Genomic DNA, 67,109 nt, shown 5'->3' with positions numbered 1-67,109 from the left:
GCGCACCACCGCTACCCTCACACTTTTTCATATAACCTTTTTTCAGCACTAGGTCATATGAGCATTAAATAAATGCTGCGTCTCAAATTGCCTTGGACAGCAGCGAGGATGACTCGCTTTGCCACGGGCCGAAACAGTTCGGAGCGACCACAGCCAGAGAGAACACAGCGGGGCAGAGGAGTGTCAGGAATAGTCTTTGGTGTACACATCAGTACGGCCTATTTGCACTACTGTTTAGTGGCAATGCAGTGTTTTATTCGATGCCTTTTTATTGGTGTGAATGCTGCTAGCATTCACAGCTTTGAAATCCTACGTATTTGGTGTGAATGCTGCTAGCATTCACAGCTTTGAAATCCTACGTATTTATTTTTATTATTCCGCCACTTTTTTGTCGTGCAACTCCTTCGCCATACTTCAACGTAGAAACTTAATTCAAACATTAAAACGTTCAGCTCCATTAGGAATCGCGTGCTATTATTTTTCTTATTGATATTCTTCATAATTCCCGAGATATTCAACTTTATTCACCGAAAATTGCCCCATTCACTCCCATTCAAAATTCAAAAAACGCTGATTCACCCTTCATCCGATTCAACGCTTCCAACATTCAAACGTTCATAACTTGGTCAAATTTAAACCGTTTACCATCATTCAAAGAATTAAACAGATCTACACATTTGTATCTTCAATAATCTTCAAACAGAATTTCGATATCATTTATAGTTTTTTCAGATTCACAGTTTTAGTTTTATTCCGGATTCGTTTTCAGTTGCTCTCACTCTAACCGTTTGCCATGGCAACAGCTCGTTGACCAATCAGTGGTCTCCAACAGTCGATATTCAAATGAGGCTGATTCATCCTTGACTCGATTCAACCCTTCCAACATTCAAACCTTCATAACTTGGTCAAATTTCAACCGTTTACCATCATTCAAAGAATTAAACAGATTTACACATTTGTCTCTTCAATAATATTCAAACATAATTTCGATATCATTTATAGTTTTTTGAAATTCACAGTTTTAGTTTTATTCCGGATTCGTTAACCGTTTTCCACAGCTGTTGCTCGTTGACTATCAGTGGCGAGCGCACCACTCTGGAATCTGGTTAAAGCCAGTGTGGTGGAGGGTATTGTAGTCTTTGTCATGGACTACAACAATGGACGTTAGCAGTGACGTTAGAGTTGACGTTAGCGCGGACGTTAGCGCTGACGTTAGCTCCGACGTAGGTGTTGACGTTAGCGTTGACGTTAGCGCAGACGTTAGCATTAGCGCTAAAGTTAGCATTGACGGTACCATTAGCGCTGACGTTAGCGTTGACGTTAGCATTAGCACTGAAGTTAGCATTAGCGCTGAAGTTAGCATTAGCGCTGAAGTTAGCATTAGCGCTGAGTTAGCATTGACGTTACCGTTAGAGCTGACGTTACCGTTATCCCTGACGTTAGCATTAGCGCTGAATTAGCATTGCCGTTATTATTAGCGCTAATGTTGGAGTTGACGTTATCCCTGACGGTAGCATTAGCACTGAAGTTAGCGTTGACGTTAGCGTTAGCATTAGCGCTGAATTAGCATTGACGTTAGCGTTAGCGCTAAAGTTAGGATTGACGTCACCATAAGCGCTGACGTTAGCGTTGACGTTAGCGTTAGCGCTGACATTTGAGTTGACCTTAGCGTTAGCGCTGATGTTAGCATTCAAACATTAAAAAGTTCAGCTGCATTAGTTCCATCTTGCTATTATATTTCCTAGATTCAGCGTCTTCATTCTACAGGCTTCATTCTACCTTCAAAATGTTCAGCAGATTTCCTAGATTCAGCATCTTCATTCTACAGGCTTCATTCTACCTTCAAAATGTTCAGCAGATTTCCTAGATTCAGCGTCTTCATTCTACAGGCTTCATTCTACCTTCAAAATGTTCAGCAGATTTCCTAGATTCAGGGTATTGATTCAACATTCAGCTTCAGCAGTAGAGCGGAGCATTTCCGCGTCAGCAGACTTTAGCAGTATGACTTCAAAACCATTCAACTCATTCATAGTTCATTCTACAGACTTCATTCTACCTTCAAAATGTTCAGCAGATTTCCTAGATTCAGGGTATTGATTCAACATTCAGCTTCAGCAGTAGAGCGGAGCATTTCAGCGTCAGCAGACTTTAGCAGTATGACTTCAAAACCATTCAACTCATTCATAGTTCATTCTACAGACTTCATTCTACCTTCAAAATGTTCAGCAGATTTCCTGGATTCAGCGTCTTCATTCTACAGGCTTCATTCTACCTTCAAAATGTTCAGCAGATTTCCTAGATTCAGGGTATTGATTCAACATGCAGCTTCAGCAGTAGAGCGGAGCATTTCAGCGTCAGCAGACTTTAGCAGTATGACTTCAAAACCATTCAACTCATTCATAGTTCATTCTACAGACTTCATTCTACCTTCAAAATGTTCATCAGATTTCCTAGATTCAGCGTCTTCATACTACAGGCTTCATTCTACCTTCAAAATGTTCAGCAGATTTCCTAGATTCAGCATCTTCATTCTACAGGCTTCATTCTACCTTCAAAATGTTCAGCAGATTTCCTGGATTCAGCGTCTTCATTCTACAGGCTTCATTCTACCTTCAAAATGTTCAGCAGATTTCCTAGATTCAGGGTATTGATTCAACATGCAGCTTCAGCAGTAGAGCGGAGCATTTCAGCGTCAGCAGACTTTAGCAGTATGACTTCAAAACCATTCAACTCATTCATAGTTCATTCTACAGACTTCATTCTACCTTCAAAATGTTCATCAGATTTCCTAGATTCAGCGTCTTCATACTACAGGCTTCATTCTACCTTCAAAATGTTCAGCAGATTTCCTAGATTCAGGGTATTGATTCAACATGCAGCTTCAGCAGTAGAGCGGAGCATTTCAGCGTCAGCAGACTTTAGCATTCAACTCATTCATAGTTCATTATACAGACTTCATTCTACCTTCAAAATGTTCCTCAGACTTCCTAGATTCAGCGTCTTCATTCTACAGGCTTCATCCTACCTTCAAAATGTTCAGCAGATTTCATAGATTCAGGGTATTGATTCAACATGCAGCTTCAGCAGTAGAGCGGAGCATTTCAGCGTCAGCAGACTTTAGCAGTATGACTTCAAAACCATTCAACTCATTCATAGTTCATTCTACAGACTTCATTCTACATTCAAAATGTTCAGCAGATGTCCTAGATTCAGGCTATTTATTTTTCAACGTGCAGCTTCAGCAGTAGAGCGGAGCATTTCAGCGTTAGCATTCACACCGCAATACCTTCAGGGATTGCAATTCTAGTTATTTTTATTATTCCGCCACTTTTTTGTCGTGCAACTCCTTCGCCATACTTCAACGTAGAAACTTAATTCAAACATTAAAACGTTCAGCTCCATTAGGAATCGCGTGCTATTATTTTTCTTATTGATATTCTTCATAATTCCCGAGATATTCAACTTTATTCACCGAAAATTGCCCCATTCACTCCCATTCAAAATTCAAAAAACGCTGATTCACCCTTCATCCGATTCAACACTTCCAACATTCAAACGTTCATAACTTGGTCAAATTTAAACCGTTTACCATCATTCAAAAGATTAAACAGATCTACACATTTGTATCTTCAATAATCTTCAAACAGAATTTCGATATCATTTATAGTTTTTTCAGATTCACAGTTTTAGTTTTATTCCGGATTCGTTTTCAGTTGCTCTCACTCTAACCGTTTGCCATGGCAACAGCTCGTTGACCAATCAGTGGTCTCCAACAGTCGATATTCAAATGAGGCTGATTCATCCTTGACTCGATTCAACCCTTCCAACATTCAAACCTTCATAACTTGGTCAAATTTCAACCGTTTACCATCATTCAAAGAATTAAACAGATTTACACATTTGTCTCTTCAATAATATTCAAACATAATTTCGATATCATTTATAGTTTTTTGAAATTCACAGTTTTAGTTTTATTCCGGATTCGTTAACCGTTTTCCACAGCTGTTGCTCGTTGACTATCAGTGGCGAGCGCACCACTCTGGAATCTGGTTAAAGCCAGTGTGGTGGAGGGTATTGTAGTCTTTGTCATGGACTACAACAATGGACGTTAGCAGTGACGTTAGAGTTGACGTTAGCGCGGACGTTAGCGCTGACGTTAGCTCCGACGTAGGTGTTGACGTTAGCGTTGACGTTAGCGTTAGCGCAGACGTTAGCATTAGCGCTAAAGTTAGCATTGACGGTACCATTAGCGCTGACGTTAGCATTAGCACTGAAGTTAGCATTAGCGCTGAAGTTAGCATTAGCGCTGAAGTTAGCATTAGCGCTGAAGTTAGCATTAGCGCTAAGTTAGCATTGACGTTACCGTTAGAGTTGACGTTACCGTTAGCCCTGACGTTAGCATTAGCGCTGAATTAGCATTGACGTTAGCATTAGCGCTAACGTTGGAGTTGACGTTATCCCTGACGGTAGCATTAGCACTGAAGTTAGCGTTAGCATTAGCGCTGAATTAGCATTGACGTTAGCGTTAGCGCTAAAGTTAGGATTGACGTCACCATAAGCGCTGACGTTAGCGTTGACGTTAGCGTTAGCGCTGACATTTGAGTTGACCTTAGCGTTAGCGCTGATGTTAGCATTCAAACATTAAAACGTTCAGCTGCATTAGTACCATCTTGCTATTATATTTCCTAGATTCAGCGTCTTCATTCTACAGGCTTCATTCTACCTTCAAAATGTTCAGCAGATTTCCTAGATTCAGCATCTTCATTCTACAGGCTTCATTCTACCTTCAAAATGTTCAGCAGATTTCCTAGATTCAGCGTCTTCATTCTACAGGCTTCATTCTACCTTCAAAATGTTCAGCAGATTTCCAAGATTCAGCGTCTTCATTCTACAGGCTTCATTCTACCTTCAAAATGTTCAGAAGATTTCCTAGATTCAGGGTATTGATTCAACATTCAGCTTCAGCAGTAGAGCGGAGCATTTCAGCGTCAGCAGACTTTAGCAGTATGACTTCAAAACCATTCAACTCATTCATAGTTCATTCTACAGACTTCATTCTACCTTCAAAATGTTCATCAGATTTCCTAGATTCAGGGTATTGATTCTACAGGCTTCATTCTACCTTCAAAATGTTCTGCAGATTTCCTAGATTCAGGGTATTGATTCAACATGCAGCTTCAGCAGTAGAGCGGAGCATTTCAGCATCAGCAGACTTTAGCAGTATAACTTCAAAACCACAACTCATTCATAGTTTATTCTACAGACTTCATTCTACCTTCAAAATGTTCATCAGATTTCCTAGATTCAGCGTCTTCATTCTACAGGCTTCATTCTACCTTCAAAATGTTCAGCAGATGTCCTAGATTCATTGCAACGATTCTTCAACGTGCAGCTTCAGCAGTAGAGCGGAGCATTTCAGCGTCAGCAGACTTTAGCAGGATGACTTCAAAACCATTCAGCTGATTCATAGTTCATTCTACAGACTTCATTCTACATTCAAAATGTTCAGCAGATGTCCTAGATTCAGGGTATTTATTTTTCAACGTGCAGCTTCAGCAGTAGAGCGGAGCATTTCAGCGTTAGCATTCACACCGCAATACCTTCAGGGATTGCAATTCTAGTTTTCGTATATTATTTCAATGAATACAATTTATTTATTCATAAAAAAACGGATCTGGTCTTCAAATCTTTTTTCCAAATATAGGTCGTCTTACAATGGGGTTTGTGTTCATATTCGGACCAATACGGTACAGCGGGCGCTTACATGACGTTAAGCATTTCCTGGTGCATAATGTGACGCTTCAGAACCTAAAATCCCGTTTCTCCCCGTTGACACGACAACACATAACCGGCGTTTTCAGAAATCTCCACTTTGGCCGGAGTTTTTAGAAATGATCGTTTTCTGTGATAAGACAGGGCCCCGGACAGGGGGTGTTGCAGCACCCCCAGCACTCCTACTTCCCGCGGTACTGGGTGCAACTTACAGCTGAATGTAGTGCCATGTTGTTAAACGAAAACCTACGCTAGCCTGGCTCGCTCTCGCGCATCTCTGTTCGCGCTCGTGCATGATTGCGCGTCCAGGTACTTGGAATGGGTGGAGTCAGAGTCAAGCGTTGAAGGAGAGGGGGTAGGACCATTTGAGTTGTGTATTTTCAAAATCTGCTGGCGTTTCGCAAATCACCTACCCAACCTTTAAGAGATTCAACCCAATGGATGACATGCAGTACATCGTTCAGAGGGAACTCACGCCGCTGTCAGTAAGGATCTCTAGCCCCAGGGGCCTCAACTACAGATCGTAGAGGGGGCCCCACCTAGTGTTAGGGGCCTCAACTACATCCCCAAATGGGTGGGTTAGACTTTAGAAAGCAACCCTAAAATATATTTCACATAAAACATATAGCAGTTCATGTTTGATTTATTTTGTAATGGATTCATTGATCTTATACATTATTTTCTCTCTCGGTGTACGTGTCTGCTGGCCATCTTCGAGCTGCTGGAACGCAGCATCATGGATGAGCTGGACCAGGAGGGCCATGCCTTAGAAGGCTTGGTTAGACAGGAAGTATACTTTCCAGATGCTGAGGGCCCTGGAGTTTTTACAGGTAATCACCAGTACCCATGCATCTACATCCGGCTGGAGTTTGGACGGAGCTGGGAGTCGTCCACGTGCCAGCTCCTCGATATCAATCAAAGGCTCATAATTATCTTTATACCATGTACTAATAAAATGTAAGTTTTGGCTCATTATACTGAATTGTATGATTTGAGTCATAAGAGGTACTCAAACATCCACCACAAGGAGTCAATCTGGGAACAGATCGAAAGGACTTTGGGTTTTTCTGGTAAGTACACGTGAACTCTCATTCAACTGACTCTGATTCAACTGACGTTACTTTGTATTCATCGATATCGTAACCCAACCTATTAATTGATATCGTAATCCGCCCCAGTTATTAAAAGTGACAACCCATTATAAACCTTTATAGATCGAAAAATATTTAATCAATCAATCTTACATATTTTAGTAACGGTGGGTGTCTAGATTACGACTGGTTACGACTGGTAACTTGTTTGGAATTTCAACTGAACTTTTTTGAAAACCGTGTGTTCCGTTATTTCCCGTTGTGTTAGAATAACGATAGATAGCCACAATAGGTATAACGAGTGTAGACTTATGCCAGGTTCATTTTTATCATAGTAAATGCATGCAGCAGAAAGTGGAAATTCTTCAAAGAATTGACCAAACTAAATACACAGAGACACAACATTACCTCCTCAGTCTGGCACCCGCAATTGACCGGTTAGACCCGCGAAAACAAGCCCTGGCAAAGCTTCGGATTCAACAAGCCTTGTATGACATTGAATTTGGAGAATAGTGTATACTATTCTCCAAATTCAATGTCATATAAGGCTTGTATAGTATAAAAATAGTGTTATATAAAATAGTATAAATAAAGTTTATATAGTAGAAGTAGTAGTAGTATATATATATTGTATAGTATACAATAGAGTAATATAAAATAGTATAAATATAGTTTATATAGTAGTAGTAGTAGTATATATATATTGTATAGTATAAAATAGAGTAATATAAAACTAGAGTAATATATGTAGCATATAACGAGTAAAATATTTGTATATATTTACATCATTATTGTATTTGTTATTGTTATGATTATTGATGAAAATAAACCTATAATTATATTTACTTTACCTGCAGTCATTAATCACATTGTTGACATTGCCTTGACACATTGCTTAATTTGTTCTTTAAATGACAACTCACAAGACCACACCTCAACTGATTTAGTTTTTAAAAGTTTACTGAAGGGCATGTGGGATGTGCAGGGGGCGGTTCTGCCAGGGGACTTGACCAGCTTCAGATGAAAAATAAGTTGTGAAGTTGGTCCTCACAGTAATGGCCTCGTTGCTGGCGTTGTTGCTGCCAACCCTGCCAATATACTACACAACTTTCTGCGATGGGGGGGTGCTACAGAGGCACTGACTGGTCCAGCAGAACCATCTGCTGGACCAGTCAGTGCCTCTGTAGCACCCCCCCATCGCAGAAAGTTGTGTAGTATACACGTTGCCTTGACAACTGACTCTGCTACCTGTGGTGACACACCAAGCACCCTCCGGTATATCGTCCATTGGGCCGCAAGGATGCCGAAGGTACACTCCACCATTCTCCTGGCGTGAGAGAGGCGGTAATTAAAAACACGCTTTTCCCCGTGAGTGTGCCCATGGGCGAAGGAGATTTCTCCGCAAGGGGAATGCCTCGTCCGCCAGGAAAACATGAGGAATGGGCCCCAAGTTCTCTGCTCCAGGTAGGGGGGCATCCCCAGGGAGGTTGAGGGTCACCTGCCGCAGGGCAGACCCAAAGGCAGAGGCAGCTAATGTTCCTCCATCACTATTTTTGCCATAGGCTCCAATGTCGACCACCTTAAAACGATAGTGGGCATCGACTACCGCCAACAGTACAATGGAGAATGACTTCTTGTAATTAAAATAAAGGGAGCCGCTTAATGGAGGTGCCTCAATGACAACATGCTTCCCATCCATTACCCCTACGCAATTGGGAAATGCCCACATTCTTGCAAAATCCTCTGCAATCTTCCTCCACTCAGCCTCTGTAGGAAAGGCCAGGAACTCCCCAGACAGGCAGTCCCAAATGGCCTCGCACACACTCCTGACTATTCCAGCCACAGTGCTTATTCCTACCCTAAAGTGGAAAGCAATGGACCAGTAAGAGTTCCCTGTTGCCAAATACCTAGGAAAAAATACACACACAAAAACGATTGTTGTTAAAATGTGTTACAAAACACACTCACTCAGAGCCAATGATGTACTTTACCCCCTCCTTAACCTGGTGTCTCTCTCTCTAACACACAGACACACACACACACACCTACTGTACCCTCTCCTGGTGTCACTATATCTTATTTATTTATGTGTTTATTTGAAAAGGGACAGTGTACATTGATAAACATTTCCAAGAAAATGTAAATGCACGGGAATTAGCTTGGTTAAGGCTAGGTTAAGTTTTCATCCTAACAGACAGCACACACACACTCTCCCTCTCTCTCTCTCTCTCTCTCTCTCTCTCTCTCTCTCACGTTAGTTAATGTTACCCACCTCAAACAAATGCAAAAGCCGCTCGTCTGGGCTGATGGTCTCCCTGAGATGTGTCTGCTTTTTTGAGATCTCTGGTCCAATCCTCCTTAGGAGATCCTCAAATTGGCTCTTGTCCAAGCGAAAAAAATTCTTGAACCTAGCATCGTTTAGGCGGAGCTCCTGAATTAGGTGGCCGAATGCCCCCTGCGACTCCCTATTGCGGAGGATGTCGTGCACCCATAAACGGCGCCTTGGCTGTTCCTCCCCCTCCTCCTCCTCAAACGCCAAAGCTAAAGCAATTAATTGTAACTGATTCGCCATTGTGTCTTTTAGCCTATCTACTTCAAAAAGTAACCGACGGAAAATGATAATAATGGATAATGATGTAACGCTAGAATGTATGATTACCGTTGTTAAGGTTACAGAATGCTCGCACTGAAGCCCTCAAAAGGCGCTCAAAAGGCGCTGAAGGCGGCGCTTTTTTCTTAAAAAAAGAAGTCTAGTGTGAACGCGGCCTTACGCCCTAAAAATGTTAACTTTTCCCACAATTTCAAATTAAAGCCAAACATGATAAAAAACATTCACAGGCCACAAAAATGATAAAGAATTCACCAAAATCAGAAATATTGGCCAATAAAGTTGGAGCAGTTTGCCCATTTTTCTTATGTGACAATTTTGTTATTGTATAAAAATCCTACAAATGTTAAGCTTGCTGGTAGTTCTACCAGGAGGACTCAAAGCACGCGCGGCTGGCCGCCAATCACCTATCACCAACTGCCAATCACCTGCCCGCACCTGCTCTATAAAGAGTAGTCTAACATATTGTAATGTGATTATGTATGGACGTATCAGTATATTACGGAGTGACGTAGTTCCGGTCACTAGTTGATGAGTTGAACCAGTTATGAAGACACGCTCGAATGAGCTCTGTATTAAGATCGGTTAACCTTCTAATAAATACCACGACAAGTGACACAACGTGTGCGTATCGTGACATGGTGTCAGAAGTGACGAACTGAACGCTGAAAGAACGGAGATGGCAAAGTTTGGACCGCCAGAACAGTTTGACTTTACCCGGCCAGGGGAATGGCCGACATGGAGGCGCCGATTCGACAGGTTTCGTGCAGCTTCCAAGCTCAACAAAGAGAGCGGTGAGGTACAAGTCAACTCTCTTCTGTACTCGATGGGGAAAGGAGGACGACAACAATGATAACCCTGAACTTAACTACGAGATAGTTATAGCTAGGTTTGATGATCACTTCGTGCCTAGACGCAACGTGATTCATGACCGAGCATGCTTCCACAAGCGTGTGCAGAAGGAGGGAGAAACTGTAGAATCTTTTGTGAGAAGCCTGTATGAGCTTGCTCAATACTGTGAGTTCGGCATAACAAAGGATGAACAAATTAGGGACCGACTCGTTATTGGCATTCTAGATAGCGAGGTCTCACAAAAGTTGCAACTTGAGGCTGATCTTACGCTAGAGAGGGCTATCCTCCTAGCCCGACAGAGCGAGCAGATCAAGAAGCAGAGCGTGGAGCGGGCAGAGTGCTCAGTGAATGCTGTGGGACAAAGGGGACAGGCATGTTGGAAGCGCGGTAAAGACATGCGGCAGCGATATGGGCGAAACTTTCCGGAACTTGAGGAGTCCAGCAAACAAAATGGATGCCCACGGTGTGGCAGAACACACACACGTGAGGAACGTTGCCCTGCACGCGACAAGAACTGTCGGCGATGCGGTAAGCTGGGACACTTTGAACTGTTGTGCAAAAGCAAAATTATTAAACAATTAATGGCTGTGACACACGAATATGGTGATGATGATGATGATGATGATGATGATGATGATGATCAAGCTTTCTTTATCGGAGCTGTGACAAATCAGGCCCATAGAGTAGTTGAACAGCCAGATTTCAGTGACGATTGGCGTGTCACACTGCCCATCAACAATAGTCTAGTGGACTTTAAAATTGACACGGGGGCAGACATTACTGTAATGACTGAGAAAACATACAGCAAACTGCCAGACAAGCCCCAGTTAGCTAGAACCACAGTCAGTGCCACAAGCCCAGGAGGGGAAGTGGAATGCATAGGCAAATTCCTGGCCACATGCCTGCACAAGGGCCAAAAGTATGCCTTCTGGATTACAGTGATTAAAGGACGATTCGCACAGAATCTACTGGGGGGAGGTGTAGCCAAATCCATGGGCCTCGTGAAACGGCTGAATGCAGTCAGCACAGAGAAGGACGACCTATTCGGGGAAATAGGTCTCCTACAGTGCGACCCTGTCAAAATCGTGCTGAAACCAGGCGCGGAGCCCTATGCTGCCACAACGCCGCGCCGGGTGCCGTTTCTCCTCCTGCCCAAAGTCGAGAAGGAGCTGGGGCGCATGTTAGAGTTGGGCATATTCGAGCATGTCACGGGCCCAACGGACTGGTGCGCGCCCATGGTGCCTGCGGAGAAAAAGAATAAAGACCAGGTCAGAGTGTGTGTGGAACTCAAAAGGCTGAACAAGGCTGTCAAGCGAGAACTGTACGTGTTGCCCACACTGGAGGACATTGCTCCCAAGCTAGCCGGGGCAAAGGTGTTCTCCGCACTAGATGCTTCTAGTGGCTTCTGGCAAATTCCCCTGGACCCGGATAGCCAAAAACTGACCACCTTCATCACACCCATGGGCAGGTTTTGCTTCAGGAGGCTCCCATTCAGGATCTCGTCAGCCCCTGAAATTTTCCAAAGACTCATGACCGAGCTGTTCAGTGGCCACGAGGGAGTCGTGGTCGTGATGGACGACATACTCGTCTACGGTGCGGACGAGGAGGAACACAACAGGCGGCTGAATGCAGTCCTCCAGACCATAAGGCGGTCTGGACTGAAACTGAACAAAGCCAAGTGCCAGTTCAACAAGTCGGAGATCGGCTACTTCGGACACATAATCAGCGCAGAGGGCATGAAACCAGACAAAAGCAAGGTGAGCGCAATCACTGACATGCCCAGCCCAAACAACGTGGGAGAGCTGCGCCGGGTCCTAGGCATGATCAATTACCTGGGGAGGTTCTTGCCAGGCCTCTCAACTGTGCTACACCCAGTCACTGACCTGCTCAAGAAGGACAGTGCTTGGGCATGGGGTGACCTCCAGGAGAGAGCGATGCAGAAACCCAAAGACATGCTCTCATCAGCCCCAACACTGGCCTACTACGACTCCAACCACCGCACCGTCGTCAGCGCTGACGCCAGCAGCTACGGCCTGGGCGCCACACTACTTCAGGAGTACAGCGGTGAGTTGAGACCTGTTGCATTCTGCTCAAGCACACTCACAGAATCAGAGAAACGTTACTCCCAAATAGAAAAGGAGTGCTTGGCAGCGGTGTGGTCGTGTGAACGATTTGTACGCTATGTACAGGGGCTAGACAGTTTTTGCCTCCAGACAGACCACAAGCCGCTTGTCCCATTGATTAATGCATGCGACCTGGACAAAGCGCCGGTGCGGTGCCAGAGACTGTTAATGCGCATGATGCGGTTCAATGTTACAGCTGTGCATGTTCCAGGAAAACAGCTGATCGTGGCAGATGCGCTGTCCAGGAGCCCTCTGACTCAGGCCGGGTCAGAGACGGAGCGCCACATCAAGGCGTATGTCGATGCATTGGTGACAAACAAGCCCATGTCATCAGAGAAGTTGGAGGAGATAAGAGGAGTAACGCAGACTGATCCAGACCTTCAGGCGGTCATCTCCAGCGTGCAGAACGGCTGGCGTAAGACTCACAACTTTCCCTCTTTCTCTGCATTCTACTCTGCCAGGCATCACCTCTCTGAAGCGAGGGGACTAGTTCTGTATGACGACAGAATTGTGATTCCTAAAATACTGAGAGCAGACATTCTGAAGAAAATTCATGCTGGTCACCAAGGACTGACAAAGTGCCGCGAGAGAGCCAAGCTCTCCGTCTGGTGGCCCGGCATTGGTGGCGACATCAAGGCAACAGTGTCGCAGTGCAAGTTCTACATAGAACACAAGCCCAAGCAGAGGCATGAGCCTCTCATCACAACAACCCTACCGGGGGGGCCTTGGCAGAGGATCGCTGCTGACCTATGCGAGCTGGAAGGGAAGCAGTATCTAGTGGTTGTGGACTACTATTCCAGGTATGTCGAAATGGCACACTTACCTTCTACATCAAGCTTGCAGGTCATCACGCGCCTCAAAGCCATCTTCAGCAGATGGGACGTACCTCTCGAACTAGTCAGCGACAACGGTCTGCAGTTCACTTCAGCAGAATTCACTGACTGTTGCAAAGAGTACGGGTTCACACACGCAACCTCAAGCCCCCACTACCCCCAGGCAAACGGGGCAGCCGAGAGAGCAGTCCAGACTGCTAAAAGACTGCTGAAACAGCCAGACCCGTACCTTGCTCTGATGAGCTACCAGGCCACGCCCATTGCTGCAACGGGAGCTAGTCCGGCTCAACTCATGCTGGGACGACAAATTCGCACCACAGTCCCCACATTGGAGCAAAACTTGCAAAAGACTCCAATAAGCCCTGAACAAGTAAGAGTAAATGACTCTAATGCCAAAAGATCCTACGAGTACTTCTACAACCGCCGACACTCCACCCTCCGTCTCCCAGAGCTGCCGACAGGTCAGGCAGTCCGTGTCAAGCTGGACACAGACAAGGGGTGGAAGACCCCTGCGCAGGTGGTGGCGAGAGCGGAACAACCCAGATCCTACATGGTCAAGATGGACAACGGCACAGTGTTGCGGCGCAACAGGAGACACCTCCAGGCTGTTCCTGAGACCACCGGGCCTGCTGAGACCACCGGGCCTACAGAAACACAGCTACAGCCCGGGACCGGCCCAGCACGTCCCGTCAGCAGTCCACTTCCTGGTATGGTCACCAGGGGCCAAAGAGCATCACCAGGGCCCTCTGCACCAGAGGCTACACAGACACCGGCACGGCCTACTCTGTCTGGTGACACAGCCAGACTGACCTCCAGGGGCAGGGAAATCCGACCACCTCTCCGGTTCAGACTCAATGAGTGATTTTTGACTGTTTTTATTGCTAATGCCTAACCATTTTTATTTTTTCTAGGTTTCGTTACTGTCTTAACAGTGGGCTGATTTAGTTGAAAGAAAAAATATATATCCTGACGAGAGTGAAAAAAAAATGAAAAAAAAAAAAGAGAGGAAAGGAGAAGGATAAGGGAAAAACTGTTTCTGCGTTAATGTTGGTAATGCACTTACTGTGTTATGTTTTGTGAATGTGTTACACATACTACAGTACAGTAGTATGGAGGTTGTGAGGTTTATGGGGAAAAAGAAGAGGAAATGCTTTTGGTAAAAATAGATTTAATTTTGAATAAGAAAAAGTTTGCTTACCTGAATCTGCAATTAGAGTAGGTATTATTTATCCGAATGTATGTTTAGGATTCTCTGGATGGACTCAATACAGGTAAAAGTTACTTTTAGTTTATTGTCTAAAAAAGGGGGAGATGTAATGTGATTATGTATGGACGTATCAGTATATTACGGAGTGACGTAGTTCCGGTCACTAGTTGATGAGTTGAACCAGTTATGAAGACACGCTCGAATGAGCTCTGTATTAAGATCTGTTAACCTTCTGATAAATACCACGACAAGTGACACAACGTGTGCGTATCGTGACACATATGTTCTTTGCTGCTCAGGTCTTCGTTCGATGCATGCTACTGCTTTACTGTGCTTACGATTTCGATTCTCGTATCTCTCGTCGCTCAGTTACAATGTCGGTTAATACTCACCCAGAGGTCGTAATGTCGGGTTCTGATGAGGACGCTATCCCTCCATCTCCTGCCATCTCGCGTAGGAGTTCTCGAATGCAACTGAAATCGGCTTCTTGGGCGTCTTGGCCAACAAAAAAACTACTGGAACTCCTGGAATAAGAAGGCGTCCCAGTGGAAGTCGGCTAGTCGACGGGCGGATGCCCTGCAGCTTGCCGACACAGCGCTGGGGGAACATCTCCACCCTCCCCTCTCTCCAACGTTCGCTCCGGATGCCACCGCCGCTGGCTCCGCTGCTGCGACATCAACTAAACCCGGCAAAAAGCGCGCCGGTCGGCCTACTACTTCTGGCCCGGGCAAGCGAGCTTGGAAAGCCGTTAATTTCGGTCCTCCCCGGGATCCTCAACAACACCCCCAACAAGCCCCCGACGCGGACCTCCGCCAGGTTCTACAAACCCTCGCCGAGTCGGTGCAAAGCCTTGGCGCCAGGATGGACGCCGTCGAAACACCAGGCGGTACTCCCGGACGGGTCCAGGCCCCCAACCCGCCGTCGTCAGTCGCCACAGCGCCTTTCTTTCTCCAGCAACCATCCGGCTCGGTTCCCTCCGCCTTCACAGGCTACGCACCTGGCACGTGCCATGCTACCACGACTACTGCAGCCCCCGCATTAGCCCCCGTAGTGTATTTTCTCTCTACAGCTCTACCAGCGCAGCTTCAGGGTAGGATATTTATTACGCCCGCCGCGGCAATGGTTTCCCAGACCACAAAAAATAACATACTCCAGGGCAGAGATGTCAATCTCGCGGGTTTACTGTTACCCGCCTCCCTCCCCTGCCATAGAGCGCCAATGGGTTGATCGCGGTGACGTGTCCGTTCTTTTAAAAACTTCAGATCCCAGACTTACGCGCAATCTTTCTTTCGGTAAGTTTGACATCACATACGGTATCTACAGAGACATCATGTGCCAAGTTTATCCTGATAGGAGGTTAGAACTCAACGCTTACCTCGCTATTATTGCTGACCTCAACCAGCGCTACGGGGGAACCTTATTTTATGAATATCACAAAGCGTTTTCTGCCAAGTCGGCCCAATGTATTGCTATGCTCAATGTGAGGATTGATTGGTCCACTACGGACACCGAGCTCCTGCTCTACCACTTCGGTGGCCATCAGTCACTTTCTTGTGCTATCTGTAGTTCCCACGGGCACACATCGGTGCTATGTCCCAAGGCCGCTACTACCGCCCCCGTCTATGCCTCTAAAACGTCTCTCGTCCACGGCGACGTAAACGTAAGACAACCGAGAGATCGTCTCGGACGGGCTATAGTTTTGTTAATGGGAGGCCCATCTGTAATAACTTGAATGAATCTGTATGTTCTTTCCACTACTGTAAATTCTCCCAAATCTGCAGTATTTGCAGGGACCCGCACCCGAAATCCACCTGCCCCCGCCGCCAAAAGCCGGCAAACCAAGGGAGGGGCCATCCCTCCAAGAGATTCTAAAATCTCACCTATCTACCCAAATCAACTTTGCTTCTCTAGCATCATTCCTTTCATCTCACCCCAACTCCGGTTTTGTAGACCATGGCTGTGTCCCAATTCATAGGACGCATCCTTCGAAGGCTGCATTCGAAGGATGCGTCGACGCCGATTGCGTCACAGCGACGCGCCAAGTGCTGTCCCAATTCCAAGGGTCCTTCAAATGCGGCCTACGAATGCAGCCTTCTTTTCCCGGATTTGAAGGATGCATCGGCTGTATCCTTCACGGCCCAACGTATCCCAAGATCCTTCACGGCCCAACGTATCCCTCCCAAGATTCATTGGGCATTCAATCAATGGAGAATGGCGGAGAATGGCGATTTAAGTTGCATTTAAATGTAAGTATTTGGTTTCTAGTCACTCGAGTATTTAACGATACAAATGTTAAAAAAAACAAGGGCCCTTAAATCTTTTTTCATTAAAGTAATCGGCAATATAAGTAAGGTAACGTTACACTTAGTGACGCTGTAACGTTAACTAAGAACACCCATTAAGCCCTAAAGTTTCAAATTTAAGAGGTCAAAATGGTTATTTTTTACCGAAATTGTGGCGATTATATAGATAATTTGCTATTCTGTAACGTTAGATAAATGGACCAAGGCGAACACAGGTTGTGGATCCTGGTTTTCAGACCGTAACGTTACAAACGTTGGGATTGATTACACAGTTAACTTGCTTATTTTGCTATTTAAGCTGCTCTTGTTTGGTAGTGTAAAGCAAAACTAATTCTAACATTTGGTTTTGGTTTAGGGAGCCAGCAGCATACTGCTCGATTTATTCAATTGAGGGGGGAGAACGATGAGCTGTTCACCGGGGTGAAATACTCAGCAAGTGTAGCTTGGGGGTAAGGAAACAAGTGCTTATTTATATCGTAAGTTAGTTTATAAAAATTATTATAGGCCATTTATATATCTACATTTGACCATCTTGTAAAGGTTAGTTAAATTAGCCCTCATTAAACAGCAGGACAGATACAACATCCCCAGAAATAGTTTACTACGATGTCCTATTTTGGTATATTAAAGAAAGAAAGACAAAAAAAAGTCACAGCTCGCATCAGTACTAGACAGCACTAGAAAAACACACAGAGAAAAAGGGTGTTTTGACTTCTACTGGTTGTCTTATTATTATGGGCTTCATATATGATGAGGGCTAATTTAAATGTAACCATTACAAGATGGTCAAATGTATATACAGTATATTATAAATGGCCTATTGTTAACATGCGGGCTATTAACATGATTGATAAATGTGTCTCTTGTTTCCTCTGATTAATAATCTCTCTGTGCTTAGGACTATTCTGGAGAAAATAGGCCTGCAGGGGAAGGTGACTCCCCTGCAGGCAAAGAAAAAATGGGACAATTAAAAAAATATATAAGTATGTACATGTCATTTTAAATATACATTATTTGTTTTAACCATGCAAGTTAATAAATACTTTTGCTGAAATTTGTTTTTATACTGCTGTTGTTAACTGCCATGATTGATTTCCTCTGCCTTAGGATTGCAAGTATCCAGGATCAGGAGAGGGGGTAGGTGGGAAACCCACTGCTGCCACTTGGCCCTGGTTTGTCCCCATGGATAAGGTATTGGGACAGAGGCATTCCAACAACCCCCCTGCCCTAATTGCCTCCATCCCTGAGAACACCAGGGCCAAGTACAGCAAGTACAGCAGTGGTGGATCAGGAGGTGGAGGACAAGGATCAGGAGGAGGAAAGACAGCGAGGGCCAAGGTCCAGAAAGAGGGACAGAGAGGAAGACATGTTCCAGTTAATAAAAGAGGACATGAGGCTACAAAGGGAGGCAGAGGAGAGAAGAGCCCAGGAGAGCAGGGAAAGAATGGATAGGTTTTTCTCAATTTTGGAGCGTTTGGTGGACAAATAACTTATGTTTTATTATATTTAACACATTGTTTATTATTATTTACATATTTATTGAAACTAACTTATTTAACTAACTATTTATTAACTATTTGACTAACTTTTTGAATAACTATTTATTAAAACCCTAACTAACTTTTTTGTATTAACTAATGTATTCATATGTAACTTATAAAACATATATACAACAATAAAACTATTTACAACAAAAAACATTCATGTGACTATTTACAACAATTATTATAAAACTGCTATACAAACTCCTGTCAGTGGGACATCCAGGGGTGGTCTCCAGAGTGTGCTGGAGATGCCTCTCTCCACTGGGCTGAATCAATTGACGGCTGCCATGTCACTAAAATATTTTTGGAAAAGGGCAAGAATAAGAGTGCATATAAGTACGACACAACCTTACCTTGACAAAAGCAATCTTGCCACAAATTATTTGAGCGGGTAAAACTATTCTACAAAACATTTTAAATAAATAGAAATAGCTTTTCAATTATTTCAATTATACTCACCGGCTCTGGCGGTGAGTATTCCCCAACTCCTCCAATAAAAGATAAAAGATAAAAAATAAAATTATAATTTCTGGCTCCATTTTTGTTGGTTTCTTTGTTGGTTTATTTGGTTTCTTTGTTATTTTTTACGCGCTGTCCGGTATAACTTCTGTTTACTAACGGGTCAGGTCAGCTGTCAGGGTTGCTAGGTGACAGGAGCAGCGCGTGGTCACGCAAGGTAAAGGGCGGTAACGGTTTGTTACGTAAACCGGAAATGCTCCGTAGGCTAGACCGACCCATTTCTTCGGCCTTCGGAGTGTCCTTCTCAGTCTAAGAAGGCTGCATCCTTTGAAGGACGCGGTCTACGAAGGATGCGTCCTTTGAATTGGGACACAGCCCATCTCATCACGGGCCTTTCACCAGGGTTCCGGGTGGGAGTCCTTTCTACGTTGTCTACTAAATACCTGGCAAAAAATCTCCAGTCAGCTCTGGCAAAATCGGAAATAGTGTCTGCTATTCTGGCTAAAGAGCTCTTCACAAACTACGTTATCGGCCCATTTAATACTCCCCCCTTTTCTTTCATCAGAATAAATTCTCTCGGCGTCGCTACCCGGAGATATTCAGGGAAAAAACGTCTAATTTTTTACATGTCCTCTCCTCACTCTGACTCTATCGCTAGCGTTAACGAATGTATCCCACCAGAACCATTTTCGTTGCTAGAGAGGCAGCAGAGAGAGAGGTCATGTTTCCCGAAGCTCCGCTAGGCATTGGAAAAAACTACTTAATTCATCGTTCAGATCTACTTTATTTTATTCTATTTCATGATCATAATACTTAACAATATATAGTTTGTTTCCGTCGTCCTCCATTGCTCGATTCAACAACACATTTTGGCACTTTTTATGACTCCCAGATCAGACCGCAGCAAAAGCCTTGGACTTTCCTATCGCCAACATGCCTCTGTACTCGGATATCTCAGGCACGGAGACAGACTGCACCAAACTGCGACAGACAGTGGCTTTATTTGAAACGTCTTTATTTGAAAGACTAGCAGCATTAGAAAAATGCAAAGGACTTCTCCAGGATACAGTGCCGATGGGTGAGTTTGCTGAGCTAACTCAGACAAATACACAACAAGATGATCAAAGCTACACTGTATCCTTCCGAAGCTGGACAAGACAGGGACAGTTCCAGCTGCATCTCACTGGCACAGAGTCGGCGCTAAGCCAAAAACAACATACCAAAGTGAATCAACAAGTTCACTCAACGCCAAATGCTAAGCTACCCAAAACTAAAGTTGCATGTTTCAGCCGGATTAGCCCGTCACTGAAGTTAACCCTGCCGCTGAAGAACCGGTTCCTGCCACTTCAAAAGTCCACGAACGCGCCTGCCACCAATGCAACCATGAGCCCCGAGATGCGTCCGGACAAACAGTGGGGACAAAGACCGACCATGAACCCATCGCCAGAGATGCGAGCTGTGCATGCGTCGGCCACCCGTGCACCCCTGAGCCCCGAAATATGTCCGGACGGACGGTGCGGACAGAGATGGAACAAGAACCAGTCGCCACGGAGGCGAGCTGCGCATGTGTCTACCACCGCCACCTCAAGCCAACAAGGGCCCATCTCATAGAAAGCAGATGAACCAGACACTCTGATTATAGGAGACTCAACCATCAAGGATATAATCGGTAAGAAGATCAAAACATGCTACTTCCCAGATGGTTAGTGATATCAACCAGAAACTAGCCACAATCATATTGGAAAACCCCAAAATCTCACAGATTATTGTGCATACAGGACTTAATGATATTCAAAGAAAACAGTCAGAACTTCTGAAGAGGGATTACGCTGATCTATTGGATACATTGGACAAAATACACATTAAGTCATTCATCAGTGGACCCATACCAGCAGTTGACAGGGGAATAAACAGATTCAGTCGTTTACTTGCACTGAATAAATGGCTTTCGAGAGTCTGCAATGAAAGAGGAAGGGGCTTTATTGACAATTTCAACTTGTTCTGGGGGCGCAAATATCTTTAATTTGAAATTTTTGAAAGTCATGGATGTCATTGCACCTTATAAGGTTAAAACGATTTCTGGAAAGCAAAAGGCACCCTGGAGAAAAGCTGCTTCTGTAACAGCACAGAAAAAAGAATGCAGGAAGGTTGAACGCATCTGGCGTAAAACAAAACTTCATATTCACCATGATATCTACAAAGAGAGCCTCCGTGCCTACAATTTAGACTTAAAAACGTGCTAGAGAAACATTTTTCTCCAATATCATTAAAACCAATACTAATAATGCAAAAACCCTATTTGCAACTGTTGACAGACTGACCAACTCCCCAACACAAATTCCAGCTGATCTCCATTCCACGCAGAAATGCAATGAGTTTGCAGCTTTTTATACTGATAAAATTTAAGGCATCAGACGCGCCATCAATATCTCCACTTCAAACAAAAATGTTGGACTACCACCCTGTTCAGGCAAAAGTAACGTGGCAGGGATGGCATGCTTTAATGTTATAGACTCTAAAACTCTTGTGGAAACTGTTACACAACTAAAGCCATCCACCTGTTGCCTTGATTCTTTACCTACCAACCTCTTTAAGAGTGTTTTTGACTGCCTAGCAATAGACACATTGCAGATAGTTAACAGCTCTCTCCAGTCAGGCAACTTCCCAAAAGCCTTGAAAACTGCAGTTATTAAACCCCTTTTAAAAAAGCGGAGCCTAGATACCTCTATTATTAACAACTACAGACCAATATCAAATCTACCCTTCATAAGTAAAATCATTGAGAAAGTTGTCCTCCAGTAACTTAATCACTTCCTGGCATCAACAGGTTGTTATGACACCTTCCAACAAGGATTTCGACCCCTGCACAGCACTGAGACCGCCCTCATTAAAGTTGTAAACAACATCCGTCTTAACACAGACTCTGGCAAAACCTCAATACTAATGCTACTAGACCTCAGTGCTGCATTCAACACTGTAGACAATACATTACTTTTGGCTTTACCATTACTTTGGTTAGAAAACTGGGTGGGGATTTCAGGCACAGTCTTAAATTGGTTCAGATCCTACCTAAAAAAATGGGAACTACTTTGTTTCCATTGGCGACTTTGTATCAAAATCAACCAACGTGATGTGTGGAGTCCCACAAGGTTCGATCTTAGGACCCTCTTTATTCAACATCTACATGCTCCCACTAGGGCAAATCATGCAAAATAACAATATTGACCATCATTGCTATGCTGATGACACGCAAATCTATGTATCGCTATCACCAAATGACTATCGGCCCATAGATCTGCTGTGCCAGTGCATTGAGCAAGTGAAAGACTGGATTTGCCGAAATTTCCTTCAGCTAAATGAGGATAAAACAGAGATAATGTATTTGGTGCTAAAGCCGAAATTTCCTTCAGCTAAATGAGGATAAAACAGAGATAATTGTATTTGGTGCTAAAACGGAAAGGCTTAAAGTAACCCAACACCTTCACTCTCTGTCCCTGAAAACCTCAATCAAAGCCAGAAATCTAGGGGTTATCATGGATTCTGATTTACATTTCGACAGTCACATCAAATCAGTTACAAAATCTGCATGTTATCATCTTAAAAATGTAGCAAGACTTAGAGGGCTCATGTCCACCGAACACTTACAAAAACTTGTACATGCCTTTATCACTAGTAAACTTGATTACTGCAATGGTCTCCTTACAGGTCTCCCAAAACAAACTCTAAGGAAGCTTCAGCTTGTTCAGAATGCTGCTGCTAGAGTTCTATCAAATACCCAAAAATTTGAACACATTACACCAATTCTTAAATCGTTACATGGGCTTCCTGTAGGTCAGAAAATTGATTTTCAAATCATGTTGATAAGCTATAAATCCCTACATGGTTTAGGCATAAAATATTTAACTGATATGCTTCCACTACATAAGCCTTCTAGACCAGTGATTTTCAACCAGTGTGCCGCGGCACACTAGTGTGCCGCAAGAGATTGTCAGGTGTGCCGTGGGAAATTTTCTAATATCACCTTATTAACCATTGTCGGGTGTCTGTGCTGTAATAAAGTGTCGCAGATAATGTACCGTAATTTTCAGACTAACTTTTTTCCCATTTTCCGATTCTGCGGCTTATATAACGGTGCGGCTAATCTATGGATTTTTACAACTAACGGCCACTCGGAAAATTAGTATTCGAAGCTTAAATCAGTATTCGGAGCTTCGTTGTTTTTTTTCCACGCACGTGACGTTACCAGAGCGAGGGAGGCAAACTATAAGCGTCAGCGACACCAAGCAGAGAAGCGAGAGAGGTGGAGGAAGAATAGATATCTTGTTTCTCTTTACTTTATAACACAACAGTAGCGGGATCTCGGGAGGAAAAGTAATACTTGACGAAATGCTAACCTTAGCTTAGTTGTTTGTTTACGTTCACTGTACAGCATACATAGTAAACTTTGTGAAGGCGTGACCTTTGAAATCTTGCTTATTTGTGTCTTTGTGTGAGGAAATGGGAGCGGAACACAAAGTCTTATTGCTCCACACGGAGGTCCGGTGGCTGTCGCGCGGCAAAGCGCTGGCCTGTGTGTATGAGCTGCGAGAGGAACTTAAAGTGTTTCTGACAGACGAGAGGTCCGATTTTTCAAAGCTGCTTGGAAGTGATGAGTGGTGTGCAAAGCTGGCATACCTGGCAGATATATTTCATCATCTGAATGAACTGAACACATGGATGCAAGGCCGAAATGAAAACCTTCTTACAAGCACTGATAAAATTAACGGATTCCGTTTAAAGGTCCAGCTCTGGCAACAACATTTGCAGCGTGGCAACCTTGAGATGTTCCCACTCACCGAGAAACTGCATGATGGCAACACTGATGCAATGTGCGAGATGATTGGAAAACATTTGAAAACTCTAGAGGAGAAGTTGTTATTTTATTTCTCTTCAGCCTTCACAGAATGCCTTGACTGGGTTAGGGACCCATACAGCTCAGCCTCCATTGCGGGAAAGGACATGACTTTAAATGAGCAAGAGGAACTCATTGAACTGAAACAAGATCGTGGTTTAAAGCTAAACTTTGCTGATCTTCCTTTGGACAGTTTTTGGTTATCTGTTGCCAAGGAGTTCCCCATTCTGGCCACCAAGGCTATTTTGACATTGCTCCCGTTTTCAACCACATATCTGTGTGAGCTGAACTTCTCAGGCTTGACTGCGATAAAAACTAAAAACAGAGAGAGACTGAGAGCTGTTGAGGAAGAGCTTCGTGTGTGTCTTTCTACCATTCCTGCCAGGATATCCATTTTGTGTTCATCGAAACAGGCCCAGGTTTCACACTAAGTGAGTATAAATACATTTAGAAACTATATTATTAACTATATGTGTTGGAGCTATGCAGTTCTTAGATTTAATTGTAAAACATTTATTTAGTTTGTTTGCTTAATATAAATTAATATGACTTTTATGTTTATTTTCTCGTTTGTATTATAAATTAGTTAATTTGAGTTTGTTTATGTTTTTGTTTTGAAGTTATTACTCTATATATAGAAGTGGCGGGCATAGGTAAGACAGGCACTGGGAAGGGTCATGTTTTTTTACCAGCTGTACGAGAGAGACAAAGGAGTGAGGCTGCTGGTTCACACTGTTGCACATTTGTTTTGTTTGCTTGGAAGATCGGAAAATAAACCTGCATAAATCTAAATTCACGACTGGACAGTTGACTCTTTCCCCTGCACTGCGTAAGATTCGTCCCCCCTGGTGCTTCAGTGGCTTTGTTTGATTTCTTAATTTTCAAGTAATTGTTTTATTGAGGACAAATCGCCACTACAATATGTATTATATGTACTGTGTTAGAGTGTGATTTTGTGTCATTTTGGTTGGTGGTGTGCCCCAGGATTTTGTAAATGTAAAAAGTGTGCCGCGGCTCAAAAAAGGTTGAAAATCACTGTTCTAGACCACTAAGATCTTCTGAGACCAATCTGTTAATTATCCTAAGAGTAAACACGAAACATGGTAAAGCAGGATTTAGTTACTATGCAACAATTAGCTGGAACTAACTCCCTGAGGATTTAAGACTTGCCCCAACTCTGAGCACCTTTAAAACAAGGCTGAAGACTTTTATTTATAATACACTCCGCTGAATAATGATTTTTTTTAAGTTCACTCATCTGCTCTAGAAATCTGTTCAAAAAGATGATGACGTCACTGCCAGAGGTCATGCTTTATGGCAAGTTCTGAGTCACTTTGGCACTTCCGCATGTATAATATATATAATATAGTATATATATATTCATATGATATATAACAATTAATTTCGACGGAAAGTCCTCCTTAGGATAATTTTTCGGATTCTGCCTGAGCTTCAGATGCCATCAAGCGAGGTCTCTGGTCGTCATCAGTCGCAAATCCGTCCCTGACCAATCAGCATTCATTAGCAGAATATTAGCGTGTACGGCCAGCAATGGCCCAAACTGAAAGAAATCTAAAAGACTTAAGTACTCATTAATTCTAATTTTGAACTATAATCTATATTGAACTTGCAGAATCTACAATAAAATCTGTAATATTTCAAAGATATCGCAGATATATTGAACTTGCGGAATCTACAATAAAATCTGCGATATTTCAAAGACAATCAGGTAAAAGAGATACATTTAGTCGGCTAGCCCCATAGACCCCCATTCAATCTACACTCATGCGATCACCCCCAGTGGAATTCTAATGGAACTGCAAGCAAGTTTGATACAATGGGGCTCAATAGAGAGTGCTAAGGGCAAGGCTCTCCATAGACGGGCTCTGGTACGGTGTAGTACATAATCAGTGACACTTTTCTTTTGGCTCATGCGGGGATGATTGTTTTATCTGTTCTATAATATCAATGCTGGTCATATTTACGTTTGTGGGAATGCAGCAAATTGCATTAAGTATCTTATTTTATTTATTTTCATATTATTTTGTTAAATATGTATTTCTATATAATGACGGTCTGCGCTAACCTAACTGTGGAGGGGAATGCTGATCCGTGTATGGGGTACTAGATGCTCAGTGACACTTTTCTTTTGGCTCATGCAGATGTAAATAAATGTGAATAGCCAGCCTCCATTGTGGTCCAGTCCTTCTTCTGCACAGCGCATACCAATTAATTCTATCTTAATGACAAATCAAAGTGGTACCACTTTACTTGAGGTCAAAGAATGTATTCACTACACTGTCATAATGGTGTCATGACAGACAGTCTATCCTTCATGATATCTTAATGATAAATCAAAATGGTACCACTTTCCTTGAGGTCAAAGAATGTATTCGTTAAGCTGTCATAATGGTGTCATGACAGCCAGTCTATCCTTCATGATATCTTAATGATAAATCTAAATGGTACCACTTTACTTGAGGTCAAAGAATGTATTCATTACACTGTCATAATGGTGTCATGACTGCAAGTCTATCCTTCATGATATCTTAATGACAAATCAAAATGGTACCACTTTACTTGAGGTCAAAGAATGTATTCATTACACTGTCATAATGGCCTCATGACTGCAAGTCTATCCTTCATGATATCTTAATGACAAATCAAAATGGTACCACTTTGTTTGAAGTCTGATCATTTATTCATGACACTATCATAATGGTGTCTTGACAGCCAGTCTATCCATCATGATATCTTCATGACAGATCAAAATGGTACCACTCTACTTGAGGTCAAATCATTTATTCATTACATTGTCATAATGGTGTCATGACAACCAGTTTGGTTAAATATCCTGTCACACATCTATCTGACCAAGTGCTAGAATTGGTCTTTAACCTTGCACATCTTATTATAATAATCATCATGTCAACATTTTATGAATACAAAAAAGGTGCATTTCAAGTTGTCATGACAGAGACATCCTCCGGTAATTTCTTCCTGGTTAATTTTTCATTATAAAGACATCCCAAACAACTGTAATGTCAACTTGTCATGGCCAAGATAACTTCTGAGCCCTGTTTCAGGTATCTGGTTTAACATACTCTGAGTTTAATCCTGTGCTCTGAGTTGGTTGACTCAGAGTTCAGGGTTGAAAAGCAACTCTGGGTTTTCGGTTTCAGAACAGGTGATCAGCGTTGGGTTAATCAACTCTGAGTGTGTTCACTCTGGGTTGAGGGCGTGCCTGTTGACTACAAAGAGCCATCATCAATGGATCTCTGATAACATGATCAAACATGGACCAAAAGCGTAGATCCACTTACTTTTCCCCCACGAAATTGGAAATTCTAATGAACGCGTATGGCGAGCATGCCCATTTTAACAAAAAAAAGCAATAATGCCGCGGCAGCGAGAGCGCGAGAGAGAGCTTGGCAGGAAATTGCTGAACAAGTCAATGCGTGAGTAAAATAAATTAGTAAAATAAAATATGAGGAAAGTTTAATATCTTCCACTTATTCTGTGTGTGTGTGTGTGTGTGTGTGTGTGTGTGTGTGTGTGTGTGTGTGTGTGTGTGTGTGTGTGTGTGTGTGTGTGTGTGTGTGTGTGTGTGTGTGTGTGTGTCAATTTACGCAGGAACAACCCGAGTTAAACTGTTTAATTGAAATCAAATCAATTGTGCTGTTTTCTCTCCTCTACCTAATTTAACAGCTATATTCAACATGTGATGGGCATATTCAACATGTGATGATGCTTTAAGCAGTATATGAATCTTCAAAATAGCGCTTATTGAATATTAGGGTAACATTTTCCTCCATGTTAGCAAATCAAAAAAAAGCAGAGCCCCGGCAGACTGGAGGGGGTCCACCTCTGCAGCCCTCACAGAGGCTGAGGAGATGGCCCTCAGCCAACAGAGTATGGGTCCTGTGGCTGAGGGCATCCCTGGGGGGAGCTCCTCTGATCCCCCCCACCCCCCAGGATAGAAGTGCCTTTATAAGAGGTTGGTTATTCAAAATAATTAAATATGTACACGCAACCCAGCTCGTTGCAAATAAGATGGGGCAATATTCTGGCTCAAGTAATAATTTCACTGTCTAATCACCAATACATTACCAATAATGTATTGGTAATTGCTGAACACAACTGTTAATGTCATTACAGGAAGATGATGGAGAAACATTGTCTGCGGCATTCGAAAGGGAAGAGGAAAGTACATGAAAATACACAACTAAAATGGTCCTACCCCCTCTCCTTCAACGCTGACTCTGACTCCACCCATTCCAAGTACCTGGGCGCGCAATCATGCACGAGCGCGAACAGAGATGCGCGAGAGCGAGCCAGGCTAGCGTAGGTTTTCGTTTAATGGCTGTTAGGGCCGGCTGCCCTGGGGAGGGGGGGGTTCATCAGGGGGGATAAGGTGCTTCGGGTGTGACCTCTATCGCGTTGGGGGTCGGAGATGCCGGAGGAAAGCATCTGGCCACACACACACACACACACACACACACACACACACACACACACACACACACACACACACACACACACACACACACACACACACACACACACACACACCCACTCACTCTCTCCCTCTCACAAACACCTCCCCAAACCCTCTTGTAATCTGTCCTTGTCCCCGTATAATTCTTTATGTTTTGGTATATGTTACATGTCTGTCACACGTATCTGGGTTTTGTCGTGTTATGTGGTGTCTGTAGATGTATGTTTGCACTTTGAAAAAAAAAAAAAAAAAAAAAAAAACCTTGTCAAGGGCCCCTTTGATGTCACGGGCCCTGGGCAAGTGCCCAGTTGCCCTAATGGTTAATCCGGCCTTGCGAGTCATCCTCGCTGCTGTCCAAGGCATGTTGAGACGCAGCATTTATTTAATGCTCATATGACCTAGTGCTGAAAAAAGGTTATATGAAAAAGTGTGAGGGTAGCGGTGGTGCGCTAAACTTGTTCTGTGAGCAGCTGGATGTGAACCATGGTGTGAAGGAAGTGAACACAACGATCGATTTTCAACTGTGCGCGCATGCACTGGTGTAATTGAGCTGCGCTGCTATATATCTTTTTTATCAATGTGACGAGTTGCGAGTCTAGTGCAGGCCGGGTTTTTTTTTCCAGCACCCCCTGCTGAGAATACGTTCTCGCGGCTATGGTTGCACCAGATGTTATAAACATTAAACGGTCACATAAATCATTGCTATTTTTAGAAAATGTATGTTTGTTTCATATAATTGTATTGGAAGTCCTGGTTTTCACTAGGGTTGCCGCGGCGTGGACATTTTCACACCGAGTAATACACTCGTCTCAACACCGGTATTACCGAGTATAAACGGTATAAACTTTGAAACTAGGTCAACCGCCACACAAGCATCGGTTTTTAGACCCTTCTCGTCCTTCAGTTGCCGCCAACGTTCGAAAGCAGCGCCTAGGATTATTCTTGATTTCAGTTTTTCTCTTTCAGCGTTTTTATTATCAATTACTCTCTGAAAAAAGAGTTTTCCTTCTCTTTGCTGGTGGTGGTGGTGGTGGTGGTGGGGATGGTGGCGTCTTGTCTGCCATGGAAATTGTCTTCTACTGCTAGGTCCAAATGTGGATTAACTAGTTCCAGTAGCTACCGCAGGATAACAACAAACAGGAGCTTGCTCTGGGTCACGAGCTCTGGGTCACGAGTACTGCACGAAGGGGTCGCGCGCGGGGCGCGGGGGAGGGGGAGTGCAGTACGACCGTTTGATTGACGTACTTACTGTCCAATGCAACTCGGTGGCAATGGAAATGATTGGCTGGAGTTTTTCGAGCCCTGCCCGTTCCACAGATGATTGACAAGTTTAATTTTCATGTCAGTACTTCTGACTCAGTGGCTGTAAGCGGGTTATGATAAGGATTTCAAGTAATTTTGCAAAAATGGCCAAAAAAGCGAATTCCGTACCCAACCTTTAAATGGATAAACAAAAAAGAAGACTGAGAAAATGTGAGAATGCAGAAGTATGTGTGAATAATCGCAACCCTACCCGAAACCACTTCCTCCTAAACCAACTTAGACAGAGGATACATTGACCTCGCCAACAGCGCCATCACACCACACCACAGACTCTTGCTCTCTGTCTCCTGCTTAACCAGGGGCCAATTTAAGATAGTCGGACAATGGTGGACATCTACGTCAACGTTGACACTCTTAAACCATCAGCAGCTTCACCAAACCAGCCAGGTAAAAGTAGTACAGTTCATGACGATGACAACATCCATAAAATTAACAATGAAAATTAACAATAGCCTATAATTTTTCCCCAGGTGTGATATTTTATGCATGTTTATTCGTTTCTTTCTGGTCCCAGTTTAGCAGGAGTGTGTGTAGGCGTGTGTGCGTGTGTGTGGGTGTATGTTTGTGAGTGCATATGTGTGTGTGTGTGTGTGTGTGCACGGGTGTTGCCGTGCGGGCACGTGCGGACATCCTGAGGCTGCTGGCGTCCCTGCTGGTGCTCCAGCTGATGCGGCTGGAGGGTGTGGCTGAGGGGCGGCTGCTGAGGAACCTGTTCAGCCTGGACACGCCCCCGGAGACCAGGTCTCTGTCCTCACCGAGCACCCCGACACTACAGGGCCCTCCACACCGGTCCATCCCAACACTACAGGGCCCTCCACACCTGTACACCCCAACACTACAGGGCCCTCCACTACTGTCCACCCCAACACTACAGGGCCCTCCACTACTGTCCACCCCAACACTACAGGGCCCTCCACTACTGTCCACCCCAACACTACAGGGCCCTCCACTACTGTCCACCCCGACAATACAGGGCCCTCCACTACTGTCCACCCCAACACTACAGGGCCCCCCAATACTGGAGGGCTACTACTAATTTATTCCAAGTTTTATTAATTCAGAAAGAACAAACAGTAGGCCTACTAAATTATGATGACATGATACATGATATGCATCATCATGTATTGTAACTGTCTCAGAGACAGTCTGGACATTACAGAGATTTAAATATGTATTTACATTAATTGTTTAATTCATGATTTTATTCTTTGTTCAAAAATGATTTACGTTGTGCTGTTAAAAATAGATATTGTGTCATTGCTTTATGTTAAGAGTTTGTTTAAATATCTATCCCAGGGAATTATGGGAAAACGCGCCAAAAGAGATATAAACCCAGTCACGGACTCATGGGTTTCAGAAGAAGATGGACTCTGTATTAGGTTTATGGCGCTACCGTTGTCACGTTGTTTTTTCTGTTTATTAAAGTTTAACGTTTTAGAGAGAGAGAGAGTTTAAAAGGAAAATAAATATACAAAAAGACATCAGTATGAAGCGTGGCCGTTTATTGAACCTATGCAGCTACAGTGACAACGACCCGCCAATGTGGCTAAGTAGGCCTAGGCTAGGTAGAAAGAGTTAGCCTAGCTCTCAGTTCGAAGCCAACAACAAGTGGACCAGAATAAAAGCGCGTAAGAGACGTTGAGAGAGTGGTCCACTATCGGAGAAGGAGGAGAGCTTCGACATAGCTGACAACCGGCTAACATCCACACCACGGCTCCAGAGTTGACCTAGCCTGCTGTTGGCTCTTGGACAGAGAGCAAGGACACGGGACACGTTCGCAGAGGACCGGCGCGCGTGCCAGAGAGCAACGTTCGCAAGCAGCACACCGGTTTCGCGACTCGACGAGACGAGCGGGGAGCGGCGTCCACAGACGTCGCGGCTGTTTGACGGCTCGAGGAGCAGAGAGCAACGTTCGCAAGCAGCGCACCAGTTTCACGGCTCGGCCAGCAGAGAGCACCGTTCGCAAGCAGCTACCCTGCACCAGGAGCAAGGATATGATTCGGCTCGGCCAGCTGAGAACGACGTTCGCAAACAGCACGACTTCATCCCACCTCGCCGCAGTAAGCCAAGCAATGCCTGTCTAGTCTACAAGGTCTTTCTGACTGATCTTCGGCGTAGGCTACAACGGACTACATCAGGTTTGACCATGCTGACCTGAAGTTTGAGAACGTCACGTATGGACATTTGTAAATTAGAGTGGACTTGATTGATATATCAGTTGATATTACCAGAGACATTAACAGCCTAATGATTGTTCCTACATTATTTTGCATTTTGTTTAAAGTGGTATTGCATTTTGATTTAAAGTTAAGCATTTATCTAGATCATTAAGCTATTTTGAGTGTAGCCTATATAAGTTAAGCATTTATTTAGTTCATTAAGACATTTTGAGTGTACCCTATACAAGTTTAAAATAGATATCTTAAGTTAAAATGTCAGTTCATGGAGAAAAGTCAGAAGTTGATAAATTAGAAGATCCTCTCAAGAGTGAACAGTGTTTACAACCTGATGCCACTTCAATAGCAGTTGGCCCAGAGCAAAGAAAATCTAGTAGGGAAAGAAAATCAACCCCCAAAATGCTAGAACTAAAGGAACAAGAAATAGGTCAAAGAGAGCACAAATTCACCAAGCTATATGAATGCTGGAAAAGGGAAGTTAGAACTTCACGTGACAAACTTAAAAATGATTGCACTGAAGACGAGTTAGCCAACATCAGTGTTTCCCCCAGCACTGTGTTGTTAAGGCGGCCGCCTTATCAACAATAGGGCCCCGCCTTGACTACCAATGTATATAAAATAAATAAAAGAAATTATCAAAAAAAAAAAAAAAATTTTTTTTTTTTAAAATTATTATGCATTAACAAAGTAGAAAACTCTCGTAGGGAAAGAAAACATACTTCCATCAGGTGTAAAAATAAAGATCAATAATGCATCGGTGTTCACAACAATGGTCGTGACATCAAGCTTTTTTAATTGAATTTAACCAGGGAGACCCCCCCCCCCCCCCCCCCCCCCCCCCGCTCCTTGACCACCTTGACTAAGACATTTACTGGGGGAAACACTGAACATGATGGATGCGGTAGAGGGACTTGAAAATCAAGTTAAAGATGCATATGAAAACATACGATTGCAATTAGCACCTCCTCATCAGATTCGAAGAAAGATTGATTCTTGTGTAGCAGTAACAGTAGATTTGATGGGTCTATTGAAAGTGCGTATGAGTGAAGTGGGTCTAGAAGAGTTCAATGAAAAGGGTGAAAATGCTAGACTTCACATGGTGCTTGATAGAGAGTATGCACAGTCTATATTTGAGGCATCCGTGATCGACCGTACAGCCCCTAGCCTTAAGTCAAGCTGTTCATCAGAGCGGCAGAGCATCACCGTCAAAAGAGCAGAGTAGGCTGCGCAGTTAGCCGCAAAAGAAGACGAAGTACAAATGGAGGATGCAATAGCTGCTCAAAAACAAGAACTTAAAAGACTGGAAAATCAGAGAGATCTGCAAGTAATGGCTGCTAAACTTAGAGTGTACGCAGAAGCTGAAGGGAGCGAAACTCATGACAGAGGTAGAGTAGGGCATGTTGAGACAACTACTGGTCCTTTAGTACCACCTGAAAACATAAAGAGAGAGCAAGCGTGCAATAATAATGTTGAACAAACGAACACTGTTAAGTATGAAACACTGCTAGTACAAGCCCTACACGATTCAATGGTCCTCACTAGACTTCCTGCTCCCGAGCCGTCAATTTTCTCAGGGGATCCACTTCATTTCTTAGAGTGGAGTACGAGCTTTAAAACATTGATAGAGCGACGATGCACTAACGCAGCAGACAAATTATTTTATCTGCAAAAGTACATTGGTGGTGAGGCACGTTCTGTGTTAGAAGGAACCTTCTTTAGAAAGGATGACGAAGCTTATGACCAAGCCTGGGATACACTGCAAGCTCGCTACGGTCATCCCTTTGTAATTCAGCGTGCATTTAGAGAAAAGCTAAATAACTGGCCAAACATAGGCCCCAGAGATTCAGGAAAGCTAAGACAGTTCAGTGACTTCTTGTCAGCATGCAGCAAAGCCATGCCACATGTGAAGGGATTGCAGGTGCTGAACGATTGCGAGGCAAATCAGAAAATGCTTCAAAAGCTTCCAGATTGGATTACATCTCGTTGGAATCGTCAGGTAACAAAGCAACTACAACAAAGAGAAGAATATCCTACATTTAAAGAATTCGCTGAGTTCATGGTGCAGGAAGCAGAAATTGCCTGTAACCCCATGACATCACTGAATGCTTTAAAACATGTGGAAGAAAGGCCCTCTCGAGATATTAAGCGTTCACAAGCTAATGCATTTATCACAGACGTCAATGCAACAGATAGTGCCCAAAAGAACAGCTTTAATGAAAATATTGTGTCAAAAACATCCTCCTACTCAATCAAATGCACATGCTGTGGTGAAGGTCATTCCATCCACAAATGCCAGACGTTTGCCAGTAAGCCTGCAGAGGACAAGAGACGGGTCATATTTGACAACAATCTCTGTTTTGGCTGCCTTAGAAAAGGGCATATCTCGAAAGACTGCAAACAAAAGGCTGCCTGTAAAATATGTAAGAAACATCATCCAACGGCACTGCACGAAGACCGTCCACCAGCAGATAGAGTTCCAAATGTTTGGCAGGTTGAGGAGAAAACATCTTCCCTGTCTTGCTGTGTAGATAGAGGTGATGGTGGGAGCACATCTATGATAGTGCCCGTCTGGATTTCTTCAACGAAGACTCCTGAAACAGAGAGACTTGCATATGCCTTACTTGACACTCAGAGTAGTAACACCTTTGTAGATCAAGAGGTTTGCCAAATGCTAGGAGCAAGCTCAGAGCCAGTAAAGTTAAAGCTGAACACTATGATAGGAAAAGACTCCATTATTCAGAGTGCAAGAGTTAGCAGTCTTAGAGTAAGAGGGCTATCATCCAAAGATTGGATCAACTTGCCGCCTGCATATACTACAGATTTCATTCCCCTTGAGCGCTCCCACATTCCCACACCAAAAACTGCTGAGAGGTGGAATCACCTGAAAGGAATGGCACAGGAAATACCAGAATTAATGGACTGCAAGGTGGGACTTCTCATTGGCTATGATTGTTCCAGAGCATTAGCTCCACGCTCAGTCATTACTGGAAGAGACGATGAACCATATGCCATCAAAACCGACCTGGGCTGGAGTATTGTCGGAAACTCATCTCGAGGTGCAAGGTCAACCGAGGTAACTGGCCTGTGTCACCGCATAGCAGTCAAAGAACTTCCACCATTGACACCAGCTACTGTAATCAAAGCCCTTGAGTTTGACTTCAGAGATAGTAACCACCGCGAAAAGAGCATATCAAAGGATGATACACACTTCATGCAGTTGCTGTACAGGACGGTTCATCAAAACGCAGATGGGCACCTGGAGATGCCATTGCCTTTTAAGACACGCACACAACTGCCAGAAAACAAGAGGCTAGCTCTGGTGCGGCTGAAGCACTTGAAAAGAAATCTTGATAAAAACTCAAAATTCAAAGAAGACTACATTCAATTCATGGAGGGCCTATTCGATGATGGCCTAGCCAGTGTGGAATCTGAGGATGCAGCCATCCAGTTAGTGAGAGAAGCACAAAGCCTGTCTTAGAGTCAATCCCTGAAAGCGAACGGGCAGGTGGAGTTCATGATGTGGATCTCAGCCTCGGAGAGCTTCCCATGCAGACAGTGTTAGGAGTAAGGTGGAGTGTAAGCAGTGACAATTTCTCCTTTAAAGTCAGCACCGATCAAAATCCAGCTGATCACGCCTCCAGAGGCCTCAGTGTGACCGAACTGATTAACTCAAACTGGCTTACTGGTCCAGAGTTCCTGGAGGAAAGGGAGATAGTCACACCGACGGTAACTCCACAGCTCATGGTGGGAGACCATGAAGTAAGGACGACACAGGTTTTACAAACACAAGTAGAGAATGAAGAAAGTTTTCTAGTCATGCTTGAGCGCTTTTCAAAATGGCATATTATCTTAAACGTTGTAGGTCGGATTCAGCGCTTAGCAAAAAGAACCAAAAAGAACCAAAGATACCGGCTCAGTCAGTGTTCAAGAGAGAAGGAGTGCCAGTCTGGCGCTCATAAATCGGGCACAAAATCAGTGCAAATAGGAAATAGGATTCTAGACAAAGGGGTTCAATGCTTACTAATTCATCAATACTTGCACGTCCCATTCATAAATTAGTTGTACTCATAGAAAGCAAATGAGATGTTTGTCTGTAGTTCATTTAAAACCCCCATACAGTTATAGTGAGAATCGAGAAGGCCATGAGTTAAAGGTCTTACATGTGTTCATAATTGATTAAGAAGTTACAAGATTTATTTGAATGTATCATAAATTATAGTAACTGGTGGGAGTGTAACTGTCTCAGAGACAGTCTGGACATTACAGAGATTTAAATATGTATTTACATTAATTGTTTAATTCATGATTTTATTCTTTGTTCAAAAATGATTTACGTTGTGCTGTTAAAAATAGATATTGTGTCATTGCTTTATGTTAAGAGTTTGTTTAAATATCTATCCCAGGGAATTATGGGAAAACGCGCCAAAAGAGATATAAACCCAGTCACGGACTCATGGGTTTCAGAAGAAGATGGACTCTGTATTAGGTTTATGGCGCTAACGTTGTCACGTTGTTTTTTCTGTTTATTAAAGTTTAACGTTTTAGAGAGAGAGAGTTTAAAAGGAAAATAAATATACAAAAAGACATCAGTATGAAGCGTGGCCGTTTATTGAACCTATGCAGCTACATGTATCATCATAAGATAATCATCACACCAACATGAGTTTTCATTCTTACTCTGAGTAAATGTGAGAATGCAGAAGTTTGTATGTATAATCCCACCCCAACCCCAAACCACTTCCTCCTAAACCAACTTTGAAAGAAGATGCATTGATCTCGCCGCCACACCACGCCACAGACAGCTCTCTGTTTCCAGCTGAACCAGGGGCCAGGGACCCATTGAAGATAGTTGGACAATGGAGGACATTTACGTCAACGTTGACCCTCTTAAACCATCAGCAGCTTCACCAAACCAGCCAGGTAAAAGTAGTACAGTTCATGACGATGACAACATCCACAGCCTTAACAGACGATTGAATGAGATGTTTCCTCTATTGTGATATGTTTTATGTGTTTATTAGCGTGAAACATGAGCGGAAAGGTGTGACGTCTTCCACTCTCTGTTTGTTTTGGGCCCCAGGACACCTGGGACCCAGAGCCAAGGGAACACGGAGGAGCCGCTGGGGACCTGCGGTACTTGGTCTGGGGCTTCTGTGTGCTGGTCTTCTGGCTGGACTCCTGGTCCTTGCTGTACGATGTGAGTTTGAATAAATACATGAATAAACACCAAGGTCTGAATCATCATCATCATCATCATTTAACCCTGTTTAAAATCCCAAACAATTCAGATGGGTGTGTCATGGTCTGTCTGTTTCCTTGTCTTGTTTTGGTGTGTTTCCTGGTTTACTTTAGTATCTCTGTCTTGTTTCTCCCCATGTCCTGTCAAGTTTCCCTCCTGTGTGATTACTGCTCCCTCCCCTAATGTGTTCCAGCTGTTACTCGTTGCGTGCCCTGTGTTTAGTATTTAAGCCCTTGTCTTTCCTTCGTTCCTTATCGGATCATTTTATTTCGTGGTGAGTTGTGTCCTGACATACCTATTCGAAGATCGTGTGTGTGTGTGTGTGTGTGTGTGTGTGTGTGTGTGTGTGTGTGTGTGTGTGTGTGTGTGTGTGTGTGTGTGTGTGTGTGTGTGTGTGTGTGTGTGTGTGTGTGTGTGTCCTGAAAAAACAATAGCTGTGACACAGAATGTAGTGGTGATGTGGTATGCTAATTTCTGTGGTTTAAAATTATTATTTATACGGATATGAATGTCTCCTCATCATTTAGATTCCGTCACAGTAAAGGATCTCTCTATGACCCAGTCCAAATCAATGGAGCAACAGAAGGAACTCTGTACCCTCTCTACCCTGAAGCAGAGGTTTGATGAACAGCTGAAGGATAACATCAAAAGGAGTGAGCATTCGCCTGTAACTGTGGCTACGCTTGCTTCATGTGTTGGTTGACCTAGAACAGAAAGGGCCTTGAGAAGCAGAACCTTGAAAAGGTTTGTCTCGGACCTAGACAAACCTTTTCAAAATGTTCACGAGTATTCTTTGCATATGCTGAAGCCTTGCTCTGCTGTGTCTTTCTGTGTAGATCTGCGGTGGCTTTAGCATCCCCATCATGTTATGTTCTGGAAATTGCAACATATTTTGGGCAGGAAATGACATTCAAACACACAGTTCAACTAATGTCATCAATGCGCAATAATTACGCAGACTTGACTTCATTATTGCATTGAGCAGAATCAAAGCTCAGAAAAAAACTAAATTCTCTGGATAACGGATACTGGCAGGCATATTCCAGCATCTGTGACCCTCTATGATCTCATGAACCTGTATAGACCCCTAGCTCTATATATTTATTATTTCATGATATTTGGTCAAACGTTTTTTTCTGCCCCCTTTATGTTTGCCTCTTAAAGGGCCAGTGTAGCAGATGTGGCTCGTGTAGGGCTTATCTAACAGCTGTATTGCTGGAATAGGGGATTGGGATTGGCTAATTGAGTCTCTACTTTACCTCGCAGACCAAACGTGCCCAGAGGGATGGAGGAAGTTTGAGAATGCCTGCTATCATCACTCAGACCAGAAGAAGTCCTGGAATAACGGCAGGAATGATTGCATTAAGAAAGGAGGTGATCTGGTGGTTATAGACAGCTCCCAGGAACAGGTAGGCCTATAGTGAAGCCATTTACCATCTTTATTTATTTCAGTGGATCTAAACGTTATTCATGTCAGGCTGCCCTTTGAAATGTTTTTGTACCCCGAATGATCAAACTGATTCTGACATTTATCATGTTAAATCTAGCCTTCTCCTGCTCCAAAAAAGTAAAAAAGGACTTGAGAAAATATAATTTGTTTTGGTTAATGTGTTCCACAGAAGTTCCTCTTAGAGTATGAGGGTGACTTTTGGATTGGTCTGACTGACTTGGAGCAGGAAGGGACCTGGAAATGGGTTGATGGAGCACCACTGATTCTAAGGTGAGAGAAACCGACCGACCGACACCGAGAGTGACCAACCTCTGCTGGTCATGAACCAACTCAAACTAATGTGATCAATATGTAAATAATTAAAATTGTTATATTTGCTTTATTGAATTATCTGAATTGTTTCATTACACAAAATGCATGTTTCCCATTCTGTTTATCTGTAAGCAATTGGGCGGAAAAACAGCCTGATAACGGTAATAAAAACGCCGCATACGGGGAAGAAGACTGTGCCCACAGCAGAAGGCCCACGTGGAATGACGTCTCCTGTGATACCAACCTGCGATGGATCTGTGAAACATCAGCAGAAGACGCTCAGATCTCAATGGCTCAATAATCGGTGTTCATAGGTTGTCGTTGTTGGCTTGCATGAGTGTATTTTAATATCAGCACGCTGAAAAACTCATGTTTTTTGATGGTGCAGCAGTCATCGCTACAGTACTTGTCGTCCCCTTGTCCTAGTGCCTGTTGAGTTTTGTGAGGGGAAAATTACTTTTTTTTTTTTCTGAATAGTTTTGAGGTGTGTTGAGTTGCACTTTTGAGTTGAATTGGGATTAGTTTAACCATTTTAATTGTACATCAATGAAGGTATTGAATGATGTTTAAGCATTTTTTCCATTTCATTGAGTAAGCTAAATGTAAATTAAATGAGATATTCTGGCAAATAATTTTGCTGAATTGTAAATGTTCAAAAAACCATTTATTTCAGGAAAACAATGAACATTTTAAGAATGTGGTTTGATAGATAGTAAATTACATTTGTAATAACTCATATCATCAGGAATAAAAACTTGATCGTGAGACTGCAGATGGTTGTAAAAAAAACAACAGCTGAGAGAATAAGTATTCAGCTTGTGTCAAGATTTATTGACCATGATTTACGACGTAGCTGTCAAGATGATGGATGGTGGCAGCTGTGTGACATCTGGGACCTTTGACCTGATTTACGGTTGGTCCTTTGACCTGATTTATGGGTTGACCTTTGACCTAATGACCTGTATTTTATGGTCTGAAAAAACAATCTTTATTAAAAGAATGGCATAGGAACCTGTTTTTTTTTTAATAATTATTACGTACAAATCATGACATGAATGATGGGAAACAGGTGAGGTTATAAATGGGTCGTAAATGTTTGAATATAAAAGACAGCTGAAAACAGGGTTTCCAACAGCACTTTACACCTTAGGCGGTCGCCTAAGCAACACACATTAATTAAAATAAATCCAATTCTGTGCAAAAATCTTTGTCTGTTGTATGTGTGTCAAGCTATAGCCTAGGCCTGCCCAGAGCCAAGAGAGCCGAGAGAAGAGTTGAGACACTTTGATCTCACCGGCGGGGTGGTCACGTGGTTCAAGTAAGCTTGTATAGTTCGAAAACATGGGACTGATGGTGTAGGTACCACATCGGCTCGGCTTCCAGATCGGCTCGGGGTTCGTCGTCTGCTGATAACGTCACACAATACGCTATCTACAGCAACCCCACTCGGAAAAAATAAATTGCATTCTTTCACGATAGACAGACACCATTTCCAACGAACAGATACCAACGAACTGTATAAGATGTATACCTGGTGTGCAGTTTTTATATATTCGTCCACATCCAAGGCAGGTGTCAATGGTGTACATGGTGCAGAAAGCTTTTTTGTACATTGCAGAAAACCTACTCCAGGTAGCAACACCTGTGTAACAAAATTGTGAGTCAAAAGAGCACATTTCCATAGAGATAATGAAAACACCTAAGAAACCTGAATTGCATTAATGAGTCTATAACAAAAAGGAGCATGACACTGGGTGTCCTCTGCCATCAACATCATGCTCACCTCATGATCCCTTTTTCTGGTCTTCGGGATCCTGTAGATCGGCTGCAGTGATCCTTAGAGCAATGCTGGGGCCTCATTTGTCCAGTATGCAAACCTCTGTCGGTGGCTTTCGAGTGACAGTGACAGAAAAAAAGGTTAACTAATGTATAATTAATGTTGTGTAGGAAGTTACATTTAAAGTTGTCTTACCCATCAATCTGGAACCGTTCCATCAAATTAATGCACCATCATGTCCTGATGTGTGCCATGTCTCGCTAAAATAAATGATAGAATATTGAAGTTGAGGAATGGTCATTTTCAGTTAGAAATCAGTACTTCACAATTTGTCTATTTGTTCATGTATTTGTCTCTACATAATACTGACCTCAGTACACCAAAATGGAGCATCTGTGCTCCATTTAGGTGTACTGAGGTCAGTACATCCACAGAATGCAGCCATTTGAGTGCATTCTGTGAAAGGCAAAGATCTGTTAATTTGATAGTTTCAAATAATGCAAAAACACATAGATACTAGATACTATAAAGCAATTTTTTTTTTTCATTTGACAAACCTGGCCAATGAGCTGTGTTACTGCATTATTGGAATACTATGAATTCTGTAGAATTCCAGTACTGAACAAGCCACAGAACAGGGCTGATTGTTCTTATGTTACGAAACCTAAATATGTTATAGTAACAACTGTCGCCAAAGCCATCTGGTCTAAGCGAGTCCAGCAAAAGTAGCTCTTTCGTTGCTGGCTGCAGGACCTGTCACATTTCCAAAACAGCAAAAACTGGGCAGGCACAATATATTATCTTCGCAGGCCTACATTGCAAACATAATTTCCAAATAAATGTCACTGTGCGAGTAAGGCCTATTGAAGATCGCAACTGAAATGGCATACGGCCTCTCGCCAGGGTGGTGGTGGGAATTTGTGACAACTGGGCTTAGCGGGCGGGAGGCGAAGTGAACGCGGCAACAGGATTTTTTTTTTTTTTTCATGAAATAGGCTATGCTTTTGGGAAATTGTATAGGCTATATAGAGAACGAAAAAAACCCGTTATAAACCGGTTTTGGGGATTTCAGAATAACGTTTCTGTTCGGAACAGTTGAAGACCATTTGGTTTTCGTTTCCGTTCCTCGTAAAATTCTGTTCGTCTTCGGTTTTCGTTTTCGTTCGGAGCCCAGATGCAGACCTAAAAAGTTTTTTAAAAAAATTAAAATAAATTAGGAAAATTGTTGCCTGCAAATCAGGTTCGCGTATGTAATATATATGACCAGCGAATAAACGCAGAGAATGCTACGGCAACAGGATTACACCCGCTCTGTCTGCACCTGCCATTGCCAATATCAAGCTCACGATGCATTTTATGCTTGCGGACCACGGAGAAACTCACTTTGGCTAGGCTAACAACAGCTCCAAGATGTCTCTTTCCAAGCAGAAAAAACGTAAGGTTGATGTTGAAAATCGCCTATTCAAAAGCGAATGGACTGAAAAATATTTATTTACTTTGCCATCCGCCACAAGTAGTAAACCGGTGTGTTTAGTGTGCAACGAAGCCATTTCCATGATGAAGGAATACAACGTGAAGAGGCACTACAACTCAAATCACGGCTCGTTTGCTGCCAGTTTTCTCATATGAATGCCATCAAAACAAGGGTATGTTGCTCCCTGACCATTGAGAAGCTGCATGAGTGTCTCAGGATTGTCCTTACAACGTATGAACCAAACTACGCTGAAATAACAAAATCAAGGCAATGCAATTTCTAATATATATAGGCTCAATATAACAGGCTCAAAATGTCTCATATGCACAGTAGTTCTAGATTGTGATGATTCCAACAACATTTTTGAATCATAAAAATGTGTCCAAAATATGTAAGAACAACAATTGTTATTATAAATGTGTCAAAAAATGCAAGAACAAAAAATGTTATTCCAATGTGTCAAAAATATGTAAGAATAAAAAAATTATTATTACAAATGTGTCATAAATATGTAAGAACAAAAATTGATATTAAAAATATGTGTCCAAAATATGTAAGGTCAAAAATTTTTATAATGATGCATTTAGAAGTGAAAAAGAAAGAAATGCGTCTTACAAGTTTAATCCATTTAGCAGTACTATATATATGAAGTTAAAACTACTTTAATGCCGCGTTTCCACTGCAGGGTGCGGAACGGATCGGATCGCAAAGGTGCGGTAGGGAGGGGGCGGTATTAGCCCAGCTCAGTTCCGAGGTCGCGTTTCCACCGCCGACAGTACCCTTGGTGGTAGGCCGGATGTCGATCGCCGCGGCAGCTACGTAAACATCGTAAACAACGTCTTCCTCCCCGAGAATGCAGACGAACGTCTCCACCTCCTTGATCGCCCAAGCAAGCTTTTTACGCGACATGTTAATTGTAAAGAATAATACCTCGAGGCTACTGTTTGTTTGTTTTTATCCCCGCGTCACCCGGAAGTGACGATTCTGTCGACCAATCAACGGAGGGGAGATGTAGCTAGAATTTCACGGGACCCTTTCAGGCGTCTGGTCTCGTTTTGGGTACCGCAACGGAGGAGTCCCGAGAATGGGGCCGGAACGGGTACGGCAAAGTCCGGGTCACGCCCACTTTTGGCGGTGGAAACGCGACCCGACCCGCACCTTTGCGATCCGATCCGTTCCGCACCCTGCAGTGGAAACGTGCCATAAGTACGATTTATTTGTAGCGATTAATTTACATTACACGTTTTGTATGTGTGGCCCATGAACCACCAGCGGTTTTCCTTTTTGGCCCACTTGTTAAGGAGGTTGAATAGCCATGCCCTAGGAACAGTGCATTCTTCCGCAATCCACAAGTGCTCAGTGGCCAAGCCTGGTATTGCAGCTGTTTAAGCGGGCTGTGGACGGGTCCCTCGATCCAAGTGGCCCAGAAATAGATATCTCCGTTCACTCCAATAGAAGTGGGGAACAGGGATGTGTCTCCGAAAAAAATGCTCATAATAATCAATCAAAGGCTCATAATTATCTTCATGCCATGTACTAAAAAGCTGAAGGGGCAGCTGAAAGGAGTCATAGTGAAACAAATGTTGTTTCGGCCAGGCATTCGAGAGGGCCTAGTGCACGGCTTGTGTCCGAGGTTTTTCCATTTACTTAAATGAATGACGTTGATGGTTTTTAGTCACTGTGGTGACTTTTATCACTAAAAGTGAAAAAGGGATTTTTTAGACTGGTACAGCTGCTGCTCACTAGGTGCGTTTCCATCCCCCTGATTTTATGCGAACTTTGAAGTATCGAATCAGTAAACGGTGATGGAAGCACCAAAATTCGCATAAATTTCCTCTAATTCGCGAAAAGGTTTATCCGCTCGCTTGAGGTGGTTTTTGAGAAATGCGAAAGAGTAAATTCGCAAAATGGTAGATGGAAACACACTTTTCGAAACAGCTGTGACGTAGCGAACTTTGAACACACAGGACTGACAGTCTTTCAGATTTCCGCATAACGACCGGCCATAGCAACCCTGCCAACATCAGCGTGTAACGTCATCACCCTATCCCGCTCCACCCTCTTGATGGAAACGCACCTAATTCAAATTACTTTTTTGCGAACTATCTATAGATTCGCATCACCTATAGATGGAAACGCAGCTACTGACTCTCACGTTCCTCTGCTTGCGATCACTGCGATACACCATGTATTGATCCATTTATTCAAAAGATCCAAAGACAAAGAACGTGTGCATTACGGTATCATTTTCATAATACTAGGTGCGTTTCCATCCCCCTAATTTAATGCGAACTTTGAAGTATCGAATCAGTAAACGGTGATGGAAACACCAAAATTCGCATCAAAATCCTCTAATTCGCAAAAAAGTTTATCCGCTCGCTTGAGGTGGTTTTTGAGAAATGCGAAACAGAGTAAATTCGCAAATGGGAGATGGAAACACATTTTGTGAATCAGCTGTGACATAGCGAACTTTGAACACACAGGACTGACAGACTCTCCGATTTCCGCATAACGACCGGCCATAGCAACCCTGCCGACATCAACGTGTAACGTCACCCTATTCTGCTCAAACCACTTGATGGAAACGCACCTAATTCGAATTACTTTTTTGCAAACTTTCTAAAGATTCGCATCACCTTTTAGATGGAAACGCAGCTATTGTTAATAGCCTAACAAGCATTTCAGTTGTGTTAGTATTTAATTTTTCATTTGCTTGTTTAGCTGTGTGACAGCAAACAATGTTGGTGTATTACAATTATTTATGTGGTAGCCTGCTCCAACCTTGTTGCTGATCGATATGTAACCATTTATTTGTATATCAATTATTGATTCCATTTTTTGTAAATAGTTGGAGGGAATCTGTTTCTTAAGCAATAACATTGAACAGTATTTTTTTCTAGGCCTACATATATTTACTATGTTGTTGGTGTTATATGAGGCAATCTTTCATATTATGAAGTAAACTTATACTTCCAAGGTCGGTAAACAATGCTACTGCAATTGCTCAGACCTCTCGCTTATGATGCTACAATGCTAACAATGCTAGAAAACAATGAATATTTCTGCATCCCGTACGTCATGAACTAGGGCGTGGCTAGGCTCCCATGATGCGGAAGCAAATCTCTCCTTGATGTTGCCCTGCGCAGTTTTCTTTCAATATTCGCTCGGTATCTCACTTTGGGACACGCCCCTCGCGCTGTCCCCCAGAAGCAATTTTAAACTACGCCAGTCGTGACTGGCCAACAGACGTCACGTCTGCCTGCAGAGGAGGGACTCCCTCCTACTACATAAGTCCCGTCGTCAAGTCATCTCTTCAGTCTTCAACCTCTTCTCGCTCCTAGACGGCCTAGCATATTGTTCCCAGAGCAAGCTAACCCCTCGGTCACCGAACGCTAGCCTACATCGCTACATCTGACCTCTGTGAGGGTAAAAGCTAGACTGTCACCAAACAGTAGCTGCTAGTACCTATACTAGCTGCTAGTACCCACACTAGCTGCAATCCACGTGTCCAAGCTGACCTGTCACCAAACAGCGGCTGGGCATAAGCGTAAAGCGGAGACCATGCAGTCTGAGGTTGAACCTACCCTAACCGAGGGCTCGGAGAAGCCTCCGACAAAGTCCTGCGTGCGCGGGATGTTCCGGCCACCCTTACAACACGGCTCGCAATCCGGCGGCCCGCAACGTATTAAGAATACACAGACCAAAGTTACCGTTTACAATGATGGTGACTTTTATTTCCAAAAACTTCCAACAAAAGGGGAACTGATTAAAGAAACAAAAAGGGGTGGACGAAGCCTGGGCAAGCCACGCATTGGGCCGTCGAAGCCAGAACTTCCTCCCTTCAGTTCCCATCCTCCACTACAGAAAACAAATACGAAAAACTCCTAGGCCGTTTCTGAAATGGCATACTACATACTGCTCGTATACTGATCGTGACGTAAAAGTAGTAAGCAGAGCCGGACAGTAACGGAGTACATTTACTTGAGTACAGTACTTAAGTACAATTTTGAGGGATCTGTACTTTACTCGAGTATCATTTTTTGGGAGTACTCATGACTTTACTCAAGTACATTTGAGAGGCAAATATTGTACTCTTTACTCCGTTACATTTCTATCCATAACCGTGAGTACCCGTCACTCCTTCTGAAAAATAAAAGGAGAAAAGAAAAATCACGGAAACCCTCAATTTGTTGTTTCCCTCTCAAACGTGATTCCCTCTCAAACTGATTAGGACAGCCTTCAGCCTATCAGCAATCACCTTCGCTTTCCGCCAAAGCCAACTCCATGGTCAGAATTAGATGAGAGACGATTGTTGATTTGATTGATAAAAAAACGGAGAAACTCACACATACATAGAATTGTTAGCTGAATTTTCTTTTCTGATATTGCATATTTAAGTAAGCTGAGCAATTGTTTTTATGTTCTTGAGTATACTGTTATACTGTATACTATTGTGCTATTGCCATGGTAAAAAGATGAAAATTACTTGATTTTACTTTCAATTCCTTTTACAGTCTCCAAGGTGTTAACATTTTTCATAACTCCATGTAGGACGTTTCTATACATAAATGTAAGCACTGTGGCAGTAGTAATGCAATATTTAGAAAACATACTCTTGTACTCTTGATACTCAAGTACTTTTAAAAACAAGTACTTCAGTACTTTTACTTAAGTAGACATCTGACTGTAGTACTTTTACTTGTACTTGAGTAAAATTTAGCAAGGGGTATCTGTACTTTTACTCAAGTAAGGAAGCTGTGTACTCTGTCCGCCTCTGGTAGTAAGTAGTATGCAGTACGCGAAAAATGTTTTTTTGCAGTATGTGACAGTTACCCGGATGATGTACTAATCGGGCAAAAATTCCTAGTATACATCCAGAGCTCACTACGTCGGATACTGTATCCCATAATGCAACGCGGCACCGTTGGAAAAAAAACGTTGAACATTTCGAATAATGGCGGCGGAAAATGCGAGCGATGAATATAAATGTAAGTATTAGTTGTTTATTTTGATGTGATAAGCTTTCGTATGTATTTGTAATCGTGTGTTTTTCATTGTTAACTGAACAAATGGCTCAACCGACAGCGAATGCGGCAAATGGCAAATATATACGATACATCAGCTTTAATGAATGAAGCTGTCACAGCTAACAGCAGCCGGGTTTTGTCAGATATCGCTATCGATTTAACTTCTGCTGCGGCAATACCAATAGCACGGAGACTAAAAGAGTAGTGTGTCTTGTTGTAGGGACTGATGTAGACACCGCAGCTCTCATCAGTTGGAGATCTACGAATGAGGGCATGTTCACGGGCAGGAGGAATGCGGCGCAGAAGGGGTTCGAGTAAGTTGGTTTAGTTAGACATTACATCTTTTGCATGTAGTCAAAGAACTGTTTAGTTTTCATCCCTTTTCTTGTAGAGAATTTATTAAGGTCCAGGGGCTAGAGGGGAAGATGGAGGCCACCAAAATTAAAAGGAAATGGGAGAACCTCAAACAAAAATATAAGGTAAGGATGTCATGGAAATGTCTGTTACTTTTTCCCCAGAACTACATAGTTATGATTATTGTCATTAGTCTGCTTGCTTGCTTCTGTTGTTTTGTAGGAGTTGAAAGCACCCAGGACAGGGGTGAGCACTGAGGGAGGAGAGACCACTGCTGCATCCTGGAAGTGGTATGGGCCAATGGATGAGGCACTAGGCGGGAGGCCATCAATAAGTCCTCCCGTACTAGTGGACTCATCCGCCCAGGATGTGGCAGTGGTCTCTCCTCCCTCAGTGCACCCGAGTACCCCAAATCTGGGCAAAAGGAAGAGGGAGTCTGAATGGCAGGAAATATTAAAGGAAATCCAGGAGAAGGAGGAAGAAAGAGAGCTAATTCAGATAGAAAGAGAAGAAAGGCGAGAGAGAGAGGCGATTGAAAGAGAGGATCGGAAGGAGAGAGAGCGGCTGCAGCGTGAGGAGAGGAAAGCGAAGGAAATGCTGGAAAGAGAAGAAAGAAGAGAAGGAGAACCAAGAGGGGGAGGACAGGCGGTATCGGGAGATGAAAGAGGCAGAAGAAAGACGAGAGAGGGAGGGCAAGGCTAGGGAGGACAAGCTGCTCGATGTCCTAAAAGTATTCTTCCAAAAGAAATAAAGGAACATTTAAATAAGCATTTCATGTCTGCTCTTTCATATAATTTAGAAAATAATTTAGTTATAACAAATCATTTTTATTGAACAAGTTGTGAATATAATTGTTAGTAAGACAGGACAAGGTTAATAAAACACAAAAGACGGAACATGGGGCATACACAGACAAAAGACAACACTAGGAAAAAGCAAAGAACTATATACAGGTATACTATTTAACTATTTACAAATGAGTCTCCAGGGTGCAGACCATGTTCAGTACACATGATCTCTCAGTGCATCTATGCAGGCATTTGGTGCAGAGACAGCAGCAGCCAGTCTGCGCCTGATGTTGTCCCCTGGTTCCACAGCATGCTGCATTTCATTGTTGTCGGGGAGATCCTGTGGAAAGTCTCCTGGCTCCACAAAGTCTCCATTTGATAGGCACAAGTTGTGGAGGAAGACACAGCAGGACACCACCACTGGGGCAAAGGTTGACTTTACCTATGTGCAGAGATGGGCAGTATTTTAAATTAGATGTATTTAAAATATGCATTTATTTACTTTTGAGTATCTTATTCAACATAAGACAAAAATAGAAACTAATCTGTAACAGACAGATATTGCATGCCAAGGAAAGCTACTGAATAACAGTGAAATACAAGCATTTTCTCATATTGTCATTTTATGCTCATTTAAATTTCATAAGCATTTGCACATTGACACACACACTTGTATGTATTATGTTTTCTTTACCTCAAGGGCCTTCAGAAAGATGGATCTCCACCTGGTCTTCATCATCCCGAAGGCCCTCTCCACAACACACCTTGCCTTTGACAGGTGCTTGTTGTACCTGGCCTGTACGGGGCCCTGTACTGGCTCCCGGAACGGGGTCATCAGGCAGATGGGGGTAGCAAGGCAAGGATAGCCTCCATCGCCTATGATGCACCACCCAGGTGGTGGGTACAGCTGCTGCACATACACAGAGCTCCACCTGAGCACCCGGGCATCATGGACCGAGCCAGGAAGGCCAACAAAAGCATTGAGGAAGCGCCCTTTATGGTCACAAATGGCCTGCAGCTGAATTGAATGGAACAACTTTCTATTATAATAATCCTCCTTGTATTCCCCAGGAGGCTTTATTCTAATGTGGCTGCAGTCAATGCTCCCAGCCACACGGTTCAAGGCAGGTGAACCAGCCAGCTGGGCGAACCCCGCTCCGATGACCTCCAGCTCAGCCTCAGACGGGAAACATACAGCCTTTGTGTAGATCTGCAGTATTCCCTTTGCAACCCGATGGACAATCATGTGGACGGTGGAAAGAGGCACATCAAAGGCCTCAGAGACCACTCTGTAGGAGGTGGCACTGGCCAGCCAGTATAGAAAAACTGCCACCTCCAGTTCTCTCCCCCAGCCATGGATGTGCTCATCCACCAGGGCCTCCACAAGGGCATTCACGGACTCCCTAGAAAGACGGAAGTCTTTCTTTAGGTCGCCGTCACCAAAAAAAAGGGAAACAGCTGACAATACTGACCCCTAAGGTCAACCTGAATGAAGGGAAAACTCTGTTATTTAAATCCATTTTCATTTATATGCATGTACAAATAGTTTTACTATATTTGATTAAAATGTTGTTATTTGTGTTGTCTCACTGAGGTTTTATTAACTCCTGTCTTACTGCTTTAAGGCAGAATAATATCAAACTGTTCTTCTGTCCATAAATTCCTAGCTAACAGGTTAAAGCCAATAAAGCCACTGCTAACTTATCTCTAATTTATGTATTATACTTACATAGCGCGCCTCCTGCTGCTGTAATATTACCGCAACTGCCGTTTTATTCAGCAGTGCCCTTCTCCTGCGACATGTTAAAAAGTGCGACATGTTAAATGGTAAAAAATGAAAATGTTCAAAATGGTAAAAAAATATATCGGCCTATGAAAAAAAAAAAATATATGCGTAAATTTAGGGGAGAGCCGGCTCGAAAACCACGCCAGTCTGACACGTCAAATTCGTCACAATTGTTTGGTCATGTGACTGTGTAGTGCACTGCATGATACTTGTCATACTTGCATACTATACTGCATACTATGGCGGGGAGTAGTATGTAGTGCACAGTATATACTGTGTCAGTATGCAGTATGTAGTATGTAGTATAACATTTCAGAAACAGCCCTAGATAGCAGTCCTCAATGCAGGATTCAAAGGCAGCTCAGGTCAACGTGAAGATGCCAGAATGAGAGACCCCCCCCGTTCGGGAGCACAGGCCACGCCTTAAGTAGGGATAGTAGTCGTAGCTCCACCCCACGAATCAGGAACACCTGCGAGACAGAGGAGAATAGAGCGGTGACCTATACCACGAAGCTCGCTGAACATACCCAGGCTTTCTTGGGAAAACCTGGCTCGACAGAGCCGCAACTCGCAATCAGAGTTAAATGGTACCACGAAGCTCACTTTAGATTCAATTAGTTGAACCAGGTTTTCCGCTTTAGGTTCAGTGCGCGTTCACGTGAAAGGGGCGTTTTTTGCGTCATTTTTCTCACCTTTACGATAGATCAAGCAGTCTATATGCGTATAAATGAAAAGATTCTGCATATTGTCTGTAAAATAACTATGCCAAATGCAGAATTGTTCGCCATTAATCCAAATAGAATGATGATGATTTAAAAATGCATAAGCAACGTCCATCCTGCCTTATTCTATCATTTAGGGAACTCACTTTAAATACACCCTATTTAAGAAATATATCGCATGTTTTTGACCGCAGAGAGGTAGCGTTTGTAGCGTAGTGGATTAGTATAAGACCCGAACGCCAGCGACCGGGGTTCAAATTCGCCGGTCTATCATCATGCATTTTACCCCCATAGATGTGGTGCCAGCATGGCCTTGAAAATATGGATTCAAGTTCGAAATAAGCACAAAAATATAATTCCATATGCTTTAGCGAATGAGTATTCCATATGCATGAGAATTAGGACTTTTTAAGCTTCACATAAATTCGCGTCACTTGAGAGTCGAACCCCCCGCGCAGAAATTCAAGACTGACGCGCTACCTCCACTCTGGCACTCTGTCACTGAGACACAATGCGCAACAGTTATCATTGTCTACATAAGGTCCAAAAGGACGATCAAATAACGAACACCCTCTGATGAGAATCTGTATCTCTCATGAAGAACCCCAATTTCGTTGTTTGTACAATGACAATAAAGTCTGAAATCTGAATATCGTCAGACAATGCCAAGGGATCGGTTCTGTCCCGTAAAACCCTCTGTCTCCGGAGAGACGCCTGTACGAGAAGTACGGCGGGTCCACGGGAACACCCACAAATGGTGACGCCATTGTCAGAGTAGGGGCTAGGAAGCTGCGCACGCCGATTTAAGTAGCCGATCTCCGGCTAGACTAAGCCGAAAAACTGCTCCCGACCAGGGGCCCGTTTCAGAAAGCAGGTTCAACAAACTCTAAGTTAAAACCTTAACTCTAGGTTGACCAACTCTGAGCTGTAAAACTCTGAATTTTCGGTTTCAGAACAGGTGATAACGCTTAGTTCAATCAACTCTGAGTCAAGGTAACTCTGAGTGAAGCTCGTGCATGAGGACATAAAAAGCCCTCATCAATGGAACACAGATAACATGATTCACCATGGCAACAAGTACTAACAAGCCTCGATCCTCCTACTTCTCCCCAGCGGAGTTGCAAATCTTAATGACTGCATATGCAGAAAGCGAGCATATATTTTTACTAAAAAGCAATACTATGGCAGCAGCCAAAAAGCGGGAGCTCGCGTGGAAAAAAATAGCTGACCGAGTCAGAGTATTTGAGAAAAAGAAAATGTTTTCTCTTGAATGTTCTACTTATTCAACAATTATATTCCATATGTGTGTTTGTGCGCACAGTTGTAACACAACAGGCCCCGAACGGACTTGGCTGCAACTAAAAATTAAATATAAAAATGTAGTTCAAACAGATAAGGTATAATTTAAGTACAAGCAATTGTGATGTTGTTTATCCTGCCCTCATTAAACAGCATTTAGTGGCTGCATTCAACATGTGATAGATATATTTAAGTAATTAGGGAAATCTGCTAAACAAAGAAAAATCCCAACACTGCCAGTATTTAATATTGTCTATATGAAAGCAACACCTAAATGCCTTTTATACATACAAGTCTCCAAATTTGTGTTTTCTGGTTATCTTAAAATTTGACCTCCATTATAGCCAACAGAAAAAAGGCAGAGTCAGTTGGAAATGATTGAAGCATATCATGTCTCTAACAGCTCTCCCATCTCGTGCATCAGCAGGGGGGTCAGGATTATTATCTGGATCATTGGGGGAAAGAGTAGGACATTGTTCTCCTCCAATAGTGGCAATAATAGTTGTGGAGAACCAAACATGCCACTATAATGTCACAAGCCCTTTCCGGGGTGACCCTGAGCCTACGAAGGCACTGGAACCGGGCCTTGAGTATGCTGATGGTCATCTCCACTCTGGCTCGTGTCCTGCAGTGAGCCAAGTTGTAGTGTTGCTGTGGGCAAGGGTCAGGGTCAGGGTAAGGGGTCAGCAGATAGCGCTGGCAGGGGTACCCTCTGTCTCCGAGTAGATAACCATCAAACTCTCCTATGATAATACAAGATACACTTTATTGTTTCAGTTGTAATAGGAGGAAACAAAATATTGATCATAGGATATAACTATATACTGGATATATAAACTATATATATAAACTCACCACGGGCAAATCTGGCACTCAGTGTAGACTCACGAAACATTCGTGAGTCATACACAGACCCAGGCCACTTCGCTTCCACATTATTTATCATGTGGGCTGCGTCCCATATGATCTTCACAGTGGAGAACAGTAATTAGCTGTATAGTGAAGCATATTTCATTTGGGCTACTATTTAGGCCTACCTGTACATTAATGCTGTGGACAGATTTCCTATTCACATAATCTCCTTCATTTATTGAAGGAGCTATGATAGGAATGTGAGTGCCATCTATGCAGCCAATCACACCTGGAAACCCTAAAATATATCAAATTGACTGATTAGTGCTTCAAGTCTCAAAGCTTTATGACATAAATGAATTAGCCTACTGCTTAGACTGATACCTGCAATTCTGTGGAACTCTTCTTTGAGAAGTCTGGTGGGTCTATGACTTGGGAACACTACAAACGTGCATAGTAGCCGTTTCAGTGCAAGTGTCACATTTCGGACAGCCCGACAGACAGTTGCCTTGGACACATGCTCTGCATCACCGACGTTATACAAAAAAACTGCCGTTGGCAAAAAACGAAGTGCAATACAAAGAATTTGCTCGGAACTGAGAGCGTGTCCACGATGTGTCATGTGAGCGATGTGAGGGCTGAGAATATTGTTTATATAAATTATTGATGATGCAGAGAAACGGAAACGCTCAAACAGGTAGCTACTCAACAGGGAATGGTAAAACATCCAAGTATCTGCGCCTCGACATCAACTGGCTCTTCAATAAAAGGACACGCCATGTCTGCCACTGCCTTCAGTCTGCAGGCTTCAACTTAAGAGCAGGAGAAACTCGGGGTTAGTTGAAGAAAACCTGCCAGCGAGCAGGTTAGGTTCACGGAGTATGTTGCCAGGGTAACTGACTCAGAGTAAAGCTGAACTGGCTTTGTGAAACTGAAAAACCAGAGTTTCCCTCATCTCAGGGTTAACTAACTCAGAGTTTTCACTAAACCTGCTTTCTGAAACGGGCCCCAGGTTTGGTTGCGAGCACAAGTCACCATGGTGATACAGCGACGCTAAAATAGATCGACTTTCGTGGTACAACTAACCCAGGCTTGGAGCTCAACATACCTCGCTAACCCTCTAAGCGAGCTTCGTGGTACAGGGCTCGGGTGGAACAAGAAAAAGGGGAGGTGCGTAATACCTCCACGTGTTTTCCTTTAGTTTGATTTTCTTTTTTTCCCCAAACAAACCGAAAGAAAACAGAAAACAAAAAAAAAACCAATCTCAGACACTGACTTACAAGCGCGACAACGCATCTCCTACCACGTTATCCTTGCCTCGAATGTGCTTAATAACGACGTTGAAGGTGTAATAAAACACGGAATGTCCAGACACAGGTAAGTTGTTACTTCTGACTTTATCCAGGAGCTCTCGGGTTCATGTCCACAGCATACATGTGAAGACTCACGTGAAAAGCCCCCTCCCACTGCCGTAACACCCACTAGAGTAAACATCAACAGCCATAGACAACAGCTACGTTACGACAGCCGTAAAGCAGAGTACCGTAAACACTAATACTCTGACATCTCCCCTTTTTAGTTCTACTTTCCTCAATAAAGTAAACAGATAAACATTCTGTAAAGAACAATGCTATTCTGTAGCAATAAGCAGGACCACATTAAACATCTTGTGAAATGTAAACAATGTCATTCTTCATTAAATATCAATAAACGACATTCAACCCATGGTCTGTCTTCTGTAGTACTTATATTCAATAAACCTTTAGATTATCAAACGATTATTAAATTACTTTTCACTATAAGATAACAGTTTGCATTCCTGAACTCTTTTGATATTAAGACACATCAGTTTATAACATTCTATGGAACTCTTTTTCTTTTTATGTGGCTTTACCACCTGGAACTCTTTTATGTGGTTTAAAGGTTACCACGCCTGGAACTCTTTTCCCTTCTTCCCCCCCAAAGGCCATGAGTGCGAGGACATGTTAACTCACAAGTCCAGTCTGATGACTGGCTTAGAGATCCGTCCAGACCTGGTCTGTGACAGATTTTCAGCACCAGCATGCATGCTGACACTGGAGTCCCCCTGCTGTCGATTGATGTCCGGATTGTCCGTGCAAACAGGTAAGACAGGTGCTTTGCCTCCAGGCGGCTGTGGAGCAGGCATCTCCTGCAGGTGGCGCCGGTTGCGCCTGAGTCTTGCCCCCTGCTGCGTCTGGATGATGTAAGAGCGTGGCGTGACACTCTCAGCGGTCACAACTGCAGGAGCTGTCCAGGATTTCTGGTGGTCCAGCTTGGAGAGGACGTTACCACCAGGCTGAAGTGGGGGTAGGTGTCTGGCCCCATGGCGTCTGTTGTAGTAGAAGGCTTGCTTCTTCTTCTCTGCCTCGTCCTTCTGCCTGATGCGCTGCCCGTGAGGTTTCTCTCGAGGGTAGGCAGTGTCATTCGAATCTTCCGGCCCATTAGTAGTTCAGCTGGGCTGGCTCCAGTTGTGCTGCATGGTGTTGACCTGTAGCACATGAGTGCGATGAGAGGGTCGTTCTGTTTCAATATTCGCTTTGCGGTCTGCACCGCACTCTCTGCGTGACCGTTGCCTTGTGCGTTGTGTGGGCTTGAGGTGACGTGTTCAAAGTCAAGCTCACGGGCGAGGTCTCGAAACTCTCTGCTTGTGAACTGCGGCCCGTTGTCGCTGACGACCACATCTGGAATGCCGTAGCGGGCGCATATAGCTTTCAGCTTCAGAGAGACATGAGCACTTGTTGTTGTTTTCATGTGCAATATCTCGATGTATCTCGAGTAGTAGTCTGAGATGATTAAGTAGTTCTGTTTATTATGTTCGCATAGGTCCAGAGCTATGCGCTGCCATGGTCTGTCGGGGAGCGGGGTAGAGATCAACGGCTCCTTCTGCTGTGCTCTTCTCAACTCACAGCAGGACTGACATGACAACACCTTGTGTTTCAGTTGTGAGGAGATGCCGGGCCACCAGACAGCGGCGTTTGCCCTGTCCCGACACTTTGAGAGCCCTTGATGTCCGTCGTGGATTCTCTCAAGGATGTCTGCCCTCAGCGTCCCTGGTATCACGATGCGGCTTCCTCTCACGACCATCCCGCCATACTCTGAAAGTTCATCTCTCATAGAGAAGTACTCACGTATGTTACTTGGTACTTGGCATGCGTGTTCTGGCCAGCCGGACCCAATGTACCTGATCACTGTCTGCAGCTTCTCATCAGCTGCAGTAGCTGCTCTGATGTTGTTCATCTTCTGTGGGGTAGCTGGCACGCTGTCCATGACTGCTGCAATGTAGCACTCAACCTCAGAGTGTGTGTCTCTCCCGTCCTCCGCGTTGCTCAGAGGGCTCCGTGACAGTGTGTCTGCCACAACAAGGGTCTTCCCCGGCGCATACGCAGCCACCGGCTTAAAGCGCATGAGCCGCATAAGAAGTCTCTGGCACCTTAATGGAACGTTGTCTAAGTCTTTACTGTTCATTAGTGGGACCAGGGGCTTGTGGTCTGTCACAAGTTCAAAACTCTCCAGGCCGTAGAGGTATTTTTCAAACCGTTCACAGGCCCAGACACTCGCCAGGCACTCTTTCTCAATCTGCGCGTATCTGGTCTCTGCGTCTGTCAGCCTCCTTGAGCAGTATGCGACTGGTTTCCAGTTTTGTCCATGGAGCTGCAACAGCACGCCAACGAGCCCATAGCTGCTTGCATCAGCTGAGACAGCGGTGGGTCTGTTGACGTCATAAAACACTAACACTGGCGATGTCATCAGTAGCTCTTTTAGCTTCTCAAAAGCTGTGTGTTGTGCGGGACCCCAGGTCCAAGCTGTCTTGGACCGGAGCAGCTCGTACAGTGGCTGGCCCACTGTGGACAGGTTCGGCACATATTTACCGAGATAGTTCACCATGCCCAGGATACGTTTGAGCTCGTGGACGTTCTCTGGTGCAGCGAGCTCCCGGATTGCTCGCACCTTTGCTGGATCCGGCCGCACGCCTGTGGCATCGACCACCTGGCCCAGGAAGTTGAGCTGTTCTTGTCTGAGCTTACACTTTTCCTTATTGAGCTTGAGCCCAGCAGACTTGACTCTCTCCAGGACCTTCTGGAGATGGAGGTCGTGCTCTTCCATGTCCTTTCCATACACAACAATGTCATCCATGTAAACTGAGACGCCCGGTAGGCCTTGAAGTGTCTCCAACATTTTCCTTTGGAAAATTTCTGGGGCGCTCGTTATCCCGAATGGTAAGCGCCGGAAACAGTACCTGCCAAATGGCGTAATGAATGTGGTGAGTAGGCTACTCTCACTGTGCAGAGGAATCTGGAAGAACCCAGAGGCTGCATCAAGGCTGGAGAACACCGTTGCTCCACACAGCTCCGCTGTAATCTCCTCTGGTGTAGGTAAGATGAATCTCTCTCTCTTTACCTGTTCATTTAGTTTCTTAAGATCCACACATATACGAACCTTTCCGTTCTTTTTGAGCACGGGCACCATGGGGGCGCATCGGTTGGCTGGGTTACCTCCTCTATGATGCCGTACTCCTCCATGCGGCGCAGCTCCTCCCTGACCTTGGACGTCAGCGGTATTGGGACCCTGCGCGCAGTCTGCACCGCGTACGGGGTGGCGTTGTCCTTGAGCTGTATCCTCACAGGCTCCGTCTTGAGCGTGCCATGCTCTCCAAAGGCACCATGGACCTCCTCGATCCGTTTCACGAGGCCCATCTCAGCTGCAGTGGATCTACTGAGTAAGTTGTTGACAGACTTTCCTCTAATAACATACACTGGGAATGAGTATGAGTTCTTCTTGTATGTGGTGTTAACTTGAAATTGTCCTTTACAGTCTAATTGACCCCCTGGGCTGGTCAAAGATACACTAGTCTGCTTCAGTTCTCTCTCTGGAATGAGCATATTGAAAGTCTCTTCACACATTACACTAGCATCAGCCCCAGTATCGATCTTAAACTTAACAGGAGTTGCACCAAGCAGAAGTTGCACTGTCCACTCATCACTCGCGTTCGCATTCACTGATCCCAGGAAGTATTCACTCTGCTCATCTGCCTCTGTTACTTCCCTCACCGCTTTGGTTTTGCACTGGCTCCGCCAATGTCCGTTCCTGCCGCATTTGTTGCAAGCTGAATTGCGAGCGGGGCATCTCTCTGGATCCTTGTGCTCCGTTTTCCCACACCGGCTGCACTTCCTCCCGTGCTCCGTCTTTCCCGCTCTCTCGGCGTTGCGCTGCCATTTTATATTCGTCTTCCGCGCGCCCCGCACCTCTTGTACGGATGCCGTGGCTGCCATGGCCTCTGCTGCCTGCGCACTGATCTGCATGTTCACTGTCTCTGACTGGCGAACAGACTGTATAGTCTGCGCCAGTGTAAGATCCGCCATGAGCTGCAATTTACGAGACTGCTCTTTATCTTGAATCCCCACCACGATTCGGTCCCGAATATTTTCATCTCTACCCCCCCCGAACTCGCAGTGTTCTGATAAATCATAGAGAGCCCTGATGAAAGTCTCTGCCGGCTCGCCAGGCCGCTGCACGCGCTGGTGGAAAACAGCACGCTCATGGATCACATTCCGCCGCGGGAAAAAGTACTCGTCGAACTTCTCCATCACTATATTGTAATTATTCTGGTGTCCTGGGTCAGTAAAAGTAAACGACTTGAAAATATTTTCCGCTTCACTCCCCATTGCGTACACCAGGGAACACACTTGTACTTCACCCGACTTCTTGTTGAGCTCCGTAGCCGTCCGATATCTCTCGAACCGCCTTTTCCAGTCGGTCCACTCCGTCGGTTTATCAAAGCTAAAACTCTCCGGTGGGTTGAACTTCGCCATGATTTACACTCTTTGCAAAACCACTGGCCACTTCTGACACCATGTAATAAAACACGGAATGTCCAGACACAGGTAAGTTGTTACTTCTGACTTTATCCAGGAGCTCTCGGGTTCATGTCCACAGCATACATGTGAAGACTCACGTGAAAAGCCCCCTCCCACTGCCGTAACACCCACTAGAGTAAACATCAACAGCTACGTTACGACAGCCGTAAAGCAGAGTACCGTAAACACTCTAATACTCTGACAGAAGGCATGCATGAAAATGCTCCAACGCATCAGCCTTTGATTTGTGTAACGCATCGATTTCAGGTACACCAAGGGATTATGATCAGTGAGGATGGGGCTTTGATTTCCAAATGTGATGCAATATTCATAGAAACAAAGGATCTGATTTTATATATTTCACATCATGTTCTTGTTTTACATAAGGAATATCTGTGGGAAGTAAGTGCTCTGGCTCTACAGAGGGGTGTTCCACGAACGGAGGTTTAACAAACACTGAGTTAACGCTGAACTCTAGGTTGATTGACCATGTGCCGACCAACCCAGAGTTTTCGGTTCCACAGCAGCGGTTATGCATTAGTTCAATCAACTCGGGGTTGGTTAACACAGGGTTGTGCGCGTCCACGCCAAACTTAAAAAGACGTGATGTATGGATCATGGAAACCCTGATCGATATGGCGAAACGGGCCGCTTATTTCAATGAAATGGAACTCCAGGTTCTCCTGGAGAGCTATGACGAGGAGAAGGACATTATCACAAGAAAAGGGAACGCTAAAACCTCTGGAACCCGGAGAACCAAAGCCTGGCAGCGGATCGCTGACCGCGTAAATGCGTTAGTTACACATCAAAAGCATCCTTAATATTTGAGCCATGAATATATAAATATCCCAGTTAAGCATTCTTAAAGATCCTACCACATAACCCCTTTCTTCTAAAACAATATGTACTCCGATTGCTTCCAAGCGGTCAGAGGATCAAGTATAAAAATGAAGTATAAAAAACATACAAACTGGTAAGCTTTTCCCACCATCGTATTGGTAGCCTATAAATTTAAATAAGCCATTTGTTTAAGCCAATCGTGAAAAGGCCCACAGTCGGCAGACTGGATCTGGCCCTCAAATTGTCTTGACCCCGGTGGAGGAGCTGTTAATAAACATAAATTCAGGGCGCCCTGGCATGGAGGGGGTACCTGGAGGTACCTACCACCTCAGAGAGTCATGGGCCATACCCCACACTGGTTGAATGTAGGTTTTTGTGTTTTCTTGTATTTTAGATTTTTTTTGCCTTCGAAGTAACACATGCAAACCGTGTGCTTGCCACAGCGCATACTATTCGAAAAGTTTCTTTTTTTGGTAACCTGGTAGAAAACCTAAAAGTGACAATTCATCAACTTCACAGATCAAGATGGATCAGTGCTTGTAATGAAGCCGCCGGCTACGATCGAACATTCTCCAGTGGATGCAAGTCAGTTAGGACTATTTTATACTTTATGTTGTAAATGCCTCTCGGCATAGTACTCAGACAATATTGCTCTGATTGATAGGAGGCCGATACAAATCTTGGATGGGTCATCTGAAACGACTGTGATGTGCTCAGCATCTCCAGCATTATAGCCTAGATAAAACTACCATTTGAAAAAAACGGAGGGCTACGCAAATAGTCTGGAGTGAACTGAGGCCAGGTCCTCGATTGGTAGTGTTGGCTATGTAAGGCTATTTAAATATATTAAAGATTTGCGCGAGAATCTATATCTCTCCACTCCAGCAAAAAGTCATCCAATATGCCAAGATGTCGAGCCGTGGTCTTATCAATCGCTCCCGGTGGATTGCACGTATAATATGCGCTCTGATATCAGCAGTTCTCTCATCAAAAGGGCATGCCATTGTGAAAACATGAAATCTGCGGTGAACGCCGGGTTATGTACCCAAAACCGGGTTTGATTCAGAGCATATGTTGCTATAGCAACTAACATACCGTGATCCTTTTGGAACGGAAAACCTAGGGTTGCCGAAAACCCTGGGTTAACTTACCCGGTTATGTGCTAAAACCGGCTTTGTGGAACACCCCACAGCTCTTTGTTAACTCATGTTCTGGAGCAATGATAAAAGTGTTTATGTTGTTTAGCCCTCTGGAAGTTCAACCCAAGAGGAGGAGACCTCATCACTTTCACCTGAGCAACTTGCATCTGCGCCACTTTGGAAGTGTCAAACCAGTAGTAATTCTTTCTTGTCCCGTAGGAACCAGGGTTAAGTTGGGCTTTGTAATGTGGAGGGGCTCAGTGGTTTCAGGGTTTCATGCACATGTGTGTGTGACTACAAAATCCAAGTGATGTAATTTCTCAACGGCCGCCTCTTCACTGCGCAAAGCTCCTCCTTCCTGTCCTTAGTGAAAGCGCTGATGGCATGACATAACAAATCTGACAACAGATTGAAAATGTGCTACGGGACAATAAACTTAAACCAGCTTGGCTATTCAGTTAGTACGGAAGAGGATTAGGGCCACACATGTAAAAAAAAATTAAATTCTGACTTTATTCTCAGAATTCTGAGAAAAAAGTCAGAATTCTGACTTTAATCTCAGAATTCTGAGAATAAAGTCAGAATTCTGACATTAATCTCAGAATTCTGAGATAAAAAGTCAGAATTCTGACATTAATCTCAGAATTCAGAGAAAAAAAATTAGAATTCTGACTTTAATCTCAGAATTCTGACTTTTTTCTCAGAATTCTGAGATTAAAGTCAGAATTCTGACATTAATCTCAGAATTCTGAGAAAAAAGTCGGAATTCTGACATTAATCTCAGAATTCTGACTTTAATCTCAGAATTCTGAGAAAAAAGTCAGATTTCTGACTTCAAAGTCAGAACTACGGGTATCTGTAAGGACCAACCTCCGTGGGAGAGACACTTTGCTTTATGCAGTAGGAGGAAACCTATGGAAAGCCAAGAAGGCCACAATCCGGCCCTAGAATGGCGCGGTAAAAGTGCAAGAATTCCGTACGGAATCCGTACGGAACTAATAGCCGCGGCTATTAGTCATATTGAGATGGCAGTGTGCGAAATACCCGTCAATATTCGGGGATGCCCTCATCCCCAGATTGTTCTCGATATGCAGTAGCCAGCTAGGCCATAACATTACAATATTTCATGGATGCAAGCAAGCCAAGACAATCAATCTATATCTATAGCCTACATGACAACACACACACACACACACACACACACACACACACACACACACACACACACACACACACACACACACACACACACACACAGACAAACACATGCACACACGTTAAACACACTGGTAAAGCAATAGGAGCCTGCATTGGCTAAAGTTGTTGGGATGCACGTTATTTTATAACAGGGCAAGTTGTGCATTACAATGCAAACACGACAATAATTGGCACCGTTCTTGCGCACTCAGAAGAACATGAACTGAATAAATGCCAGGTATATAGCATATTGGAGACGGGCACACAATCAGTGCATTTGCAAATGAGAGCCTGCAGTATGACCGATCTTGTGACATTATTTAGCCAGCCATCTACAGCTAATACGATCAGACAGATACATCATTGATCACATATAAGCCCACAACAAGCCCAACATCACCACGGCAGGTGCGCTCTCTCTCGCACATTCACACAATCACTCCAACTTCTCCAACTCCAAGGCAAAGCTGTTTCACTAAGACCACAAACAACCACAACTAACCAGCCTACATATCCACAACAATGCACAACAATCAGTTCTATACATTGCGTCTATCTTCTGTTTGGCGCACATGGCTAATTTGCATACTTGCACAGGACTGTCGGCTCCGCTTGTCAAAAAAATAGAACGTATTTGTGAATAAATGCTTTGAATTCTGAATACTGGACTTGGTGAGCTTGGTGAGTTGGCTATGGGACGTGCACTTTTACCGCGCCATTCTAGGGCCGGATTGTGGCCTTCTTGGCTTTCCATAGGTTTCCTCCTACTGCATAAAGCAAAGTGTCTCTCCCACGGAGGTTGGTCCTTACAGATACCCGTAGTTCTGACTTTAAAGTCAGAATTCTGACTTTTTTCTCAGAATTCTGAGATTAATGTCAGAATTCTGACTTTAATCTCAGAATTCTGAGAAAAAAGTCAGAATTCTGAGATTAAAGTCAGAATTCTGACTTTTTATTTTAGAATTCTGAGATTAATGTCAGAATTCTGAGATTAATGTCAGAATTCTGACTTTATTCTCAGAATTCTGAGATTAAAGTCAGATTTTTTTTTTTTTTTTTTACATGTGTGGCCCTAATCCTCTTCCGTAAATTAGGGACTTTTATATCAAGGAATGTAATCATGATAGGATTAGCTAGAGATTTCAAAGATAAGAGAGGATTTATTAGTTTGCTTCTGTTAACCAGACGGTTTGTGGTGGTGTTGAACACTGTGGCTTGTTGTAAAGGGCAGACTCAGAGCTTTGACTTGCTGTGTGAACTAAGTATTTAGGATCATGCTAGCATGAAACAAAGGAATGAGAGTATGACCCATCTGAAATACCCACTTATACTATAACAGTAATTCAAAAGTAATACTTCAGCTGACGGCAAGCCCACAAATATTTAATATAATAAATGAGGCAAATCCAAGTTTGATAGTTTGAATTGTAAATTAAAAGCAGTCAAAAATAAATCTATCGAAAAAGAAATACAAAACAAAAAGAATGACTGACCCTGTTTTGAATGCTACATTAATACTCCCCTGATCAAATACACACACCTTGTCCTTTGCTGCCACCACGTCCTGAATGGGAGCGTGTCTATGTTCCCCGGGTCCTATGTTCCCCTCTTTGTATGAACCCTTTTTTTTAAAAAAGTGTCCTATGTTCCCCGCTTTACCCAAAAAGGGACTATGTTCCCCGATATGTATGTGACCGGGGAACATAGAACCCTTTTTCAAAAAAAGGGTTCTATGTTCCCCGGTCTGTTACTTTTTCCACCATTACTGCCAAATTCCGGCCGAGATAACTACCATTAAGTGTCTTTACCTTTTGTGGAAGAGGGAGAGACGTTGGAGAACCTGACGCAGTCTATTCATACGCCGGTAAACAAACCCCGAGAATCCCAATCCCTACGAGAGCACCCCGCGCTACGGCCATCCGGAGGCGCTCAGAGCTTTTGGCCGTGATATTATTATACAATTATATTATATTATATACTATTATATAAAGAGCTCCGGGAGTCGCAAACGGCAACAATCACTTTCTCCTCCATGCTGCAGTTCACCCCGGACTGCACTGCACTGAGTTGGCCGGTTGAACGTTGATTGGCTGTTATCACGCGAATGTCGCGTCAAAGTTAAAATATTTTTAAAGATTGATAGATTGCGGGGAACATAGGACCCGGGTAACAAAGGGATGACCCCTCCTGAATGGCCAGGCCTGATCGCCACTGCCTCGTCCACCTCGCCGTGAGGCACAGGTCGGACTCCAACAACTGCTTCTGGGCAGGCTTCCACTTGACTATGTCCTCAGGACTGGGTTGCCCGTCCACCCCTCATCCTTGATTGCGAAGGCAATCCTTCGCACGGACCGGTGTCTGAATGTTCGGGCTGTCAAATAGAGGGTGTTTTAATTAGAAAAATATATAATCTTATTAAGCCCCCAGCTAGAGTTCTAGGAGTCTCCTATTAGAGGTCTATAAGCCTCCTGCTAGAGGTTCTACAAGCCTCCTGCTAGAGGTCTACAAGCTTCCTGCTATAGGTCTAGAAGCCTCCTGATAGAGGCCTAGAAGCCTCCTGCTAGAGGTCTAGAAGCCACCTGATAGAGGCCTAGAAGCCTCCTGCTAGAGGTCTAGAAGCCTCCAGCTAGAGTTATAGAAGCCTCCAGCTAGAGGTCTACAAGACTCCCGATAGAGGCCTACAAGCCTCCAGCTAGAGGCCTACAAGCCTCCAGCTAGAGGTGGAGAAGGATGCTGCTAGTGGTGGAGCAGTAGGCCTGTACATCGAAAGCTCTTGTACCTTAGTTGGAATTTTGTGCTCCATATTATGACCACTTGAAGAGCAATACAACTTTTTATATCTCTGAATCAGAAAGCACTAAAATATACATTTGAAAGAGTTTCTGAAATTCTTTGAAGTCGTTTTCAAAGTATCTGGAGGCTGCTGCTAGTAGATAGTGGGCTTCTGCTGGTATTCAGGAAGCTCATGTGGCGGCTGGTAGCTAGATACTAAAGAGACTATACTCTCCATACTTAACTATAGTGTTGAATTCGACCAGTGTGATGGAAAATCTACATGTTGTTACGTTTATGGTCTATGAACTTAAGTTTTGTTACTATTTTGTGTGATGCATATATTGCCTGCCTTCTACTCTCCTTGTGGGTCATTTAAAGTGTGAACCTTCGAGGGTCATGTGATGCATTTTATTGCCTGCCTGTTCCTATGTTTTCGTGTGATGTAAATCATCTTCCGTGCAATCCTTTGATGTATGGGCCTGTTCCTCGACCCCCTGTCGTCAAAAATCGACGCGTTCGGAGTGAGAATGTGTTGGGTTACATGGCACGGCCGCCAGCCCCTCCAATGACATCCAGGGGAGCTTCAATTGTAAAAATTACCATTTGGTAAACAAAGGCTTTTGGTTTATTGGGGGACACACCCCCTCCAGAACCCAACCCAAGTGAATAAGAACTCACGACTCGGAACAATCGGTGGACTTCCCGAGTGTACCTTTAGAGTATGAAGTAACACGCAAAGAGAAGCTCCCATCTGAGGCCTCCGATTTTTGTAATGTTTGCCTGTTATGTTGTTTGTATATGCATGTTGTGATGCATCTTTGTTCATACTTTTATTACAAATATATATGACCACCAATTGTCTACAGTATTGTGTGCTTTTTGCATCTAAATATCTCATGTCTTAGACACAAACTCTGATAGAGAAATTGCCCCGACACCAGTCAAAGTAGCTCCATCTGAAAAGGCCTCAAAATGCGTGTCCACATTCAACCCAGTATCAGGCGATTTCATGCTCAATATTCTGAACAAACCCTGAACATATTGATTCTAGGTTCCTGTGACAGGAGCAGGACGCTGTGATGAACATCAATGTAAGCACTCAGAAACTTACAGGACATTTACTTTGTGAGCCAATACTTGCCAAGGGTCTCCATTCTATAATGGTAGTTAATGGTGGCAAAACACTCACTTCAGTCAAACAACTCAGGGTTGTCAAAGTTGGTGAACTGGTAGATAAATGCCGGGGTTCAGTACCCATCCCAGCCGAGTTAGGTTGGGGAGAAAACAATGGAACAGGCGGAGTGCAGAGCACCAAGGACAGTGGCCGATGGGCAGACGATTTTCAAAAGGGCAACAGAGGGGTAACCACAGCGGTGACATTCCTGTTATCGTGGAATCTGTCGGAATTGTAGGAGGCCAGCGCCAATAGAAATGGGTTAGCAGATTCATATGGCTCCCAGGCTAGAACAGCCAAAAGGGAATAAAAACGGGATTGCAGAGAGAAAAGTTATTTCAGTGTTTGTTCCTTTTTTTTTTAATAATGGCAAACTTAGTTCTATGTGACAAAATAAAAAAGGGACAGAAAAAGGTTCAATAAAACAGAACATAAATGCTTTATTAAAATGTAGGCATAGAACATTATAAACGTTAACAAGGTCTTCTTAATACACAATTTTTCTTTCGTTTAGAATGTATACACCGGGAACAGAGAAACATCCGTACAACAGCCTAGAAAAAGTCGTCGGCCGTGGGTCTCCGGTTTGGGGTACCGTTGGGGGATTTCTTGCTGGGTTTGGGGGTCTTCCTGAAGACCATCGGAGACGTTGGAGCTGGACTCTTCAACACCCCAAACTTGGGTTTCTGTGTGGGGTCGAAAGGCACTCGCGACGGCCCCTCCGGGCTCAGCAGCAGGCTGCGGTCTGACTTCCTGAACTCTGCGGCGGGGAGAGAAGAAGGGTCTTGACATCAGCAGTGACATTGGCATGGATGTCAGCAGTGACATAAGTTACACATTCCCTGCCTACATACGTGAGCACTATGCATAGTTGAAAAGTCTAAAAACTAGGGCTGTAACGATACACAAACTCATGATTCGGTTTGTATCACGATTTTTGACCCATGGTTCGATACATCCAACGATTTTTTTAAATTTAAAAAGCATTTTTTTCAAACACTTATATACCAATTAACTTAATGTAACATTTAATAACAAATCATTTGGAATACTGAACAGATTTGAACAGGGAGAACAGAAAGAATACTATTAAAGTATAGCTAAATTAATAAAGAAATAACCTAAGATTGCAGTTGGAGGATGCTTTTTGCTGGTAGGCAAAAACCCTGAACTGTTTGGTTGGTTTAGTCAAATATCCTTATTAGCGCTTCTTATTAGGCTATGTAGCTTAAATAATGACATAATCATGCAGTATAGAATGCAACATGTTTAATAGCCTAACTTAAAAACATGAACGTCTAACATGAACGTCGCAATAACAGGGCATAGTGTTACGAGCAGCATATC

The 67,109-nt window shown here is 43.7% G+C and overlaps 4 protein-coding genes and 2 long non-coding RNA genes across 11 annotated transcripts in view; 4 read left to right on the top strand and 2 right to left on the bottom strand.

Moving 5' to 3' along the window:
* The first annotated feature begins 17,114 nt into the window (after positions 1-17,114).
* Positions 17,115-17,765, top strand: LOC115532720 (uncharacterized). The gene is made up of 2 exons (XR_003974109.1): positions 17,115-17,238; positions 17,688-17,765. It is a non-coding gene; the product is annotated as an uncharacterized LOC115532720 (long non-coding RNA).
* An 11,905-nt stretch (positions 17,766-29,670) lies between these two features.
* LOC115533280 (uncharacterized) lies at positions 29,671-30,761 on the top strand. Its single transcript, XR_003974168.1, has 2 exons — positions 29,671-29,891; positions 30,019-30,761. It is a non-coding gene; the product is annotated as an uncharacterized LOC115533280 (long non-coding RNA).
* A 5,583-nt stretch (positions 30,762-36,344) lies between these two features.
* On the top strand, positions 36,345-39,693 carry LOC115533279 (CD209 antigen-like protein C). Of its 2 annotated transcripts, XM_030343695.1 has the most exons (7): positions 36,345-36,601; positions 36,762-36,878; positions 37,448-37,464; positions 37,507-37,573; positions 38,187-38,329; positions 38,540-38,640; positions 38,815-39,693. In XM_030343695.1, exons 1-7 carry the CDS (start codon positions 36,538-36,540, stop codon positions 38,981-38,983), a joined length of 678 nt encoding a protein of 225 aa, XP_030199555.1. In that variant the 5' UTR covers positions 36,345-36,537; the 3' UTR covers positions 38,984-39,693. The 2 variants fall into 2 exon arrangements, with proteins under 2 accessions (XP_030199555.1, XP_030199554.1); XM_030343694.1 differs by having other exon boundaries at positions 37,448-37,573.
* A 7,023-nt stretch (positions 39,694-46,716) lies between these two features.
* On the top strand, positions 46,717-48,016 carry LOC115533560 (TBC1 domain family member 10B-like). Its single transcript, XM_030344107.1, has 4 exons — positions 46,717-46,921; positions 47,181-47,274; positions 47,352-47,439; positions 47,537-48,016. Exons 1-4 carry the CDS (start codon positions 46,888-46,890, stop codon positions 48,014-48,016), a joined length of 696 nt encoding a protein of 231 aa, XP_030199967.1. The 5' UTR covers positions 46,717-46,887.
* Positions 48,017-48,120: 104 nt separating this feature from the next.
* On the bottom strand, positions 48,121-55,121 carry LOC115533277 (putative nuclease HARBI1). 3 transcript variants are annotated; one of them, XR_003974166.1, is made up of 4 exons: positions 54,042-55,121; positions 49,832-50,358; positions 48,797-49,587; positions 48,121-48,544 (listed from the first exon to the last, which is right to left on the bottom strand). XR_003974166.1 is itself a non-coding variant. In XM_030343693.1 (2 exons), exons 1-2 carry the CDS (start codon positions 49,346-49,348, stop codon positions 48,317-48,319), a joined length of 780 nt encoding a protein of 259 aa, XP_030199553.1. In that variant the 5' UTR covers positions 49,349-49,373; the 3' UTR covers positions 48,121-48,316. The 3 variants fall into 3 exon arrangements, 1 of the variants encoding a protein (XP_030199553.1); XR_003974167.1 differs by having other exon boundaries at positions 54,065-55,121; XM_030343693.1 differs by lacking the exons at positions 49,832-50,358; positions 54,042-55,121 and having other exon boundaries at positions 48,797-49,373.
* An 11,056-nt stretch (positions 55,122-66,177) lies between these two features.
* The window catches only part of rrp1 (ribosomal RNA processing 1), a 21,096-nt gene continuing 20,164 nt past the window's right edge, over positions 66,178-67,109 (bottom strand). For all 3 annotated transcript variants that reach the window (XM_030343498.1, XM_030343499.1, XM_030343500.1), the window contains one exon: positions 66,178-66,522. In XM_030343498.1, coding sequence (XP_030199358.1) covers positions 66,317-66,522 — 206 coding nt within the window. In that variant the 3' untranslated portion in view covers positions 66,178-66,316. The remainder of the gene's footprint in view (positions 66,523-67,109) is intronic.

The sequence above is a fragment of the Gadus morhua genome, chromosome 20 (assembly GCF_902167405.1).
Source record: "Gadus morhua chromosome 20, gadMor3.0, whole genome shotgun sequence".
Classification (NCBI taxonomy): Eukaryota; Metazoa; Chordata; class Actinopteri; order Gadiformes; family Gadidae; genus Gadus; species Gadus morhua.
Note: the sequence above shows the minus strand (reverse complement) of the source record. Positions and strands in the feature narration are given on the sequence as shown.

Coding starts and splice junctions, on each gene's coding strand:
- LOC115533560 (XM_030344107.1), top strand. CDS start 46,888: ATGGCGGCGGAAAATGCGAGCGATGAATATAAAT. Junction 46,922..47,180: donor TGCGAGCGATGAATATAAAT/GTAAGTATTAGT, acceptor GTCTTGTTGTAG/GGACTGATGTAGACACCGCA. Junction 47,440..47,536: donor ACCTCAAACAAAAATATAAG/GTAAGGATGTCA, acceptor GTTGTTTTGTAG/GAGTTGAAAGCACCCAGGAC.
- LOC115533277 (XM_030343693.1), bottom strand. CDS start 49,348: ATGATTGTCCATCGGGTTGCAAAGGGAATACTGCAGATCTACACAAAG. Junction 48,545..48,796: donor TCTTTCTGAAGGCCCTTGAG/GTAAAGAAAACA, acceptor CTCTGCACATAG/GTAAAGTCAACCTTTGCCCC.
- LOC115533279 (XM_030343694.1), top strand. CDS start 36,538: ATGGAGGACATTTACGTCAACGTTGACCCTCTTAAACCATCAGCAGCT. Junction 36,602..36,761: donor AGCTTCACCAAACCAGCCAG/GTAAAAGTAGTA, acceptor TTTGGGCCCCAG/GACACCTGGGACCCAGAGCC. Junction 38,330..38,539: donor TAGACAGCTCCCAGGAACAG/GTAGGCCTATAG, acceptor TGTGTTCCACAG/AAGTTCCTCTTAGAGTATGA.